The sequence below is a fragment of the Bidens hawaiensis genome, unplaced genomic scaffold (genome assembly GCF_021521415.1).
Source record: "Bidens hawaiensis isolate Kalapana, Puna unplaced genomic scaffold, B.hawaiensis_p1.1 tig00015854_1, whole genome shotgun sequence".
NCBI lineage: Eukaryota > Viridiplantae > Streptophyta > Magnoliopsida > Asterales > Asteraceae > Bidens > Bidens hawaiensis.
The window spans coordinates 343,899-415,987 of NW_027492417.1; the positions used below are offsets into that span (position 1 = coordinate 343,899).

The 72,089-nt window shown below is 35.9% G+C and overlaps 1 protein-coding gene and 2 pseudogenes across 4 annotated transcripts; all 3 read right to left on the minus strand.

Annotated features, from left to right (window-relative positions):
* Window positions 1–14,281: 14,281 nt before the first annotated feature.
* On the minus strand, window positions 14,282–20,743 carry LOC143549891 (alpha-glucan phosphorylase, H isozyme-like). Of its 2 annotated transcripts, XM_077040669.1 has the most exons (17): window positions 20,660–20,743; window positions 20,507–20,560; window positions 19,811–20,076; window positions 19,045–19,224; window positions 18,782–18,958; window positions 18,617–18,702; window positions 18,341–18,530; window positions 18,156–18,248; window positions 17,888–18,072; window positions 17,687–17,804; window positions 17,471–17,599; window positions 17,172–17,390; window positions 16,877–17,080; window positions 15,253–15,411; window positions 14,924–15,187; window positions 14,641–14,831; window positions 14,282–14,566 (listed from the first exon to the last, which is right to left on the minus strand). In XM_077040669.1, exons 3-17 carry the CDS (start codon window positions 20,039–20,041, stop codon window positions 14,440–14,442), a joined length of 2,553 nt encoding a protein of 850 aa, XP_076896784.1. In that variant the 5' UTR covers window positions 20,042–20,076; window positions 20,507–20,560; window positions 20,660–20,743; the 3' UTR covers window positions 14,282–14,439. The 2 variants fall into 2 exon arrangements, with proteins under 2 accessions (XP_076896784.1, XP_076896785.1); XM_077040670.1 differs by lacking the exon at window positions 20,507–20,560 and having other exon boundaries at window positions 20,660–20,705.
* Window positions 20,744–22,521: 1,778 nt separating this feature from the next.
* LOC143549895 (protein NRT1/ PTR FAMILY 7.2-like) lies at window positions 22,522–34,106 on the minus strand (annotated as a pseudogene). The gene is made up of 7 exons (XR_013138224.1): window positions 33,950–34,106; window positions 33,655–33,872; window positions 32,291–32,841; window positions 30,824–31,657; window positions 24,897–25,114; window positions 24,267–24,820; window positions 22,522–23,489 (listed from the first exon to the last, which is right to left on the minus strand). The product of XR_013138224.1 is annotated as a protein NRT1/ PTR FAMILY 7.2-like (transcript).
* Window positions 34,107–40,429: 6,323 nt separating this feature from the next.
* Window positions 40,430–47,544, minus strand: LOC143549896 (endoribonuclease Dicer homolog 3-like; annotated as a pseudogene). The gene is made up of 21 exons (XR_013138225.1): window positions 47,413–47,544; window positions 47,136–47,319; window positions 46,882–47,016; window positions 46,647–46,787; window positions 46,490–46,559; window positions 46,333–46,397; window positions 46,109–46,240; window positions 45,872–46,022; window positions 45,655–45,784; window positions 45,462–45,555; window positions 44,916–45,126; window positions 44,370–44,530; window positions 44,053–44,285; window positions 43,717–43,982; window positions 43,029–43,605; window positions 42,705–42,943; window positions 42,405–42,614; window positions 41,832–42,308; window positions 41,158–41,757; window positions 40,757–41,079; window positions 40,430–40,664 (listed from the first exon to the last, which is right to left on the minus strand). The product of XR_013138225.1 is annotated as an endoribonuclease Dicer homolog 3-like (transcript).
* Between the last annotated feature and the right edge of the window lie 24,545 nt (window positions 47,545–72,089).

Sequence of the window (72,089 nt, forward strand, 5' to 3'; positions counted from 1 at the left end):
GGAGAAGAAGAAGAAGAAGAAGAAGAAGCGGCGGACATGATTAAAGAAAATAAGATACAGAGGTTAGAAGAATACCTGATGCGTCGGGTGAAGGTGTATATAATCCAAGATATAGGGCGGCATATATAGACGGTTATAATTAACCTTGGGGCTAAATGGTAAATTTTCTAGCAAAACCGTCCCATCATTCAGTTTTTGCAGGATTTTGAATTTCAAAATGACAGTTGTGCTCCACTGTCACCCGCCATTTTGGGGGCAATTGTTAGGCCACGATTTTTATACTGAGGATCCTTTATCCTTGACTGTGTTATGGATAGTTTATCCTTGAAATATATATCAGGATATAAAGGATTGACGATCCTCGGTATTGTTTGTTTACTAATAATTGTGTTTAGTATGGTGATGTGTTAGACAGGTATATCGACTTCAAGACGAACTTGCATCAATTATCCTCATGGGACATCCTATAGCTGGAACATGGATCTAGGATCCTAATTCAACATAGCTGATTATGGACGAACTCTCAAGAAGATTGACGTTTAAATAACAACAACGGTATCTAGACCTGGTCTACCGCTTTATTCGCTAGTGAGTGGCTATCAGCACGTGGTCAAAGAGCACGTTGGTGAAGAATGGAAGACTAGCGGATTTATAGGATGAAGTCGTTAAGTTTGTTAATTACTTTTTCCTTATATATTTGAGTATGATCGATAGGAATAGATACATGTACTTACACACACACTATAGCAGAAGCAATTATTCTCTCTATACACTAGCTTTCATTGTAATCTCGATCATATACTCCACAAATATTTGTAATCACCTTTTGTTCATTAATAAACTTTACGGTGATAGTTTTCACCGTCCGGGGGTTTTTCGTGCCGGAGACCACGATAACCATGTACTCATCGACCAAAGGTTACCTTGTTGATCATTGACTAAAGTACTTCGACCAAATATTATCCTATTAATCTTCGACCGGAGCTATTTTACCAACGATTGCCTCGATAAGTTTTGACCGAAGTAAGACTATCGTGATTAAGGGCTTTTTCCCTCTTGATCAAACCATTGTGTTCACCGATATCACGCTTATACACTTGTTATTATCGAATTAGCACCTTACCTCACATAACAGATTTGGATACTTGATCCTTAGCTGATTTTTGTCCAAAACAACCTGGACTTACCAAAAATTCTAACCCGGATTTCATCATGCAAAAGATGGACCATCCACCCGGGTTAAACAGGTGTTACTAATTGTTCTTAAGTGCAGGAAAGTAAAAGTCAGAGGCACCAAAGGTTTCATCCCCATAAACAGAGGATCCATCCACCTTCGATACCCCTGGAAATTGTCTTGAGGATCAGTGATCCTTAAACCCTACTTACTATTGTCTATTACAAACCATAACCAAATTATCCTTAAAAACATCAACACAAAACAAAAAAGTGGGCTCGGGCCTTGTCTTTGATATCCTTCATCGCCCACTTAAGCTGCGTCTTCACTCTCTGCAACACCTGCTCCTTCACCACCTTCGATCACATCCTTGACTCCGCTCGTCCCAGCCTCGTTCTCCTCAGCCATTTCCACGTCCTCATCACCACCAATTGCCACCAGAGCATTCTTCCGCTTTTGCACATTCCAGGTCGCCTTGTCAAAAGGATCACCGGCCTCCATCGCCATCTTGATCCTTGCTTGCAGTACCGACCTGGAAGCCCACATCTTGGCATCTTCTGTTGTCTGCTTGACTTCCTCTTGGCGCTGGGCTTCTGCTGTGGATATCTGATCCTTGAGCTGTCTCTTGAGCTGAGCCAAAGCTTTGTCCTTGTTGACCACCGTGTTTTCTAACCCAGACAACTTGTCACTCATTTGGCCCACAATCTTTTCATAATGCTCCTTGAAAGCATTCATAGGCTGTAATCAACCATTCATTAAGGATTAGAAGGATATTGGATCCTTAAATTCATCATAGCAGGATACAAGAAACTTACAGTGAGGACCGTGTCATAATGGGTCTCGGGATCAGAGGACCTCTTTCTCTTGGAAGCAGCTGACTTGGCTCTAGTCGTCGCAGTCTTGGGCTCGGAACTAGTGGTCGTCTTGAGGATTTCTTTCTTAACATCTTGAGGAGTGAGCATGCTGTCGATGTCTTCTAGAGAGAACTTGCTAGCGGACTTTTGAGACTTCTTAGCACCTACATAATTCTGGTTACCAGATAAGTACTTTATACAATATTATTTATTTAGAAATTATTTTCAGTAAACTTACTTGACATATTCGAATCCGAGGAGATCTCGCAGAAATCTTCGATGAATCGGGCTTGAAATGTTCTAACTTCGGTATCCAGTGCTAGGAACCGTTTTGTTCTTTCCTTGGTGTCAGGTAATTTCGCCAAAGAAGCAAAGTTGTCCACTGCAAACAAAAAGAAGATTCGGAGTTAAAATTAAAGTATCAAGGATCCTACTATTTTTTAAGGTCCAGGATCCTACCCTTTCTAACCCACTTTGAAGGAAGGTCATTCCCTCCAGGTATGGAGTCACGTTTTACAAAGAAAAACTGATTCCTCCAGAAGGAATCATTTAAAGTGACTTTCAAGATCGGGTGGGGTTGTCGAGGCTTGGATTTTAGGATGAATCGGGCTGGACCGTGGGTAGTAAGAGTGTAAATATGGGACAGTTCTTGAAGGCTGAATTCGATTTTCTCATCTTCAATAATCCTTTCTATGGTACTGAGAACCCTCCAAACCATAGGCATAGCCTGTATGTAGGATATGCCGGTGGAATCGAAGAAGATTTGAGTAAAGGGGGGAAATGGATAACTGTAGCCAATTAGGAATGGACAAGCCGGAAAACACACCCAGGTTCTGGAGTATACATCACAGCGAATGCTGGATTCGTACGGTCGGAATAGGGTTTTCGGTGGAAACAACGAACGGAATTCGTCAACTTCTGGATCCATAAGTTTGCAAATCTCGATAGAAGGTTTGAGGCATTGTGGCTCCATCTCCGACAACTCAGAGTCATTGGAAGATTGCTCAGAAGGTTTAGAAGGAGGCAAAGAAGATGAAGTGATAGACATTATTATCAAAGAAAATAAGAGAAAAAAGAGATGGATACCTGATGCGTCGCTTGAATGTGTGATTATAAGAAAGATATAGGGCGGCATATATAGACGGTTATGATTATCTCAAGGGCAAAATGGTAATTATTTCTGTCAAACCGTCTCATCATCCAGTTTTCGCAGAAGATTCAAAATTCAAAATGACAGTTGTGTTCCACTATCACCCGCCATTTTGGGGGAAATTGTTAGGGCTGATATTTTCTCTGCTGAGGATATGTTATCCTTGAAGATATGTCTGGATCAGTTATCCTCCTGAAGAGCTCGAGAACCATGTCAAAGATCAAGGATCCTCATAGGTTGGTATTATTAACAATTGTTTCACGTGTGTAGGTTATTGTTCAACAGAAGTAACGGCTTTGTGACTTAGTCCACCTTAAATCTCGCTACTGGAAGCTACCAGCACGTGGTCAATGAACGTTGGAAGAGTAGTGGAATAGTGGCGGATAGTTAGAACTTTTTGTTATATGTATTTTCTTTATAAACATCGAGAGAAGATCGATTAGAAAATCACTTGTATTCACACACACCTAAAGCAGAACTCACAATTCTCTCTATACACGTTAGCAATTACTGTAACATCGACCTAATCTCCACAACCATTGTAACCCTTTTTTGTTATTAATAAATTGGTGATCGACGAGTTGTCATCACCCGGGGTTTTTTTCTTTTGATCTGAACAAGATCAAAGGGTTTTTCCTCGTACCAAATCGTTGTGTTCATCTAAATTTCATTCATATATTCATCATTATCATTTTTGCACTAAACCTCACTTTACGGATTTGGATACATTATCCTTAGCAGATTTTTATCCAAAACAATTGATAAAAGAGGACTAAGTACTTGGATTGTACTAAGTACTTGGATTGTAAAAATGCAAGGTTGTCACTCGATAATCAGTTTTGTATAGTTAACCCTAATTCCCTTCCAATAAATCCCGATTGCCTATGGCACCAAGAACGAATAGACAAGAACACAAATTATACTTTACTAACAATTACTAATCAAACTCACAATCACCATAGCAATACAATCATAAGATCAAACTACTATCCCACAAATAACATAAACGATTCACAAGTATTCAATTGAAAACCTTACAATTTGGGATAGAACATAAAAAGAACTAGCCACACATACTTTGATTCATCATCACATCAATTAGAGTTTGCACATGAATCAAAATCGAGTCTCTAATGATTACCACACTCAAAATAATGTTCTTGCACTCGAAAATCGCCTCTAGGTCGCTCTAGGATGAAAAGATATGATTTGGATGTCAAAAGCCGTCCCTAAAACGAGTTTATAAGGCTGTTACTTGTTTTAGCGTCAGGCCCAGCGTAAGCTACGGTGGCCACTGTATCTTACGGTGGCTTCCAAATGCCCTACGGTGGTTTTAAATTTCCATACGGTGGGTTTTTCTTCAGATGCCACCGTAGCTTACGGTGGCTACCGTAAGCTACGGTGGCCTTTAACATGGCCTCCTTGCTTTCGTCATAACTTTCTCGTTCCAAGTCCGTTTTCTTCACCATTTTCGCCCACGTTCTCGTAATTACATCCTCTATCTTCTCCTACCTGCAATTATATGAGTAACCATAGTCAACTAATTCCACAAAATAAACCAATTGTATGCATGGTTATTAACAGTCTTAAATCACTTAAGGGTTGTCCAATGGACCATCCATCAAGAGAGCATGGAAATCAAGCCCTAAAGTGATGGATTTCGTTCACCCGAGGATTGGATCGAAGACCGTGTGCGCATACGAGCTTTAATGAGTCGGAAAATAAAAAACGAAGAACCAGAACGCCTAGCCGCGCTACGCAACCAGGTGGACCTTGGTAACCACGCTACGCAGCGTACTACATCTCCCCCGCTTGCCCAAAACCCCTAAGCCCGTCTATTTTGTTTTCTAATGAGATGGTTGGACCGGATATTGTGTATTTTAACTTGTTTTACAAGTTTATGTCATCTATTCAAAGATAATAAACCCTAGATAGATGAATATAAAGAAACCTGAGGGACGAATAATTGAAGAGGAGAAGCTGTCGGTTCGTTATTTGATCATTATTTTGTTCGGATTTGAATATTTTAACGTTTGTAAGTACGTTTCGAAGATTTAAACCATAAGACAAGTTTTAATCAGTTATATTTGAACATGTTTATCATTTATATAAATACTAATTGCTGTTCGTTGAATATGATTGGCTAAACTTGCTTGAATCACCTAGGTTTGATGTTTAATAGTTAGAATTAACTAGTTTAGGGTGCCTAACAAGTGGCTAATTGTTTTTCTATTGTCAAGTTCATATTTTGTGATTTAATCCCATTCATAGCCACTGCCATAGATGTATATCAGGTTGCATGTGCCCCGTGTGATTAATTATTGTATGAATTAGTTTTGTGTAGTCATTACTTTCATAGTTCGGTTAACACTTTGCGTGTTGATTGATTGTGATAGACGTATCATTAGGGTTTATGTTATTTGATTCATTAAAATCACTAGATTAACCACCTTTGAGTTGGACCAAAACCTTAAGTGTCGGCTTATTTTGCTAGTTAGTTGACCGAGTTAGTCGTTGCGAGACCACGTGCAGTTTTTCCCATTGTCAGCTAGGTTAAGTTTGTAAGTTAAGTTGTTTTGTCCTTAGTTTTGAATTACCTCTTTTCTTCTAGGCTTATAATAGCTTGAACCTTAGCGAATCTTGTAGCTTAAACATGGACAAAGTGTTGAGCTATTAGGGTACTTAGAATAAACAACCAAGAATTAAAAGTTAACTAGACGTCGTTAGGGTTTTCTGGTAAAACTAACTATAGGGATCCAGTTACCTTTGTTAGCTCATCTTTAAAACCATGGTTTCAACCACATTTTAGCATCCGAGTCATCTTACGGTCGTTAAGTCATCCTACCTAGGTGATTCGCTTTCCATTAACGTTAAATCCCGTTAAGTCTTCTAGTTAGTTTCATTAAGTTAAGTTAAGTTAAGTTAAGTTAGATTAAATTAATTAGAATAAAATAAATTAATATAAAATCACTTAAATATTATTAGGTAGGACTTGGATTAGGGTTTATAATCTTAGCCGTTCTCACGTGTCTTCGAGTTCGATATCTGGGCTTTCCTTGTCTTTGCTATACGCGACCGGTACACTTGCCGTTTTGTGAACTATGATAGATTGTTGGTTTTTAAAGCTTAGTTACGATTCGTGTTTATTATTTTTTTATATATATTTTCGTAAATCAAGTTTTTGGCACTGTTGCCGGGGACACGGTATGACGCGATTAGAGAACAACCCAAGTTTGAGGACTTGCCTGTTTTCTTTTTTACTTGTTTATCTGTTTTTATTTGTTTTTAGTTTAATTTTAGTCTAGTTAATTTTAGTTTTTGTTTTTTAGTCGTATGTGTCATACCCGCTCACAAGAACCACCGAAGCTTGAAATGTCAGCCTGAGAGAGAGCGTTATGTTCCACCGATAGGTTCTGATTCTTTTTCTTCTGTTTCTTCCGCATATTCTAGGGATATGAACATGGCAGATCAACCACCTAGGAGAGTAGTAGCTGACTATGGTAGAACAACCCCGAATCCTCATTCTAGCATTGCTTTACCGGACAGTGTCGCCGCTGGCAACTGGTCCATTCCTTCCCACGTCATGCAACTCATCAAATCCTCTCTCCAATTCATAGGGCTAGAGAGCAAAGACCCTTCAAACCACGTCGACATGTTTGTTCAAATCTGCGAAACTTTCAATATTGGCAACATGAACGATGAAGCCATTTATCTCCGTCTTTTTCCCTTCTCATTTGTCGGCAAAGCCTACAAATGGCTAAAGTAACTACCTGCTGGATCCATCACCACTTGGGAGGTCCTTCTAGAGAAATTCATTACCAAATTCTTTTCGCCATCTAAATCCGCTCGACTCCATGAGGAGAATTGTTCCTTCCGCGTGAGGTCTGACGAGTCTTTTGGGGAAGCTTGGGAAATATTCAAGGACCTCCTTCTTTGTTGTCCTCACCATGGTTTAGATAAGTGGATGCTCCTAGAGAAATCCTACAATGGAGTCACACAGCACGTGAGAGAGATGTTGAACCAGACTGCTAACAGGAATCTCCTCAAGAACAACGATCCCGATGAGTGTGTTGTCTTTTTTGATGATCTAGCAGCGAGCTACGAGGGGCAAGGGGGGCAGAAATTCTTTCACGTCATCGAAAGGAGTGCTTCAGGTCGATTCGAACACTAGAATGCAGGCGCAGATTGATGCTTTGAAGTAACTCGTTAAAGATCTTACCGTTAAGAGCGTCGCGAAGTGTGAGGTTTTCCAAGGGGGTCACAACACCATTGACTGTCCTGTTAAGTCTGGTAGCCATCAGAAGGAGATTGAATTCATCAACAATCCCTTGAGGTATCAAAAACCCGCCATCGGCGGAAACACTGGCTGAAGAAATCAGAATAACTATCGGGGGACAAGCCAGTGGCTACCAAGCCCAATACCAAAACCAGCGTCGAGAGAATCTATTCTAGTAGGGGAGTTCAGGTCAGGAGAGTTCGGAACAAATGGGGAGAGAGGAGAAGAAAGCCTCACTGGATGACATGATGGCGGAGCTGCTGAAGCGTGATTAGAGGAACCGAGTGACAAATGAAGCGAAATTCGCGGAACACGATGTTATGCTGAAGAACCAAGCAATATCTCTAGCTAATATTGAGCATCACATTGGAGAGATTGCCATCCAGTTATTCATAAGAGCTCCAGGTTCACTACCGAGTAATACCGAGAAAACGCTAAAGTTGTGACTACTAAGAGCGGTGCAGGAAGAGAACGAGAGACAATTATTCGAGAGGCTGATCCTTCAAGAGTCGTCACACCTACGGTCGATGAAGATGAGCGGGTGGACAAGGAGATCCAGATGGAGTCTCCTCCGGCCAAGGCATACCAGCAGAATATCCCAGTGAGTACAAAGCCGGCCGATAAACCTTCATCATCATCAAACCCACTTCTGAGAGTCTACAAACCCAAATTGCCTTATCATGGGAGACTCCGATCTAACAGAGACAAGGAGCAAAACTCCAAGTTCCTCGAACTTCTCAAACAGCTTCAGCCAAACATTCCTTTCCTTGAGGCACTCACTTAAATGCCCAAATATGCCAAATTCCTCAAGGACATTCTCTCAAATAAGGAGAAGCTAACTGAGGTCTCTTCTATTCCGTTGAGCATTGGGTGCTCTGCAGTGTTGCAGAGCAAGTTTCCTGAAAAGATGGCAGATCCTGGGAGTTTCACGATTCTCTGCATCTTAGGCGACGATACAGTTCGACATGCTTTGGCCGACCTTGGGGCCAACATCAATCTTGTGTTGTATTTTGTGTTCAGTAAGTTGGGTCTTGGCGAACCGTGGCCAACCCGAATGAGTATCCAGCTTACTGATCGTTCCGTGAAATACCTACGACGGGTGGTCGAGAACATGCTCGTTCTTATCGACAAGTTCATCTTACCGGTGGACTTTATCATTCTATATATGAATGAGGATGATAGTGTCCCGCTCATTTTAGGCCGACCATTCCTTGTCACCACACATGTGTTGATTGACGTCCGTGAGGGCAAACTGATTCTGAGAGTTGGGGATGATAACGTCAGCATTGTTGTAAGACAGTCACTCAAACACCCCAAGTCGGCGGACGAATCCCTGTATTTTGTTGACACCATCGTGTCGCATGTGCGGGAGTTTTTCACTGACATATGTGGAGGACCTTCCTTGGACCCACAGATTCTCGATAGGGAGATTTCAGATGTCGAGATAGTTGCCATGACCGCTCAACCATTGATGGATGACACCGTGTCACCACCCCCTATATTTAGAGTCAGCTGTTGAGATCGTGCGAGACGATCCGACGGACCGACCTTCCGTTGAGAGTCCTCCTCCTTCTTTAGAACTTAAGGATCTACCCGGTCATATGGAGTATGCATTTTCGAACGAAGAGAGGAAGCTACCCGTCATCATCGCGTTTGCCTTGACGGAGGTCGAGAAGTTGAAGTTGTTGAAGTTTTAAACCATAAGACAAGATTTAATCAGTTATATTTTAACATTTTTAACATTATATCAATGTTATCTAATGTTCGTTTAATATGATGGGCTAAACTTGCTTGAATCACCTAGGTTTGATGTTTAACAGCTAAATTAACTAGTTTAGGGTGCTTAACAAGTGGTTGATAGTTTTTCTATTGTCAAGTTCATATTTTGCAATTTATTCCCATTCATATCCACTGCCATAGATGTATATCAGGTTGCATGTGCCCCATGTGATTGATTATTGCATGAATTAGTTTTGTGTAGTCGTTAATTGCATAGCTCGGTTAATACTTTGTGTGTTGATTGATTGTGATAGACGTATCATTAGGGTTTATGTTATTTGATTCATTAGAATTAGTATATTAACCACCTTTGAGTTTGACCAAAACCTTAGGTGTGGGCTAATCTTGCTAGTTAGTTGATCGGGTTAGTCGTTGCGAGACCACGTGCGGTTTTTCCCACTGTCGGCTAGGTTAAGTTTGTAAGTTGAAATGTTTGTCCTTAGTGTTGAATTACCCATTTTCTCCTAGTTTTATAATAGCTTGAACCTTAGCGACTCTTGTAGCTTAAACATGGACAAAGTGTTGAGTTATTAAGGTACTTAGAATAAACAACCAATAATTAAAAGTTAACTAGACGTCGTTAGGGTTTTCTGGTAAAACTGATCGTAGGGATCCAGTTACATTGGCTTCACCTTTGTTAGCTCATCTTTAGAACACTAGTTTCAACCACATGTTAGCACCCGAGTCATCCTACAGCCGTTAAGTCATCCTACCTAGGTGATTCGCTTTCCCATTAACGTTAAATCTCGTTAAGTCTTCCAGTTAGTTTCATTAAGTTTGTTTAAATTAATTAGAATAAAATAAATTAATATAAAATCACTTAAATATTATTAGTTAGGACTTGTATTAGGGTTTATAATCTGGGTCGTTCTCACGTGTCTTCGAGTTTGATATCCGGACTTTTTTTGTCTTTGCTATACGCGACCGATATATTTGTCGTTTGTGTGAACAAGAATAGATTATTTGTTTTTAAAGCTTAGTTGTGATTCGTGTTTATTATTATAGATATATTTTAGCACATCAAATACATTGTGGCAGCAGACAACTTTTGGCAAAACGAAAATTTCTATAATGCATAACAACCTTTTGTAATTAGTTTCTTAGTTTCTGCACATATTTTGTACATATATAAAGACCCTCTTATATGAGGTAAAGGACTAGATGGATAAGATGTACACCATAAGTAATCTGATCTGATTACAAGCCACAAAAATCGTAAACACCCCCCCCCCCCACCCCCCTAGTTTTAATATATGAAATATACATTAATTACTATTTAATATAACTTAACTTCTATTTACTATTTAATTAAAAACAAATTTTATATAATTATACTTCAAAGTTCTAACAGTGGATAATTATAGTATCGTCTTTTATTAGTATAATAAGTATTTTCTGAAATATTAAATAATTATTAAAAAGAGAGAGGTGTTTTAATAAGAAAGAGAGACGAGAAAAATAGTAAAAATAATGTAAAAGACAATACGTGACATGATAAATCGTTCTTTATTAGACTACCCAGTGGGTTGGCACCCTGCCACCTCAACAATTTTAACGAAATGCATTTCCCAAACCACAACACCACCATCACCACCAGGGGCGGACCTACATAGGTCCCATCGGGGTCCCGGGACACCAATGTTTTTTAAAAAATACTTAGAGACGGTATACTAAATTTTGTAAGGACCCCATAAAAATTAATACTTGGAACCCATACTATTAAGGCTAAACTAGTATAGTGGAAATTCCCTTGTTTTTTCTTTGAGAGGTTGCAGGTTCAAGCCTCTCCATACTCAGTTTTTGTTGTTTTTTTATATCCTAGTCAATATTAGTTATTTAGTTATGGTATTTGTGTTTTTTTTAGTTTCTCTCATATAGTCATTATCACAATCCAACATATATAATAACAACATGGTTTTACATATTCTTTTATTAATTATCTTATTATGTAAGACCATATATATATATATATATATATATAGCTTATGTTTATGTTTTTCGAGTATGAATAAAAATGAATTAAAAATGTATGTTCTATCTAGTTTCTAATCTAGATTCTTTCTACTTACTCGTTTCCAATGACACCATATTTCCGTGTTTTATTATGTTACTCGTCTCGACCCGACCCGAATAACGACCGACCTGAAAATTTTGTAAACCGAAAAAGTTGGGACCCCGTTGACAAAAAATCCTGGGTCCGCCACTGATCACCACCACCATCACCAAAGGGGACGTTAGCCCTTTAGCACCCTCCCACACTTTGGGCGAGTGGGGGTAAACTTCTCTCTCCACCAATCAAATGCAAATACATAGACACAATTTTTTTTATTTAAATATTTGTTAACCGCAACGTGATAGGATGATAGTTAAATGGTGAGTTAGTTAAAGTTCATTGTTTATGTGACAATGACATGGCAAGACATTATCTACTCTTTAGTTAAATCATAACGGGTATCTTAAATAGTATATAGATATAGATAGATGTAACTCATGTAAAATCAAACTTAAAATGGGTTGACATGATATAGATAGGTTGTAATAAAGTTGTAAACAAGTTTGTCTGTGATATAAAAAAAGTTATAAAGGGTTACACATGTCATAAACACTTTCGCGAGTTGAACTATTTTAGTTATTAAAATATAAAACGGGTAATGACGTGGGTTAAACATGTCATAAACACTATCACGAGTTGAACTATTTTAGTTATTAAAATATAAAACGGGTAATGACGTTTTATATATTCTTGCTTTGTTGCCATTAAAAAATACATATTAATGAAGAGTAGTTTTTATAGTTATACGATCAATTTAACCTTTCTCTTTTTCCAATTAAACCATTGTGATAAGATATATACATATGCGCACATTTTTAAATTTTTGTATTTTTTTTCATAAAACAATCTCAATTTTGACTTGGTGCATACATCATTTTCATTACATGATATCACGCATTGAATGTTTTGTTTAATTTCAAAAAAAAAAATTCATTATATTGACGGGTTATCTTTTGATATGATACTTTTATGGTCATGTTAAGAGATTAATTATGCAAATCGCATGCCCACTTTAGCTTAGATGGATTCAGTTTAGTTGAATCAATATTAAGAAAATCATATATGATTAGTGTCTAAGTTTTTTTGTTACACATTGTTGTGGGGATGTCGACTCTACATTACATAACAACTATATTACATGATCTTTTCTTTCCATCATAAATACCTTTATTAAATATGGGCAAACAACGTTTTATGTTGAACATGCTGTTTAAGATCAAAAATCGAGTTTTGTTAAGTTGATAGTGTCTATATGTAGTTCAAATCTTATCAATTTAGCAACCGATTTTGAACAAAGTAATGTAACTTTTGTAGCATAACGTGCTCGAATGTATTGCATTCGTTTTTGAAAAGAGATTGCACTTTCGACATAGAGTTAAAAGGTAGAAACAATTAGAAATGTATGATGGTTGGTTTGCAGTGTTGTCGATACATTCATAAGTGTAATATAAGGCATCCCACCATCTATGAAACCCGTATGATGAAATTGTCAAGGCATTAAGAGGGGGGAAGCTATAATCATCTCACGACTTTAAATGGCAAGGACGGCCTTTTGTAAAAGAGCACAAACAGGCGCACCACAGCTTGTGCTCTCACCTTTTGATAAGTTGATAATGTTTGACCAATAGGGCTCTTGCGAATTCAAACCACCCTGATCAAGCACTAAGCTAATTGTGCATGCCACCGTTTCCTATATATATGGTATCATGATTGGACTCATGCTATCACCCTTCTAGAAGTCAACAATGATATGTAACACTACCTTGCTAAGATCCCCCACTATCATAAGAGTTTCTTGTAATTCTAGTGTAAATCATCATTCTATTAATGATATATGATAACTTTACTGTTTGTTGTAGTCCGCTTAATTATCGAAGGTTATAAATTTTCATCAATTACATGTGTAGTATACTGGTCTCAAGCTAGTAATTGATACATAACTATGACAATATGTGTAATACAACCAATACATGACTATGACAATGTGTTTAATACATAACTGTGACATCTATATGTTTATATATTTTTTAACTAGGTTATGTACCCGTGTCTTACACGGGTTGGACAACTTAAATTTTGTATGTGATAATTTTTTATAAATAAAGTTGAGTAATACATTAAGTACGAAGTTAAATTATAACTAATATTCACAAACTTAAAAATAAATCATAAATCTCTAAATACTTCTTTCGATACAACATTAGGTAATACACTAAAAATATGGTAGCAACTAAAGTAAAATAGTATTGAGAACATAAGCGGTACAACTGAAACAATATGACTTAACCATCAATAGAAGAAAACGTTCGATTAGTTGAAGAGTGTATAGTAAAGGAGAATCGATAAGGTTTTGATCGACAAAATATGGATAGAAAGAAAGAAATTATGGTTATAGGTGAAAATAAGGCGGGTCGGGTTCAATTAAAGATCCACGTGTTTTTAACAATGAACCCGTTGAATAATGAAAATGTTCAGTTTATAAAAAAAATTATAAATAAACCTAACGATTTTTGAAAATATAAAACACGTTTTGTAAAAGCAGTTAAAGAAATCATTAAACCAAAAATATATAAAAAGAACTTTATAAAAGTATGTATAATTAATAGGAGAGAGACGGGAAAAAAGAATAAAAATGCAATAACAGAGTGACATGTAGCATGAGAATACATTTATTTATTATAGAGTATAGATTAGTTATGGCTTAGTGATGAATAACAATGACACCTCTATGTTTAAGCTAGTTTAGCTTAGTGATGAATAACTATGACACCTCTATGTTTAAGCTAGTTTAGGTTCACGAGCCTAGTCAAGATCAAAATCGATATGTGAAGCTCGGACTCAAGCTTGTTTGTTAAATTACCCAATGAGCTCAGGCTTTAGATCGTTTAAGGTTGGATCGATTTGAGCTTTTAGTAAGCGATTTGGCTCGTTTACACCCCATATATACAATACAACACGGAGAACATCAATATCATCCGAACCCAAAGATCGAGAGTTGTAAAACAATTGCACGTATTATAAGTTATAGCAAGTGCATGAATTTTTACACAATACCGAAAAGTATTTTGAGGACAATAAACATGAATTATATAAACATCAAACTTATTATTATACCCAACCTCCTGCTATTTGCCACTGCAGATATGCATATAATCATGGCACAGGGCATTCCTCTATGTTCCAGATCTCCTTTGCATACTGAGAGATTGTTCGGTCACTGCTAAACTTCCCACTTCCTGCAGTGCTTAAAATGGACATCTTTATCCATCTCTTCCGGTCCCTGTAGCCATCAATAATCGAAGTCAACCCACATGGTCAAAATAACCGTTAACAACAAAATTTGTAAAATCTTACTTGTATGCTTCATCCACTTTAGCTTGTGTATCTATGTAGGTTGGGAAGTCATGACCAACAAGAAAGTAGTCGCCTCGGCCATACCCAGAGTTTCCTTCCAAAGAATCGAGAAGCGGTTCATAATCATAGCTTCCAAACGCCTTTGATCTAATAAATTGCTTAGCCTCTTCATATCTAGGATCCGGTTTGAACTGCTTATTAACAAAGAACATAATGTAAAATAAAATAATATATATATATATAATAGCTTTTTAAATAATTTAGAAAGTCATAGTGGTCTGACCAGTCCGTTCTCTCGGTCTTTCCGGAGCTTGGGGACTTGATCTGCTGTTGCTCCAAAGAGGAAAAGGTTTTCTTCTCCAACTTCTTCTCTGATTTCAACATTAGCTCCGTCTAATGTTCCTATAATTAAGCAACCATTAAGTGCAAATTTCATGTTACTTGTTCCACTAGCTTCCATGCCAGCTGTGCTAATATGTTGTGACAGCTCACTTCCTGGTATAAGAACCTCAGCTACAGATACATTGTAATTAGGCACAAAAACCACCTGCAAAATTAACAAATTTGTTATATATTTAACACCTTCATAAAGAATAATTGATTATTTAGTACCTTCAAGTATTCATTAACTTCAGGATCAGTGTTAACAACGGCACCAACATCATTCACAAGCTTCACTATTCTTTTGGCATTTGTGTATGTTGCAAACGCTTTTCCACCAATCATGATGGTTCTTGGGATCGTTGCTTTCCGCTCTGCGGGACTCATTTCCTGTTTCAAATGCATTACCTCTTAACAATTTCAAACAGTTTGATATTATTTGTTCATAAGGGCTATAAAGAATTTAGGACTGTAAATGAACCGAACTTTCAGTGAACCATTCATGAACCGTTCGGCAGGACATTTGTGTATTTAATAAACGAGCAAACATGACAAGAGTTTTTGTTCATTTAGGTAAACGAATGAACAAGAACACATGTCTTGTTTGTTCATTTATGGTCATGAATGTTCGTTCATTAAAATATGCTTATGTTCGTTTGCATTCATTTTCCGTTACTTTACGTTAAGTTCGTTCGTTAATATACCCATTTAAATTGTTTAGGCCCATAACAATTTGGGATTTTTACATATTTCCCCTCACTAACACCTAGTAATTACATATTTCCCCTTTTCATTTGAAATTATCTATTTACCCCTAACATCATCTTCTCCAACTAATGTGTTTGTAATGAAACTTGATTTTCAAAACATCACAGACCCTAATCTACCCGAATTGTCATCCCGCCAAATATTTATTAGGAACTGTTCTTCAATCGACTCCCTCCAAGCTCCATCTTAAAACCATCCTCGCCAAACAACCAAGCGGTTTCCGGCAAGCTCGATTTTCCGGCGAGTTTCCAGCCACACTTTCCCTCTTTCTCCTCTGAATTCCACCGTCCCCCTCCACCTAACCCCACCGATTCACCTACCCCGCAGCTCTCAAAACACGTGGTCGGCGGAGATGAGACCGAGCAAATTGGTAAAACAAGATTGCGATGGACTTTGTGTGGTGGTGGTGGTGGTTCGGCGGAAGCTGTATCTCTCGATGGAGAAGATGACAAAGGTGAAGATCGCTTAGTGCCATGTATGAAGAAGAAGAAAGGCTCGTTCAAGAAAAGGAAAAAGAGAGAAGAAGAAAAAAAGATAAAAGAATTAAGATTTTTTATTGTTTTCTTTATATAAAGGGTAAAACAGTCCATTCATAACTAAATTTTAGTAAAATGGATATATATGTAATATGTATGGTTTAGGAAGGGGAAATATGTAATTGATTTTTTTTGGGAGGGGAAATATGTAATAAAGGATCTTAGGAAGGGGAAATATGTAAATGCCCCTAACACTTTTGTCTAGTTAAATAACTTTCAAGGCTCAATACATTGTCGTTCACATTTACCTTTAAATGGTTTTAGCTCAATTATGTTTGTTCGCTTACGTTCATGAACCGTTCTTTAACTGTTAATGAACTGACGTGAAGAAACATGAGCAAGTTCATTTTCTTACTGAGCAAGCACGAAAAATAAAAACTCAATTCGTTTAATGCCCGTGTTCAATCATTTGTTAAGTTAAAGTTAAGCGAACGAACACAAACATGCTCCGTTCGGTTCGTTTACTGCTACAGATGAAATGTTGATAGTGTTTTACAGTTTTTTTTTTCATATAATCATGGATGCGATAACCAGAAGTGGAATAAACTCACCTTCAATTTTTTGTACCTATAAACAGCCCCCAAAATATTCAACAGTTGTCTTTTATACTCATGGATTCGTTTAACTTGAATATCAAAAAGGCTATTTGGGTCAATGCTTTCGCCTGTAACACGTGATATGTACTGCACTAATCTCTGCTTGTTGGCCATCTTAGCTGAGTCCCATTCAGCTTGAAGTTCTGGATTGTCAGCAAACTTTTTGAACAGAAACTTTCATTAATCATATTGTTTTAAGCAAAATACATATTTAATGACAGTTAGAATAACAAGGAATGGAAAAGCATACCTCACGCAGACCCACAAGTAGGTCTAGGTTAGTCACCCATTTGTCTGTTTTCAACCACTTAGTTATAATTAAACTAAGTTCAGGACTGCAGAATTTGAGCCACCTTCTAGGTGTAATGCCATTGGTTTTATTTTGGAACTTAGTTGGCCAAATGGAAACATAATCTGCAAAGAGCTCAGCTTTTAAGATATCACTGTGCAACTGTGCTACACCATTGACCTGCAAAATAAGATTAAACATGAGGTTAGCCAGTTTTTTCAAGAAATAAAAAAGATTATTAAAGATGAAGTTTTTCTTACTGTATGCCCAGAGACGACACACAAGTTTGCCATGCGGACAACGGGCTTATTTGGGTTGTGATCCAGAATGCGAATGTCAGAAATCTTACTTTCAAGGTCAGGGCGTGTTGATTTTATCATTGCAATGAACTGCATAAAGTATGATCATATAACTGATTACCAATAACAAATATAATGGTTATACAATTAATTTTGAGATATTAATAAGTTAAGTACCCGTTTATCAATTTCTTCTATGATTTCCATGTGGCGAGGAAGAAGCTTTGACATCACAACTTGTGACCATTTCTCTAATGCCTCGGGCAGAACAGTGTGATTCGTGTATGCAATTGTCCTGGTCAATGGTAAAAAAACTCAAGGTTAATTAAGACCAAATAGTAATATTAATCTTATAACAAACATTAAAGATTAAAATACTTTGAAGTAACATCCCAAGCTTCATCCCATCCTAATCCTTCTTCATCCATCAGCAATCTCATCAGTTCTGGTATTGCAAGAGTCGGATGTGTGTCATTCAGCTGCACTGCCACCTTGGACGGAAACTCTGACCACTCACGCGCACCTGTTCCATCTTTTCTTTCCTTAAATCTGGAGATAATATCCTGAAATAATTCCGATATAAAAATTACACATTTATCATCTCCTAGCATAAAGTTACAAGAAGAAAGATTGATAAAAAAAAAACCTGTAGCGAGGCACTGCATAGGAAAAACTGCTGTTTCAGTCGAAGGAGTTTTCCTTCTTCTGTAGCATCTCCAGGATATAAAACAGCACAAATCTGCAGGTAGTAACTTATACTAAAGTATTCACAAATCTCACTCGAATTTCAAGGAATATATTGTTTTTAAAGAAAATAAAGTTTTATTGCACCTGTGCAGCTCTAGCATGTAGTTCAGCAGCAGACTGGTATTGTCCATCATTAAACTGGAACAAGTTGAAGTTTTGAGCACTAGCTTTGGCCTCCCAAAGGCGAAGACTATTAGTATTCTTGGTTTTGAATCCTGGAATTGGAATATCATATGCTAGCGCTTGTAGAACCTCTCCACCAACCCATTTTCGACTGTAATAAATTTATAATATAAATAGATTAAAACTTTTTCAAATAAAGTTAACCAGGTTAAGCAGGAATTTGAAGACAGTGCTTACGATCCTGTAGGAAGGACTTCAACATGGCCAAAGAATCTAACTGGAAACACGACATCATGCCTAACAACCTCCCAAGGACTAAACTTCTGTTTTATTTCAGAAAAAGTAGAAAAAGGTTAGTTATATACAAATAACAAAAAAAAAAGTATGAGGAAGAGTTGAGACCTCAAGCCAATCTTCTGCCAACTCTTCTTGTCCTGCTTTAGTGATCCTCTGCTTGAAGAGTCCATACCTGTACCTTAACCCATACCCCCATGCTGGCAAGTTTAATGTTGCCATTGAGTCCAAAAAGCAAGATGCAAGCCTCCCCAAACCACCATTACCAAGTGCCATATCTTTCTCCTGCAATTGTAATTAATGGAAAACCATTGGTGTGTTTACAGATAAGCATGGATCGAGCATATAACATGTAATAACAGATTATTCACCTGCTCAGTGATTTCTTCAAGTTCATGGCCGAGCTTGTTCAGAGCACTGGAATATGCATCTTGAATATCCAGATTCCCAATGGCATTAGTCAATGCGCGGCCTTGAAGAAACTCCATAGATAGGTAGTATGTTTGTTTTGGGTCAACTTTGTGATAATGCAGGTAAGTCTCATTCCATTGCTGCAGAAGCAAAGAAGATCCACAAATTGGTAAAAAAAAATCCAAATCATGCCACAACAAGAGCCTAGTTCGTTAAAGTTCTGAGCCTAGTTAGTTAAAATCTTAATTTTTTAGTCAATTCAATATCTGCACCATTGATAATACATTAGACCTTTAGAGCACCTCCAACGCGCACCAGAAACAGAGGTCCGAATGACATGGTGGAGGGCGGACGAGGAGGTCACAGAACGAGGCGGCGTTGTGGTCCGGAGATGCAGATTGCAGACAGTCCAGCGGACAGGGAGGGTGGACCACCACTCTCACATGCACATATATATACAATTTCAATATATTTTGTTTATGGAGATTTGGTGCTGTAGAAGAAATTTGGTGTTTTTGAAAAAAAGTTTGGAATCTGATGTGGCAATGTAGCGTTGGAGATGCTGTTATAGCTTAGTAAAAAAGTGAACTTGGTATCTGCTTATTTGATGTACAATCAAAATACTGAAGAAAAACATGCTTTCCATGTATAGTGATTATATATATTTATGTGTGTGTGACTGTAACTTATAACAAAATTACAAAAGTTGGGTTCAAGTAGTTTTACTTGTATCAAACGGTCACGAACGCTTTCTGCTGCCGCATAATATGCTTGTTCGGGCTCAAACTTGACAGGTGAAAAATGTGGACTGTATTGAGCATGATACTTGATATTGGATGCAATAGCTTCTGGATCTTCCGCTAGTGGATGAGCCGCAACAGGAATCTTATCAGCAACAGGAACCTTATCGGAGGTCTTAGGTTTAGCAGCACCATTGACTTTGGTGGTGGTCGTCATCCCTGGAATGTCCAGAGGCTAGTCTACTGTATATACTGCACAGGTAAATCTGTTGCCAAAATTATATAAAAATAAATTTGATACATATGTCACACAAACTACCGATCCATTAACAGTAATCGCACGCCTACTGAATTGATCGGATATGACTGCATGTAGTATGTAACTAATTTCATAAAAAAATGTCTGTTTGACTCGATACTTGGCCTAAACTGGCTTTAGACTAATACAAAAGCGATTACCTACTACTTTCATGAATCACATGTAGAACTACATGGCAATCAATCATTTCAAATGAAATTATTAATTAACCAATGATGTGTAAAGTGTGTGATCCATTAGACATAACAAACCCTAAGTTTAAGCAAAAACAAACTTATTAACTGATTTATCACCAATCCAATCACAAAAACAAAATACAACAAGAACACATATATAAAAATTAGTGTGAGAACGAACACTTACACGATGAAATCAGTCTTTCAAATTCGCTGAGAGATTGCAATGTGGCTTTAATATCTACAGGTTCAGTGAGAAATGACAATAATAAAAGTATTAACAGACAAAATAAAGAAGATATTTTAACAGAAAGTTCCAAAAGCAAATGGCGAAAAGTACCTGATGGAATATGCGTGTAAAGAAGGAAGATAAGTAATGAAGGTGGGTTAAATTATGAGTGATTATTGTGTGGTGTTTGACGAGATGATGATATTGTTTTGAGTGAGCTGAAAACTTGTGATATTTCGGGGTGGCACGTGTGGAATGACACGTGGGAGTAACGGATCGCAAGGACGTTGAATGGAGATCCGAGTCGTATGAAGTTTTATCAAGTTTTGTATTATGTCCTTTATTTTTTCTAAAAAGGTTTATAAGACTCCCTTAAATTGGGCGTTCTGATTATCGTCAATCTGCCATAGAATATTATGTGTTTCTTTGACCGAACTTATCAGTTAGAGTTTCGATAGGCAACACGATAATGCTAGATTGAGTAATGAGAGTTGAGTATCACTCATTGATTTATATTGCATTTGATGATGTGTTGTATGCGTGTTACATGAGTTACGAATATTTATTACATGTCACTTACAATGTAATACGACAACATTGAGCTATATGTCAATATTTTATGGTCTTAATATGATATTTCATTAATATTTGAAAACACCTTGATCTCAATTTTATAATTTATTCAACACGTGATTTTATCTCAAACTCTTCATGATCATTACACCTCTACAATTTATTGATATGTTGGTATGATTATATTTGATACAAGTTATCTAGTCGTTTCAGCATTTTTTTAGCTTAAATCAAGATGCTAAAAATTGATTGCAATGTCTACTTGTCTACCAATAGATCTTGATGAATATAATGGCTAAATTTTGAGGTTCAATAAAATATGAAGGTCCTTGGTGCAAATAGATTATCATCATGTCACAAGGTCACCGTGAGTGGCGTTCACGGGAAGAGCCAGCCAGGGGACACGGCTCACACGCCATAGCCCTTTTTTCTCTCCATCACATCACATGTTGTGAAACCCAATAAAATGCATCAATGCATTTTTCATAAGTTTTCTTAATCCCTGTAACAAGCAAATAATAAATAAATAAAGAGTATAGTATGTATTCTTAAAACATGGACAAAAATTATATATATTTTCTTTGAACAACAAATTTCTTTTGTGATTTGTCGTATGTGACTTGAACCTATTGAAAGTTAATCTTGAAACAATTTATCGAGAAAGTTGAATGGGCAAAGTGAAAGTATATTAGTAAGAAGAATATGAATTATTTAGTTTCTCATAATAAGTGTTGTCTTGTTTTATAAGTTGTTAATTTAATATAAATAGAGGGTTAGATTTAATGTATTTGCAAGTGTCAAGAATTATAATAAAAAGAAAGAGTCGATCTTGGTTGAGATCAAACTTCGTGTTTATAGGGCCTGATTTCCAACATAACCCAATACCTCTCGGCTCTCGGTCTCCCACACCCACACAACCCGCCTAAATTATATATAATGGGATCAAGTTTTGTTCTAGGACTAAAATAACTCATACTACAATTTCTAATTTTTTGTATTAAATACAAAGCGAAAAATCAATGCTACATTTTTCAAAAACAAAATTTATAGAACACCATACGGTATACAACTAGTTTAATTGTATATGAAAGAATTTATTAAATCATACTCGTTCGTTGAACTTGACTGAGAACAAATTAAGATCAGAAATAATAAACAAGTGAACTAATTCAGATACAATATGGATTGATGATGTTGATTAGAAGATGCGGTGTCTGCATGAAATTTTTGAAGCTTGCATATGGCTTAATTTTTGAATTATTTGATGATATTTAAACCTTATTGTTATTAGTTTACAATATTAACGAACCAACATGATTGAGTACGAACTCAATTCATTTTCTCAACAAACGAACACAAACAAGAATTTAGTCCATTTTAAGTATTCGTGTTCGTTCATTTAATCAGTAGACGAAACACGAACAAGCCTAGTTAGTGTCCATTCGATTCTTAGTGATGCTTCTCCATCAATCAAGATCTTTATAAACCACTACACTACATTCCTACACTAAACACCAACACTCCTACCTAGTCAAGATCCTCAAATAATCATCACAAACGACCTGTATGCCACTTTGCAACAACCACGAAAATCACAAGATTTACAAAACTCAAAACACCCAAAAGCCAGAAGAAGTTCTGTAACTGCCCATAATTCAGATTATCCGGTATCCACCCGGGCCCACCGTCCTCAGTAGTAATCTTTAAAACAAAACTAACCAATAACGAGCTCATATAGTTCCCCAATGCAATAGTCATGAGCCGCAGGGCTGACCCCAAACTCTTCATCGAGTCAGGCACTTGCTCGTAAAAGAACTCCATCTGACCCACGAGTGTGAACACCTCTGCACACCCGATAATTAAAAACTGTGGGACCTGCCAGAATATTGAAACGGGCACAGGCTTGAGCTCGTAGTAGTTATGCCTTTTGACAATATCCAACCTAACAACTTCCAAGATGCCAGCACATAACATTGAAAATATTGAAATGAAATGTCCGGTTCCGATTCGTTGGAGTTGGGTTAATCCATTTGGGTGACCCGTGATTTTTCGAACTAGTGGGACGATGATCTGGTCATAGATTGGGACCCAGAATATTACACTAAGGGTGCCAAATGTACCTACTGATGCTGGTGGGATATTGAAGCTGGTTTTGCCAACTTGAGTGTCCATGAATGAGCCTTGTAAGACGAATAAGTTGTCCATTTGGGCCCGTACGCTGCTGAATATTATACCCGTGACCCAGATTGGTAGCAAACGTAGCACGGATTTCAGTTCTTCGATTTGGGTGACTGTGCAAAGTCTCCATGGGTTTACTGACCCGTTAGTGTGGTCTGATGGCGTCTCTACAGCTGCCTTGTCAAGGAAGCTGAAATGAAGTATTAAGATCAGATTAACATGATTATTGATTTCTTTATAAGATTATGGTAGTAATGAATACGAATAGACTACTCATCAATGCCATCAAATGCATGTGGGTTTTTACTTTTCAATCACAATGTCAACAGGTTTGACTTTAATAGTCAAACTGCACATTCATTTTTTTTTTTTTTTGAAAAAGCAAGACGGTGTATAATAAAAAGGTAAAACAGGCCAAACAAATAACTTAAGTCAAAAACTATTGGGTCAAGTAGGCTGACACTTGACAGTAGAGATGCACCAAAAACTAGGTTGAAAGTCGAACCCGGTTTTGAACCCGAACCAAACCTGATTTTAAAACAGGTTTGAGAGAGCATTATTTGGACCCAACCCAAACAGTAGTCTTGTAATCGGTCAAAACCTGGTTTCAAACTGGCCAAACCTGATCCTTCCCCTCTCAAAAACCAGGTTGGAACCCAAACCGGTTTGCTCTCTTTGACCCAACCCGCACTGGCTTGGGCCAAAAACCCGACTCCACTACTTGACAATCACCAAAAGTATATATGAGTGAATGCAACCTCCTTAACCGCTGTAATAGTTTAATACATGAATAACAAATCCCAAAAAATAGTTTTCTTCTTTTTTTAATCACACCTAGCACCCTAAATCTTGTAAGAAAAAAGAATTCACCAAAAAGTGTTTTGGGCCAACCTGAAACCAAACAAGTTACTCCGTATAACCCAAAACAAAAGTATCCCGGTTTGACCGGTTACACTTAATGACTTACCTGAAGTTCCTTGTATGATTAAGTTTGCGCCTTCTTACAATAGTTGACTTAGCACCATCAGTCTCATACAAAAGTGATGCATCTGCTGGCACATTGATTCTTTTCTTTCTAACAGAAGCAACAACCACTTGGAACAAATGGGTCAACGGGCTACCTGCAGGCTTATGGTTCCTGTAAAACCACGTACCCGAGAAAAAAGAAACCACACCCATTGCCATGGCTAAAGCAGGAAGACCAAAGCCCCAAATCCAGCCCACATAATCTTGTACCCAAACAATCAAAGAACGAGCAAGAAGAGTGCCAATATTCATCAACTGATAATACCAGTTAAAAAACGAACTCTTGCTCTTTTTCTCGGTCTTATCATTGTCATCGAATTGATCTGCTCCATACGCAGAGATACAAGCCTTGATGCCTCCACTTGCTAATGCCACTAAGTAAAGTGATGTGAAGCACATTACAGTCTTAACATTTACTGAATCATAAAAGATGGTTGAATAGATAGTTGGCATCAGCCAACATGTTGATGCTGATAATGTCAACAGTCCCATCCCCTAAAGTTAAAACATTGTCAAATATTACTTCGAAATCATCAATTTTTGATGGTCAAAATATGCTAACTGGACTTACAATGGCATACAACACTGAAGAGCTAGCTATAGTCCAGTATTTGCCAATATAGCCATCAGCAAGAAATGCTCCAACCAATGGGGTAATGTAGCATGCACCGGTCCAATTTGATAAATTTCTTGAGGCAGTCGCGCTGTGCTGGTTGAGTTCACCAGTAAAATACAGTAACAGATTGGAACTCATCCCAAAATAAGCTAACCGTTCAAGACTTGCACTTGCTGCAGTAAATGTTACAACATAGAAACTGCTCATCAAAAATTCAAGTGTACGTTGGTTAAATATATGGAAGAAAGCGCAGATTGAAGAATGTAAGTACCAATTATGAAGATGCAGGCTTTCCAACTTCCTGATGTTAACTTGTTAGCTGGATTGCTGAGGTGATCCACGGTTCCATCTTTAGTGTACAACACACTATCTTCCCCCTTGGGTTCAAGCAATACATACATGCTCGTTTCATCGTCTGGAGAAAATTTTTGAGATAATTATATATGTCAAGCTACGTATTTCACTTAAATGTTACGGACTCCGTTCCTTTCATATGATTATTTAGAGTTTGCAAATTTTATCATATCAAACTTTAACATGAACATAAGAAAATCGTAAACCTGTAGACCTCATTTTCGCATCCCAATAAATATGAGTTAAACTCATATTTATACTAAATGAATTTCAATGAAATAATCCATATTAAGAATTACTAATGCACAAGTTGAAGTCAATAAAACCCTAAAACAGGTAAGGAGAGTATATTGAACAGAATTAATTAGATACAGAAACACACAATGAAAACATCAAAAAAAAAAAAAAAAGATTCAGCGCTAATAAAATCAGTAGAGAATGTGCATCTGCAGGTAACATGTTAAGAATGCAAAGAGGATAACCTAACACTTAAAATGAATGAAGTAGAAATGAGTAATGAGAAATTAAATAGAAACACACACAGCAAGTAGAGTAGAGAGGTAATTAAAGCCAGTTGAAGGACCTGAAGAAATAAGCGCCATTGGCATTAATGGAATGGAGGAAGATGGTGTGGTAACTGGTAAGTGTTTTAAGTGTACGTTGAGTCATGAAATTAATACCAAACACTAGTCTTAACCAACTCTCTCTGCCGCCATTGCTGCTGATCAAGGAAACTGGGTCCACAAGGTCTATTTTGGACCTTTTAACCAATTTAGTAAACACTTTAAACTTTAAATTACGTTATTACATTACAGAAATTGAAAAAAACAAATAATAACAAATATAAATGAATCTACATGAATTGAGCTCATTTTGTTTCAACGATGTGACCTTCTTAAGCTATTTTCACAAATTAAAATCTTAGTTGATTATCATAAACTCAAGTATCATTACAAAAATCTTGTGAATACTTGCGAAATAATAATAATAATAATAATAACATCCATGGATACTGACTATCTAAGGATGGAGACATTCCGTCATCATTCTTTATGGGTGATCCTTCGTTTCTCCTCCCCTCTCACATTTCTTTTCTTAACAAGTTTTGTATATATATTTCGATGTTTCTCTCTCTTTGTCGTATCAAACTCACCCGTCTATGTTCTTATCTATCTCTCTATCTTTCAAATTTGCGTCACCAACTATGGAGATGCTTTAATAAATTTTATGAGTATTGATAGTAAGCATTTATAACACTTTATTTTTTTATAGTGTGAAAGTTTGTGATATTATGTTGTATTTAAAAAAATAGAGAGAGAAATATGAAACTTACAAAAGGGAAGTTAATACTGAATGGGGAAAACGAAAATGTGTTCGATTTGTTAGTAATGAATTATTAACTCATTAAGTATGACCGGTCCATTTTCCCTTTAATATAATGCGTATAAAAAAGTTAATACTTTAGCTTTTCTTTAAGTAAAATAACACACTCGACATTGATCTCATTTATTATATATATTTAATGCTAATTTTGCAGATGGTTCTTGGTCGGTTTGATAAGTCCGACACGACCTAGTTTGGCATATAAAGTTTGCCACGTTACTCCTAAAATATGTCTTAGTCACTCTATGTGGTTATGCTCTTGCCTTGTAAATTTCATATCATACACATAAGCAGCGGTCTTTCAAACAATACAATTTAAGCGACTTTTTGATTATGTTGGTTTAGTTGGTTATTTTGTTTACCGAAGATAATTATGTTGTTTTAATATTTAGAAAGAATTTTACTTTTTCTTGATTTTTTTAATTTTCTTGATCAAATACTCACCTTAGAAAGCCCAAACCCACAAAAACCATGACAAACTCGGTTGAGGTTTGGAGTTTGAATTTACCCGAGAAACCTAAAATTTTACCCTAAAGAACACCCCATCAGTGTGTAATAAAAGTTACACTATTATTTTATGCATGTAGCTATTGAAGGATAAATCGAATGAACTAAAAGGAAAACCTTATAATTAATTATGCAAAACAAAAGTTTTTTCTATGGATTTTGATGGTCCGCATTGAATGTTTTTCTCAAAAGCCGAGTTTCTGGTCTAGTTTTAGTTTTGCATTACTCATTCTTGAAAAAAGAAACTGAAAATCAAACTCTTAAAAACTGAACCAAAGCTTCAGCCTCAATCTCATTATTAATTAACAAAAATTTAGGTCCAAAGTTTCATTCCCAAATTCATTATTTTGGGTCATTTTTTCGCCTAAAATATTTCAACCTTTATTGGCAAAACTGCAAAAAATCGAAACAAACCTAACTAGCGATGGAAACCAAAACTGAATTGTTTTTGAAAACTGAAAAACCCAAAAACCCAAAAACCAATCTTTTGCTTTTTGGTTCGGTATGTGGAGAAAACTAATCAATACCGACCGCTATTTTAGTGATAATTTTCTTTAAATGGTTAAAGTTTAAGAGCATCCACAATGGTGGATGAGTAAACAACTAAACGCGCCACATCAGCTGCCATATTAGATTTCTACTCATTCACTTTCAAATACAAAAAAATCTCTTCTTTTTCTCCAACACTACATCCACTTTTAAACACACTTATATTCCACATAATCACATATTTTTATATTTTATTTCTGTAAACTTAAATACTTTTATAAACTAAATAATTTTATAGGTGCTTTATTTTTTATTTCATATTATTTAAAAATAAAATAAGTTTAATAGATTTAAAATAAAAACAATAAAAGTCATATAAATAAAAAAATTAAAACATAAACAATAAATAAGTCAACCACACGCAAACACACATAATTTTTTTTTAAATTACATAAACAATAATATTTTTTATTAAAAATTTTTACCGTTGAAAGCAAAAACAAACAAAAAGAAATTATTTTTTAATTCAAATGAAAGATAATTAAAGTGAGGGTTAATTGTTTTCAAAATTTAAATAAAAAATTAATTACATTGTGCCTACTTATCATGTTTACTTCCATCCAGTTTTATGGATATACTCTAAACTGAATATCACCTCTAATATGTATTTATCCATATCAAAATTCTGAACAACACCATGTCAGAACTAAATATCGCATTGGAGATACTATAACCAAAAGAACACACTATGGTTGATAATCTAAACAAAATTTTTTTGGTGTTTAGATATCTAACATTCAAATAATTAATCTAATTTTGTTTGAACCGGCTAAATCATACATCCTTTGGGCTGATCTTTATGATGGGGGCATCGAAACTCCTCCACAGTGTCATATCAGCGCCATATGAGCACTGAGAACATTGAAGACCCAACCTATTATGCTCCTATATGGTGAGGGGCTTTAAACCTTTATTTATTTATTTATTTATTTTTATAACAAACACAATTTAATAAATATTAAATAATAATATAGTAATACTGAAATTATCATTTAAATAAAAATAAAAAAACATAGAAATAAAAAAATAAAAATAAAAATACATACAAATAAAAAGAAAGAAAAATATAAAACTTAAAAGGGGCATTGTTTTAAGCAACACTCCATCACGTTGACATCACTCATGCCGTTTTTTCTATTGTTTGTTATGCGGGTGTAAATGTCGGAGAAGCTGGTCATTTTTGTGCGCATTGTCTTCCATTTGTTGGAGACGGAATCATCCCCGCGGTAGCAACCTCGACCCATTATAACAAAGAACTTAGTACGTATTTCTTCACAAAAGGCAGGGCCTTGTTTACTTGTCATATTCGATACATATAAAAGCTTAGTATTAGTCAACAGGAAATAGAACATGAAATATATATAAATAATTTTATAATTTACCTTGAATTGAGTCTTCGGGTGAGTCGATCCACAGGTGCGCCAACGTCAATTCTTCATCCGCTTCCCACCTTTGTCTTTCGGCCTTTTCGATAGTTGTTTGACCATCAACAAGCTTCTTTTTATGACTTCGTTTACGACGAACTTGCGATTCGGATACTTGGGTTTCGAGTACTTGAGTTTAAGGTGTTTGGGTCTTGGTTACTAGCGAAGGCATAAACGGCATTAGTGGTGGAAATAACATATCGGTGGTAAATGGTTGCATGCGTGGATGCATTACGGGTCGATGTTGGTTGGCATAGAAAGGGTTATCAGGGTCATTGTTATTTGAGAGCACACTAGCCCAAAACAATTGAGCCGGATCCCACGGGTTCGGGTTTGAGCTCAAGCTTGTGTTCGGGTTTGGGTTTGGGTTTGAGCATGGATTCGGGGTTCTGGAAATTTGGGATTTGTGTGAAAATTTGAGAGTTGTTAGAATAAAAAATGAAAAATGGTTTGAATTTATATAGAAAACTAGTTTTTATCCCCCGTATTATGGGGGTTGTTTTATATTATTTGTTTCTAATATTTATTTTTTTTAATTTTATTTTTTTATTATATGAAAGTTAATAATATACTTATGGTTTGATGATAAAACTGTTTCACAAATAAATGAGATGTTATAACGCAGTTTAAAAGTTATATGGGTTTGATAAGACTCAATACCTGTTTATTTTTTTACTATAAAATTGGTTTTTTAATTATAAATATATATCTTTTTTTTAAATAAATCAGATATTAGTATATTCCTACTTTATAGGATTTTTATATCAAATATTTGGTGAAATTAGTTTTTAATTTATTGAGATGTTATAACCCGTTTAAATCTGGGTTTGATAAGACCCATATCCATGAATTCGGATCAAATGCATGAGCAACCTCCATTTAAAAATCAAGCAAATCTGGTGACTCAAAAAAAGGAGGAGCGACCACGTCGCGACACGTATGATTTTTATGTTTTCGTTTATATATATTATAGATTGTTAAATTGTTTTGTTTTTTTTTAATATAACAACGGTCATATAGCCATTGAAGGAGGAGGGCCCGCCATTCATCCCATATCCGCGCCCATCGTTGTGAAGATGCCCCCCCCCCCCCCTTCCCCGCCCCACCTAACTGCGCCCCAACATGTCCTATTCGCGCCCATAGCATATAGTCTTAGGGGTGTTCATTGTGTTCATGGTCCTCTTTTCACACTTTTGTCTTTTTAAACCGGGCTCGCAGTGTCAACAGTAACGAAATTGAAATTTTGAACAGACTTAAAAGTCAAATAACCAGAATATGTCAGTATAGATTTGCTATGGCCACAGAAGAATCTTTTAACACTTTTATTGCCTAGAAATTGACATTTAAGCTATTGAAGAGTTTCATCCCATGATTATAAATTGGACAGTTACTATTGAAGTAGGCTCATATTTACAGCTTATACAAGAGCCAAAAAAACTATGTAGAACATAAGTATCAAGAAATTCAAGTAAATAATTTATAAAAATGCAATGCAGATCTTTCTTTCATCATTCTCAAACTTACACCAATGCATTACAAATATTTCTATGGACATTGTCATATGCACAAATATTTATATGGACACCACAATATACAACATCAAAAGTACCAAACACACCATATATACAAACCAATGAACAAGTAGGAAATGATACAGCCCACATTAACGAACGGCCGCAACAGTCTTTTTATAAGTATGCCTTCGTGCCAACATCATAAAAACCGCCAAATTCACTACACTTAAACCCGCCAAAAGCCAAAAGAAATAATCTAGGTGCCCGTAGTTAAGATTATCCGTTATCCACCCCGGGCTACCATTCCTAGTGCTGATGACTGTTACAACCGTGACGAGAAAAGCACTTACATAGCTCCCGAATGCAGTTATAGTTAGTTGGAGCGCCGAACACAAACTCCTCATCGAAACAGGAGCTTCTTCATAAAAGAATTCTAACTGCCCGATAAATGTAAAAACCTCGGCACACCGGATAAGAAAATACTGTGGCACCTGCCAAAAAATAGAAATCGGGATGCGTTCGAGTTCATAGTAATCGTTTCTTGAAACAATCTCAAGCCTAACGACTTCAAGAATCCCAGCACAGACCATGCTAAATATGGAAATGAAGAGGCCGGTCCCGATCCATTGGAGTTGTGTCAACCCGTTTTGTTGACCTGTGAGTTTCCTGGCCACGTAAACTATGACACGATCATAGACCGGGACCCAGAATATCACGCTGATAGTGTCGAAGATCCCGAGTGAAGCTGATGGAATCTCGAAACCGGTCGTGCCCACGCGGGGGTCAAGAGTGGACCCTTGGAGGACAAATAGGTTGCTCATTTGTGAGCAGACGGTGGCGAAGATGATACCTGTGGCCCAAATTGGAAACAATCGTAACACGGCTTTTAGTTCCTCGACCTGACTCACTGAGCAAAGCTTCCACGGGTCTATCGACCCGTTTTTTTTGATCCAAGGGTGTGACCACGGCTGCCTTATCGAAAAAACTGAAAAACAAGTTTTACCCGTTTTAACCTTAACATATTTCAAACTGCTACCCAACCCGCTCATCTTGCCGCCTCTATGTAAAAACATTGAAACTAGGAGTGTGAACTTTTGACACGACACAAATCTAACAGGTTTGGGTTTGGTTTAAACGGGCTCGGGTCAGTTTCAGGTCAAACCCGCGAACATGTTTAGCTAAACGCGTCGTGTTCGTATCAACCTCGTGGGTTCGTTAGCTTACCCATTTAACCCGTTTAGTTATTATTTATTTATTTATTAAAAAAAGAAGTGTTTTATATAATAAATTAAGAGTACCTTTTATGTCAAAACTTCAACTTTTTAAGATATTATGTGCATATGGCATAGTTTAAACATATTTTACTTAATAAAATAAATAATATGTAATTTCAGATTTTTAAAGCATTGATATGTAAAAAAAGTTTTAATAACTTTTTTTTTTCGGGTTAAACGGTCGTGTACATGTCAACCTACGAATACACGTCTCGTGTTCGGGTTCAAGTGTTTCACACGACTTTTGGGTTCGTGTTGTGTTCGACCAGCCAACCCGCTAACACGACCAATAACAGCCCTACATAAAACATTGATTAAAAGATTTTAAAACCGATGACTTACACAAAATCTAAGGTGTGATTGATTTTGTGGTTCCAGGAATCGAAAAGCTGTCATCTGAAGTCTCATACAAGAGTGAACTATCAGATGGCACCTCTATCTTTCTCTTTTTGAAAGAAGCAACCGCCACCTGGCAAAGGCGAGTGAGTGGGCTGCCACCAGGCAACTGGTTCCGGTACAACTTAGTACCCGAAAAGAATGACACGATAGCAATCCCCATAGCAATAGTAGGAATCGAGAACCCCCAACCCCACCCGACATTGTCTTGGATCCAAACTAAGACCGAATGAGCCACAAGTGCACCGATGTTTATGACAAAGTAAAACCAATTAAAGAAAGAACTCTTTTGTTTCTCCTCAACCTCATCATGATCATCAAACTGATCCGCACCGTAAGATGAGACACAGGGTTTAATTCCCCCGGTTCCTAGTGCCACGAGGTAAAGAGACGTGAAGCATAACGCAACTTGAGCTCCGGTTGCAGTGCAAACATCTTTTTCATAACATGTTGGTTTTAGCCCCGGGACCGATGCTGATAATGTTAACATCCCCATGCCCTGTTATCACAAAATAGTATAACCTAGTTACTTTGACAGTTTGACTGGTGGCAAGATAAGTGGGTTGGGTACAAATTTAGGAATGTTAACGAGCAAAGTCAAACTTGAGATGGTCTAAGCTCGAGCTCGGCACATTTAACTTACAAGAGCCCGAGCTCGAGTTCGGCTCGTTTCGAGCTCTAGTTCTAAAGTTTGAGCTCGGCTCGTGATTAGTTTTTCAAGGTTGAGCTCAGCTCGGGCTCAACTCGTTAAATTTTATGCATACAATATGTGTTATTTAGTTATTTTTAGCGTAATTTTTTATATAATAAATATTATACAAATATATGTTTAATACATTAACTAAAACTACATAAATGCTTCGCTCGTTTAAGCAGGAGAGCCTACTAGCTCGATAAGTGAAAATCGGGCTTCTTTACTAAACAAACTTATTTTTTGGCTCAATTTCTGGTTGGAGCTCATTAAAGCTCGGTTCGATTCATGCTTTTAGCAAATTGATCTCGAGTAGCTCACGAGCAGCTTGGCTCGTGTTTACACCCCTAGGTAACATGTCAAAACACGTAAACTTTCGAATGGGTCAAGTTGGATTAACCATAAAAAAAAATTGTCTTAAGACTTTTTATGTTTGTAATAAATAAGAAGTATGACAAATAGTATTAAACTATTAATATCATCAATTAATCCGAAAAACTGAGAACAATTTCGGACCCATTTGATCTGTTTCCTTTTAATCTCAACTCTCAAGTTTTAGATTTTACACATCTGACCCTTTAAAAAAAACTAACCGTATCGACCCATTCATATCATACTCACAATTGCATAGATAATTGAGAAGATGGTGATTGTCCAGTATCGACCGAGATAAGTATCAGCCACAAACGCTCCAATTAATAGTGTAAGATAGCAAGTTCCACCCCAAGTTGAAAGATTTCTTGAAGCCGTTGCGCTGTGTTCATTCAAATGGTACTTAAAGTACCTTACTAAATTGGAGCTCATTCCATAATAAGCCAATCTTTCACAACATTCATTGCCTATAAATATAACATTACAAATGAATATGATTCCACATACAAGTATGTCCTTAAATAATAATAAATATAGTACTCACCTAAGATGAAGCCACACGCCTTCCACGTCCCGGTTTTTCTCTTATTAGCCGGATTATTAAGGTAATCTACAGTCCCATCTTTTGTATACACGTCATCGTCATCTTGCTTCGATTCTAGCAAACCATATGTGTTTGATTCGGTATCAACTTCCCGATACTCACCTAAAAAATGGAACTTTACTAAATATGTGCATTCACAATTCACAGCCAGATTCAATTCAGGTAACTAAAAAGTCAAAACATTTTACAAGACTTTATGTTTTGATCAAAGATACAAACTTTAATATCCAATGAATGAAACCCAAATCTGGGAATCCAAGTTCATGATACCTAATATATGTAACCTGTAAGTTTAACAAACACAAATTACAAGATCTGATTGTGGTTTCAGTGATGAACTGCTAGGGGTTGACTTAAAGATAAGTGATTGACATAAAACAATAATAAAACCAAAATTAATGAAGTAATTGAGAGATTAAAGGTGATGTGATCATAAATTGAGATTACCCGTATGAGAATTTCGCCCCATTTCAAGCTAAAAGATGAGATAGTAAGCAGCAGCAGCAGCTTCACTGTAGTAAGTAACGTACTAATGTGAATCCTTCAAGAATAATATTATTTTGTGTTTGGATTCTGTAGAAAACTGAGAGATTCTCGTCAACACACCTATAATAAATAAATAAAGACACGTATTTTATATTGATTTTTGAACGACCAGTCCAAGTATATGTTTTGAAATTTGAAAGGATGAATAAAGCACAGCCAACTGGGTACATTCATCGGAGAAACGTCATCCACGCTTCTGGTCACAACCTGTGAACCCGTTTTTTTCAAATGTGTTTCGGTATTTGAATTTTTTCAGCGTCAACGTTTTCGAATTGGTGCGTTTTCGGATTGGTGCAGGTAGAGTCGGATAAATAGAATACGTAGTTGTAACAAAAGTGTATTGTCAATGTTCAATAAATACAAAATTATTTTAAATAAAAAAAAGATACTATATATTATAATTGTTTCCTATACGTTTTCATGTCTTGAAAATGATTTCTCATTTTCAATCACGACTTTAAAAGAGAACTCATTTTCGATATAACAAATGCAAAGATCATTCATGTAATCGTCATACATCAAACAAAAACTAACCTTGCCTTTTGAACTCATCTAGGATTTGATTCTTTGAAATTCAAAATCAAAGAAAGATTGATGGATAAAATGACTGAATTTAAACATTTAAGTCGATGGACCAAAAACATATGTTAGATTTGGATCGACTTATGGATTCGAAGGGCCTACCAAATATAGGGTAAAGTTAAAATACAAAGGACAACAAAAATGAGAATGGTGATAAAGAATCCAGTCCATTGATAATTGATATTATATTTGAATGGCTGAGATTAATTAAATAAATAAAAATGGATGGAAATGACATGAAGGTAATAACCGACTTTCTCTCTTCACATGCAAGGCACATGTCAATTCTCCCATCAATTTAAAATGACCATAACTTTTTCATACGAAATTATTTTTTTTTTAATTCACCAAAATAATAAGCGTTTTTTTATCTTTAATATGAGTATCATATTGTTATATAAAAATAAAAAAAATTAATCAGTTTTTTAATTGTGTTTTTTTGTTGTTCATTGTGTCTTTTAGTTGAGTTTTCATATGAATTGTATTATAAATTTTGATCATTATATTTTTCAATTGGTACTCATATTAAAGACAAAAATTAAAACAAACATTACGTTATTGTGTTGTTTTGTTCGTCATTAACTTTTGGTCATTGTGTAATACGTTCATTGTCTTTTATTCGGATTGACATATGACAAATTCATTTAATTTGAGAAGAATAGTATTGCGTTCATTGTATATTACGTTCAAGTCATTGTGTAATATGTTGTTTCCATTGTGTTTTACGTTTCAAGTCATTGTGTTATACGTATTCACCATTGTGTCTTACGTTTTAGGTCATTGTGTTATACGTATTCACCATTGTGTCTTACGTTTTAGGTCATTGTGTTATACGTATTCACCATTGTGTCTTACGTTTTAGGTCATTGTGTTATACGTATTCACCATTGTGTTTTACGTTTCAAGTTATTGTGTAACATGTATTAATCATTGTGTTTTATGTATTAGATAATTTGTTGTTATTTTATCATTATTTTTACATATTATTATTACACGGTGTTATTAGTATTTAAAAAAACATAATGATGAGTTGAAAGACACAATGACAAAAAAAGACACAATGGTGTGCGAAAAGACACAATGACGAAAAAAGACACAATGACGAAAAAAGACACAATGATAAGCGAAAAGACACAATGGTGTGCGAAAAGACACAATGACGAAAAAAGACACAATGATAAGCGAAAAAACACAATGGTGTGCGAAAAGACACCATGATAAGCGAAAAGACACAATGGTGTACGAAAAGACACAATGACGTAATTTTTGTTTTAAATTTTATATAACAAAAATCATACTCATAATAAAGATAAAAAAACACTTGTTATTATGATGAATTTTTTTTAAAAAAAAATATCATACGAAAAAGTTATAGACGTTCTAAAATAATAAGGATATTAACAAGTGCCTTGCATTTGAAGAGAGAAAATGTGTACAGTTAGCTCTATACCTTTTTTCTTTTGGTCTCCACTTGACATATGTCTATTATTTATGGCTTCTCACACTTCTCATTTTTGTTACCCTTTGTAAATAACTTGACCCACCAAATATATTAGGGATTATTTCATAAAATAGTTATAAAGTTTCATTTTTGTTCCAATCAGATCACTGGTGTAAATATTTGTTCTAGTTAGGTCATGAAACCTTTATTTGGTGTTTCAATACTAGATATTTAACTTGGATAGCAGTTATCTAGGTTTTTTATTTTATTTTTATTTTATCATTATTTAGTCATATTCTTTTATGACAATATAATTAAAGGTTTCAATTTTTTTGTATGGTTGCAATTAATATTTTCTACCATTAAAAATTTGAATATCACTTGAGTATTTTTTTCAATATTTATAAAAAAATTGTTTTTTTATAAAGAAATCGGTATTTTTTTCATTATCTCAAAAAAAATTTTCACATTTTCGCAATTTTAAAATTATATTTTTGCATTTTTTCCCTAATTTTTGCACTTTTTAAAAAATATTACGCAATGTCAAAATATATGAAAATAAAAAAAATACATAGATAACCTACTATCCAGGTCAAATATATATAACTAGAACATCAAATAAAAGTTAAGTGCCCGAAGTAGAATAAAACTTTACACCAGTGATCTGATTTGAACAAAACTGAAACTTAGTTACTATTCTTTGGAGTAATTCCAATAAAACTAATATTACTCAAACCTAATGGACTAATGCTTAATAGGATGAACCAAAAGTTTTGAATCAGGGTTACAGTTAATTTTTTAGAATTCATTATCATATAATAAATTTCTTTACCATCGTTAAAAGAATCTAAATCTTTTTGTTGTATAGTTTACTCACAAAATTAAATTAAATGAAAATAATAAAAGCGTATATAGAGGAGGGTTAACGTACAAATAATAGGTTATCGTACATTAGGTACGCGAGACCTGCACCACCATATCCTAATTGCAATTAAAACTACGTGGTGGCATAATTGTAATTAAATAAAAAAAATACTTCTCGCACAACAGATCGTCATTTGCTGCAAGCCTTCAACCATAATCAAATCATCCACAAAACTAAAGCATAATCAAAATCGATAAACCCATTATCACTATAGTTTAATAATCTTCAAATTGATCAAAAATTGTTGATATAATCAATAGAATTGATATGTAGGAGGCTTTAGAATCATCAATCGATTATGAAATTGCATAATAATACACTTAATTGAGCTATGATTAGGGTTCATGTTTAAACGTTCTGCACAAAAACTTTAAACGTTCTAGACTTTTTATACAGAACTTTTAAACTTTTTGTACAGAACTTCTAAATTTTTTGTTTAGAACTTCTAAAGTAAAAAGTTTAGACCAAAATGAAGAAAAAGTTTAAACGTTCTGACAAAAAATGAACAAAAAGTTTAAACGTTTAACTAATACGTTCTGATCAAAACTACAAATTTAAACGTTCTGACCAAAACGAACACATTTAAACGTTCAAGTTTAGATGTTCTGTACCAAAACTTTAGAAGTTCTAACAAAAGGTTTAGAAGTTCTATACAAAAAACTTTAGAAGTTCTATACAAAAACTTTATACGTTCTGTTTAAACGTATTATACGTTCTATTTAAACGTTCAGAACAAAAATCAATTAAACTTTAAAAAGTTCAATAAAAAAAGTTTATACGTTCTGCTTATACGTTTTAGGTTAATGTTAATACGTTCAATGTTAAAACCCAGAACTCAAACTCAAAATTGATAACTGAAACTTCAAATTGACGATTAATTTGATCAATTTCAAAGTTTAATTAATCAATTAGTTCATCAATTTCAATTTCAATTGATCAATTTGATAAACTAACATGTGAACAACTAGTGACGGAGGAAGATGGTGTTCACGACGGTAACATCGATGGTCACGATGGAGAATACAATCGTTGGACAGTGACGAATTGATGAACGGTGATAGTGAAGGCGGACGAAATCGATGGAAGCAGTGGATTATAATTAATGAAATTTACAATATTGCCATCGCGTGATTTTGAAATCAACAGTGTAGGAACTCGCGTACGTAATGTACGATTAGGGATTATTGTATTGGATCTTTTATCTATTATCTATTCTTGCAGTCATACACAAAATAAAGATGAAAGAGGCATATAAGAAAACCTGTAATTGTTATGTTGGCTTAAAGCCCAAAACATAGTTAACAACAAAGCACATGCAAATTCAAAACATTTTTTTCCCTATTTCATACACTTTTTCTACTGATTTGCTCACTTAAATAGAATAGGTTTGCTCGTTAATTCGATATTATAGCTATATAAGAAACCAAAAAAAGATCGGGTTCGGACGAACCCGGAGGCCATGTTGTACCTCCACCACTACACGACATATTTTCATGAACGAGACTCGAACCGGTCGCATCCCATAAAAAAAGTTATTGGGGTACCGCTAGAGCACTGCTCCTTTTGTATATGTTATTATAATTAAGAAATGGAAAGTAAAAAAGTCATAAATATTGAATTGAAAAGTTATAATATTTTAACTTTTACCTTTTGTTAGACAATTTCGGACGCAACATGTAATGTATTTGTAACTTACAACTCAAGCTAATTTGAATCGTCTTATCAGATATTACAGTTTTTAAAAACATGGATGGTTTGTCAAATTAGGTTAACTCGTAAACATTTTTCTTTTCCTTTATTTCTAAACGTGTCGGTAATTTCCATGTTCTATTTTCATATTAGGAACATAGTGAGTTGAATCTTTAGAGCCGCTTCATCTAGAAATTAATTCAAGTGGACCGGTTCAACATGTTTTATAAGTCATCTTGGTCATTATTAGTGACAAATCACAAGGTTAATTGTTTGACTACTTGCTATCTTAAGCCATTTAAACACATTTTTGTAGATGCATATAACTTGCTTGTGGGCTCAAAACATAATCAATGAACAATATAAGATAGCGGTTGGTATGCAGAAATGACAAGGGAAATGGAATAATTCATTACGTGGGAATGAAAAAGTGGCGTTTGGTTACTCAATGGAATGTAATCATCCATTACACATTGAATCCCATTCCATCAAAACCATTCCTTCAATCCCCTTCTTTTTTTTTTCATTCCATTCCTTCATCACCCCACTTTCTCAACACCACCAACACCTAGCAACAACCACCACCACCACCTGACCGTCACCGTCATCGTCACCACCACCTTCGCCACCACCACCACCTGACCATAACCGCCACCACCACCGTCGCCACCACCCTACCATCGTCATCACTACCAATGCTATTACCGCCACCACAACCACCCCCGCCTAACCGTCACCACCACCGTTTTCGTCGCCGGAGCTACCACCACCACTGTCGCTATTTCAGGTTTTTTTTTTTTTTTTTTTTGTAAAAAAATATATATTTTGGAATAGGAATATTTTTATTATTTCTATTTCATTCCTACAATTTTTTTTAAATACCAAACAAAATAAAGTAATTATTCATTTCATTCCCATAGGTTAACCAAACAAGACAACGGAAAGGTAATGAATAATTTCATTCCCTTGTTCATTTCATTCCTTCTCTCATTTCATTCCCTCTTTATTCCATTACTTCAAACCAAACATACCCTACAAGTTCAGACAAAAGTCCTTTCAATAATGTTAAATCTTTCAAGTAACATATTTTTCAAGTAGCATATATGGTTATAATATCTTGTTTGGCCTTTTTACAACAGAAAACTAAAAGACCATTTGACATCAACTAATAATTTCTTTTTTATCCCTTTTTATATTTGTAAACTGAGTACTATGATGAGTACGATGATGATATTTGTAAACTGAGCCATTGAGTCGGATGATCGACTTTCTACCCGATTTTGAGTTTTCCAAGTCTTTGAAGCTCATAGAGGATGAGTAGAGCCGCCGAGTCGAAAGAACTCTTCTTATCTGCCCGTGGCTCACCCATGTGTTCAATAACGCGATAATCGGGAATGGTCAAACTTATTCGAGACTCAAAGCTATTGAAGCCTATTCTTTTATCGACACCTTCACCGATTTCAATCGGGTTCCTGCATTATCATGATTTGATTTAAAACATTAATAAAACAATATGAACAAAGAGGTTTCTAAAAAATAACTTGCATATAGAGTGTTCACTGACTTTGACTTATGTTCAGATGAAGTCAAGGTAGGCATTGGCCACTGCATTTTCTTGCACAACTCATAAAGTGAAGCTCTTGGTCCTCCCTTTTGTGTGTTAATTGACTCTAAAACTGCCATTCCAATGAACAATAAATATTAAAAAAAGAAAAAAGTTTGCTTCCTAAAAATAAACAATTTTTATAATGTTACCTGGGATTTCAGTGTTGAGGTATCAGAAGTAGAAACTTTTGTTTCTGTAGTGTCTTTTTCTTTGATGTTTATATTATTGATTTTCTCATCTCTACTTTCTTTACCATGAGTATTCCTTGAAATTCCTCTTTTCTATCAAATCAAATGAAACAACATTAACATCAACATTTAATCGTCTAACTAGTTAAGTTAAAAGAAAGGAAGCCGAACCTCGATCTGACTTAACATATTAAGAGCGGCTTGTCCCCTTGCAACTTTCCTTGTAGTACCCGTACCCTCTGCGGTCAATAAAGCATCTTCAAGCTGCAACCTTAGCTCTGCTATTACAACATTACCATTGCTTCTACACGCGTCTTTTACAAAATAACCTTTAGAGTCACAAAACTCAATTAACTCCCGTAAAGGCGGAAGCTCAAGGTTAGCTGGTGTGACAATTGGACATAATAGCAACTCAAATATTCTCCAAACTTCATCAAGGTTAAGTTTTGTATCGAGTAGCATGGCCCCCGCAATACTCTCCACCATGTCACCAAGTGCCTTTGGGCTCTTTTTGGTCTGGAGTGAGTTTGTATCGGTTGATGACGTAGCAACAAACTTTATATAATCGGAAATTTGTGTTTGGATAGAGCCTGAACAATATTGGAGATATGTGTGAAGATTTCTTCTTACTGCAGCATATGCAAAATTTTCGTTGTTGACTGATGCTGACCACAAGTCGGTCACCTCTCCCGGGTCAATGTCACTGTTCTTATTGAAGAGATGCCGGGTGATAAGCAGGTCTAATACGGAGTCACCAAGAAATTCTAGCCTCTATAAGAAAAAAATGTACAAAAAAAGTTAACAAGTTAATAAAACAGTTTTTAACTGTGTAATCAATGATGTACCTGGTAACAGTATCCACCTCCTAGATCTTGATTGGATGGATGTGTGATGGCTTCCAATAACAAGCCTTTGACCGCAAATTCATAACCGAGTTTTGACTCCAAACTTTGAAGAAGATCAAGTTTTGGGGTGTATGCAAGAAGTGAAGCAACTTTGATGGTTTCATTGACACGTGATGGGTCGAGCTCACAACTTATACCGAGCCATTTCATTAAGTGCAGAGCAGCGGTGAGCCCACCGCCCACAAAGTAAGCTCCAACAAGGGCCTCAACACAGTCTGATACGGTCTTTGAGCCCAACCATCTGTGGCCCATAACACAGCATTTTCCAGTCAAAATTTTTATGTCCTCGGTATGGTATTTGGCATCGATAGGCACCTCTATGGTCTCAACACCATGATCACACGGGCAGGGTTTTAAGGGAAGCTGACCTGGCGCGGTCCAGCGGGTAGGATCAAATGCCATATCTCTTATGTAACCCTGTAAACATATTCCACACAACATCAATATATAACTTTTGTACAATATATAACTGTACATATAAATATGCATAGATTACAACCTACAAAGCATTACCTGTAACCGGCAACTGATTCCCAGATTGTACAAGGTAGAATTGCGCACTTGCCATTTTCGGACAGAAGACAGCTGTCCTTCATCGTCGTTTGGATGTCGAAGATAAAGATCACAGCTCACCACATACTTAAGCACCGAATCACCAAGCAACTCTAATCGCTCCATTGAAAAGCTTTCGTTGCATCTCAGAGTCGTGATCGCTTCCAAAATCTAAACAACACAATAGATTACAATATTAAAAATAAACAAGCAGTTTCCAATTTTTGTTTTGTGTTGTACAACATGAATTATAACACTGACCAATGAGATTGGGATGTGTATGTCGGTCATGTGGCCTGTGATTTCTTCACGAAGCTGGCTAGACAACATTAATGACTCGATCCGGTGCATTAATGAGGGCAGCAGATATAAGGATTTCACAACATCAATCCTTGCGTCGATAATAATCAAAAGTTCAGGTGGTAAACGAGCATAATATCTCTGTTTGTCCTTGTTCACCTTATAAGCATCACCCTTTATCTTTTTTCCATGTAAAATACCTTGACAAATCAAGAAATAAGTCATCAATCAAGAAAATTCAAACCATCTTTTGAAAACAAAACAATGTATATCCGTTCAACAAACCTTCACCATTGAAGTCCACAAGAAGATTATGAGCCTTGTGGCCTTGCTTAAGGAGCAACATGTTTTGGCCCGAATACACTAGATCAATTTCATACTTTTGTTTAAAATAATTTTTGAATGATGAATACTGTTCAACATCTCCATCGAAAGGACTATCAGCAGTTTCATCTTGTAGAATCTCAAGAACCGAGTATATTTTTCCGGTATGAATTGTCAAAACTACCATGTTTGTGACATCAACATCTTTTTGAACAGATCTGTTGGCAAAATGAATCATATTTGTGCTTTCAGAATCTGTCATGATCAAATCAACACTCTGCTTTTCAGCTCTTGAAAAAGACGATTTCTTGACAAATTCGATGGCGGACACACATGAATCAATCTCTTCCCAGCTGATCTTAAACGGGTCTAACGACTCTAGTGGCAAAAGAAAGTACATGTATGATGAATTCCACAACTTCTTCTTATCAGTTGCTGGTAAAAAGTGTCTTGGCTCTTCTGAATATACGGACCCGATATACAACTTGCCAAATATTCCATTGAAGAATAATTCTTGGAAGCACTTGCCTTTTGCAACCTAGTATAACCAACAAATCATTAAAAAGTAGAAAAATGTCAACAGAAACATAGACACTGCTGTCTTAAAGTGAATATTAAAAACAAGATAATTAACAAGTATTGGTCAAACCTGTTCCGCATTGAGATGCAACTTCCCAGATGACGAGACTGTACAATCTACATACTTTGACACCAGGTATAACTTCATTTCAAGACTTGCCACATCATCATCAAGCTTTGATTCAAGCAAAAGAACAAAACTTGAATATTTCACATCAACAAGGTTACACTTGAAACTGATCTTATAAGCGTAAAGATCTGCACCATCATCACCCCAAGTTCCTGATAGTGCTCAAATCGGCGTTGTCCCATGTAATCCTTTCCTCTTTGTAGTTCCTGAATAATAAAACAATGTTAAAAATAACCTATATTCTACCAAAGTTATACTTCAACTAGTGTATCCTACCTGCACCAGGAGGTGGCTCATTTATGTTTTTAGAAGATATGTTCTCTGTAGGATCTTCATTATTAGGCAGTACATGATCGGTGAGGGTCGGCATTTGATGCGGCTTTGTTTCCTCGACATGATATGATTTTGTTTCTTCAAAATTAGATGGCTTCACAACGCATGCATTGTCATCTATGGAATGCTCGCTTCTAATGATGTCACAAACTTGTTCTATTTGTTTAACATTATCCCTGTTATTGACACATGTTATAATAAGAATATCTGCATATGAAAAGAAATATACATTTTCATGAATACTTCCAACTTTTGATTACCTCTCTAGCATTATAAAAAACCGTGAAGAACTTTGACGAGCTTTTCTCCACGGCTGAACATTGCTACATACGGTTTCTGGGATATCAAAACAAATCACGGTTGAACATTTAGGCATGTCAATCCCCTCCTCAAATACACCCGTAGCAAATAGTAGATTCACCTAATTGAGGGTCATAAGATTCAAAGAGTAGTGAAAAACCAACTAGTTTTATAAATGTCAAAAAAATAATGTTTTTTTTTAATTTCAAATTAAAAAGTTAGACCAGATAAGTGTATCACTGTTCCATGACAAGAGTACATACTCAAAACTTAGATATGAAAAGGTGGTATTTATTATTGATATAATACAACTTTTGCAATCATATTTGACACACTGATTATTTTCTTTAAACAAATGAAAAACTAGAACAAAAGATATTTGGGTCAACAAACTCGACCACTTACAATATGTACCTAAAGCTACCCATTTAGACACGTTAATCCAGCCAACTTGCCTAGTATGCAACGTTTACCCAGACTCGCAAATATTAGATTAACATACATACCTTCCCAGAACGAAAAGATTCAAGTGTTTCCCTTTGCAGTTTCGTTGTCATTGCATCAACCGATGTTGCGTTACAGGTCAAATATGAAGCTGTAAAATGGGACAGGTCTGTAACTCCCTTCAAGATCATGTCAAGAACTTTAGCGGTTATAACGCTCTTAGCAAAAACGATGCATGATACTTCCTTATCTCCTCTAAAAACAGAACCCCAAAAGATTTATTAAAAAGGTTAAATCTATACTAAAGGAAGTAAAATCTATATATTAAAAAAGGTGATTTACATCTCAAAGAAAGATGCTAAATTTCATATTTTGATGTAGTAATTTATTTACTTAAGTAAATAAATTTTCAATATGAAATAAGGGGTGGCGGCGCAGCTAAATTTCATATTTTTTGCAATTCAAAAAGGGGTGGCGGCGCAGCTTGTTGCCCGCCTACCTGCTATGTTGATGTAATATCTATGTTTCTATTTAATGAAAGAAATCAAATTAAAAAAAAAAATTAATACATATATTAGTTAGCAAAAAAATATGAAATAAGGAATTACCAAAATGACCAGAAAAGTATGAAGAGTTGATATAGCTTTCGTGAGATATAGCCGGCTGCTACCATCATTTCAAGTTCAGAAATGTTTTCATGGCCTAAAGAGATAACACGAAAACTGAATTACAAAAACTCAAAAGTTAACCATTCCACATATATGCAAAGATATTACAAAAAAGTGGCACCAACTAACATACCATTGTGTGAAGAATTCTCAATTATAGATAATGCTTCTTCAAGAAACTGTAAACACTTTGAGCAGCTCTCCTCAAAGAAACCACATTTTTCTATGGCCTTCGGGGCCTCCGCTATACAAATTTTAACAGCCTACAAAACAGTAAATCATATATGATGTAACCATATAATACCTAAACACAAGTGCCAAAAATAACAAATATAAACACTTAAACAGACCTCATAAGCACATAGAAGACCCAATTCATTAATGCAATAAATAATCTTATCATGATCATCCGACAACCTCTCTCGAAGGATCCCATGTTTTTCATCAGTGTCTTTGTAGTCTTTGCAATGACAATTGCATATCCAGAAGTTGCACTTCAAACTGTGACCGAAAAAACAGAGAATCGTATAATATTCAGTGTTCATTTTTTTTATGGTAAAACAAATCCAGATATTTCAAATACTGACCTTCCACCGGGAGCAATCCAGTTTGAGTTTTAGATCCGCATGGTCAACCTTGCATGGCTCAGAGAAAGAATAGTTAAGCGAAGCAGATTGTGTGACATTCTCCACCTCTGTCCTGTTTTGTGTCGTGTAAACCTGCATATTCATCATTTTATTCATCAAAGTTTGTATTCCAAAATAACTTCAGATTAAAGGGTTAAACTTGTCAAGTGGCATAATATTACTACCAGAGAATCCAAAATAATTTCAAGTGCGGTCTTTTGCGCTTCACAATCTCCAGCCAAAGAGACACCTAAGACAAAAATCATATGAAAAAGATTCATATAATATGTTCATTAGCATAAATTTTTGAAGACTAAAATCTATAGAGAAAGATACTCCAACCTTTTCTAGCCTCGAGCGTTGCAGTCATGCCGAAAACTCTTGGCTTGTTAACAGATTTGTGATAAAATTCCTTCAAGAAAAGAAGATAAAAGCTTCAGCAAAACACCTTCAATAATCCTAATCACATATCATTCCAAACAAGATTATTTACATTTACCTTCATTATACTTGCATAAGGATGATTACCACTAGCAATAGCATGATGACACTCATCAATAATCAACAAGCATATCATTTCAAATTTCATAAACCCATTCCTCAAAGCATCCAACAAAATTTGATGTGTCATAACCATTACCTATACAAAACATAAAAAAAGTATATAACAATTTAAACTTTCAATCTTTCATAAAAAAGCATATATAAAAATAAAATTTAAAAAAAAAACTGACTTTATTTTTGTTGATCTCGCGTTCCCAAACCGCAGCATCCCAATCATCAACCTTCTTCCCCTCCATATATGTCACTTTACCTCCATGGTAATACTCAACCATGAGTCCTGTGTTTTCCCTAACAACATTAAAATGCTGCAACACAAAATTTCATTTTAAACTCAAACCAAAGAGTAACAAATAAATATATACATACATGATACATATATAGGGTATTTTAAAATTAATAAACAGCTCAGTAGTCAGTACATGACCTGTTGAACAAGATTACGAGTTGGAGCTAAAAAAATGATCAATTTCTTTTCAAATGGCTGTTTTTCAAGAGAAAGTGCAACTTCTTTAATAATCATGAACGCGATCGTTGTTTTTCCGGCACCCGTGTCAAGAAGTGCTATAGTATTTCTCCTCATAGCAACATTAACCAAATCCAACTCATACCTATACATTCAATAATAATAATATTAAATGAAGGAAAAATAATAACCAACAAAACATTAAAACCCGCATTACATTAATCAAAGAAGCACTTACTGTGTGGGTTGATGGAGATTATTATTGATCATGGTTTCAAAATTTCTCTTCAAAGTCTGCATATTGACAAGAAACCAAGAAATTAAATTTAATGTTACTTTTTATTTTTATATTTTGTACGTGTGTTGGGTTAATTTACTGACAGTATATTATATTGGTTAGAAATGAGTAGGGGTTTTACAGAAATCGCGTGAGAATATTATCAGAAGTTGCAGGTAGGAATCAAATTTGCCGTATGTTTTTGTGTTTGAAGACTTGCATGAACTCAACTTTAGGATTCAACCAATGGAGTTGAAGTTGAAATTACTTTCATGAAATGCATTTTATAATTTCAAATAAATAAACATTGAGAAAATTCATTAAATGTGCCCTTTTTACAATAAGATTCCAAATATGTTTTTCCAATGTTCAAATTGTTGGTAATTAATCGAGTCGGACATGGCGAGTCCGGGCCTAAGTATCGCATTATGGTGTATGAGATTGAGATGTTATATGGTAGTTGACACTAACTAATGTAGCTGACATTAACTTATGTAGTTGGTCATAACTAATGTAGTTGGCCATAAGTTTGGTGGTTGGACATTTTTGTCAAGTAGTTGGACATAAATACAAATAGTTGGCAAGTTGGCTAAACCAGTATAAATAGATCTAGCAAGTAAGGGTTAGATATCACACACCACTATCATCTTTCAAAGTTTATTGTATTAAGATTTTGAGTTAGTTTCCTTGATATAATAATAAGTGAAGTTCAGTATATTTCTTTGTTCGTTTATTTGATTGGCTTTGGACTTGACAAATTCCATCTTTTCCTCTTACTAACCCGTCATCGACACTATATTAGGAGTTCGAGATGACATGTTATTAAATCCGTTGTCTCCCTGCTATGCTAGCTTTATTCACGTTGCGTCGTCGTCTCTCCGTCATGTTAGCTGAAAACCCGTCGCTTCTCTGCTATGCTAGCTTAAAAATTAAATCTAATGCATTTGTTACTTTAAAATTATATCTAAATAAAATACACGTAAAATGATTTTGATGGTATGCATGATGTTTCTTAATCATATAATTATCCAAAATTCTATATACAAAAACTTAAAAGCCATTAAAATTAAAAATATTCAAATATTTTTTAAATTAGTTTAGGATCCCTATTTTTAGTAAAGATAAGGTAGTATTTTTTTAGCTAACATAGCATGGTGGTGACGGGTTTTAAGCTAACATGGCGAGAAGGCGACATGTTTAAAAACATGTCGTCTCAAACTCCTAACATAGCCGCGACAACGGGTTAGTAAGGGGAAAATAAGAGAATTTGAATTTTGGAATGATATATTTGGAATCTTTGGAGACATTTTTAGAATTTTCATATAAACATTATTAAATTCGTTAATTCTTTTCTTTTGAACAACATTAAATAGATTAATACTAGAACTAGAATGTTACAAGCTTGTAATTTTAAAATTTATCTTTTAAAGACATTGTAATTAATAGGATTTTTAATGCGCATTTAGTATATTATAGTAGTATACATGTACTGGATCATGAGTTGATTATTAATTTAAGTAATTTAAAATAGATGAATTAATAAACCTATTATTTATTTTTAGTTAGACCCTCCACTATGGGGTGCTGTGGTGGGCCACATTTGAGGCGCGGAGGGCGCGAAACACTATAGCGGGGCGTCGTTTGGCCGTGGGTGCGGTGATGCCCGGCAAGCCAACGGCCGGCGCGGATGGAGTAAAAAAGCCCCCCCCCCCTCCAACGGCTATATATCAACGACTATTTAAAAAAAACTAATTATTTTCTATATAAATACTAAACCATTTTATCAATTTTTACTCAAACAAATATCAAATTTCACTCAAATAAACCCTCAAATTTCACTATAAAAATCTCTCAACTCTCTATCATGGATCAAAATTTCTCAAATTTCACAAGCTCGAGCCCAAACCCGAACCCAAACCCGAACACGAGCTCGAGCTCAACCCCGAACCCAAACCCGTGGGATCCGGCTCAAATGTGGTGGACTAGTATGCTCGCAAACAACAATGACCCTACCAACCCTTTCTATGCCAACCAACATCTACCCGTAATGCCTCCAATCGTACAATCGTTTCCCAACGATATGTTGTATCGAATGCCAATGCCGTTTATGCCTCCGCCACCCCAAACCCAAACACCCCAAATCCCAATAATCGAAACCCAAGTTTCCGAAACCCAAGTTGACGAACCGCAAGTTCGTCGCAAATGAAGCCATAAAAAGAAGGTTGATGCCGATCAAACACCCACCGAAAAGGTTGACAGGAAAAATTGGGAAGAAGATGAGGAAGCGGCTTTGGCGCAAGCGTGGACCGACTCATTCGAAGACTCAATCATAGGTGACGATAAACGCAGCGCGATATTTTGGGCATAAATACGTGGTATGTTCTTTGAGATAATGGGTCGAGGTCACTACCGTGGGGATGATTCCGTCTCCAATAAATGGAAGGCAATGGTTACAAAAATGAACCACTTCTCCACAATTCACACTCGCCTTACGAACAACAAAGGAAGCGGCACGAACGACACCGACCTCCTTGAGGCTATCTTGAAACAATACAAGGGCCTTCATGATCACCACTTCGGCATGGGCATGTTTGAAATTTGAAGGAAATGCACGAGCTCGCCAAAGTGGCATCCGATCCCGACATCTTCACCGCGACCGTCCAAACAGTCAAAAACGACGTCTACTTCGGCCAATCAATCGCCGTCTCAAGCCGGGTCGGATGCTCGTTCTCAATTAAATTTAATCGAGGTTGATCCCGATTTTCTTTTTGATGAACCGGATGAGTACACGTCCGGTAGGAAAAGATAAGGCCAAGGCGGCGGCTAGAGGTGGAGGGATCTTCGTCTAGAACGACATCCTCGATTAGTTCCGACGTGAGCGCGCAGTTTGACAACTTGGAGCTTGCACTTAAAAAGTTTGCGAGGACAAAAAATATTCGAAAAATTAACTCAAGATAATACACGAAGAAAGAAAAGCGATGCATGCGGAATACAAAGCCATGCATGAAGAAAGAAAGAAGGCTAAATCGGAGCGGCAACAAGAGAACGAATTCAAGCTCCTCGCAAAGGATCTCTCGCATCTAGATCTGGCCACGCGGGCGTTTTTGGAGAAAAAAAAAAGCAAGGCTAATGGCAAAATACGCAAACGAGGTCGCCAAATATTAGTTCTATTTTTTTGTTTTTCTATTTGTACGTTTTTTTTATGTTTTTTAGTTTAATTTCTTTGATTTTTATTATATTTTAAGTTTAATAAATTTATTGGTTTTTTAGTTTTATAAAAAAAATAAAAATTAAAGGGGCTTCTAAGCCCCTCACCATAGAGAGGCATCTTTGGGGTGGGGCTTTGAAGCCCTTAGTGCCCACGCGACGCTGACGTGGCACTGGAGAGGAGCTTCGAAGCCCCTCACCATAGAGGATAGCCTTAGGGGTGTATTCTGCTTGTCAACGGGTTATAAATAGTAGTATACATGTACCGTATTCAAATTTTGTTTCGACAAATAACGATGCTTATACTTTTTTTTTTCAATTTTTTTTTTTAAAAAGTTAAACTTTGGTTTACTGTATTTTGGTCGTGGATTATATTAGATCAAAAAAGATTGGGGGCTAAAACAATATTTGGATTGGGTTAAATGACAAATTTTAAATAACTAGTACCTATTATTCGGGTTATTTGATTTAACCAAATTGAGAATTTATGAAAATAAAAACCAGACAAAAAAACTAAGTTACCAATTTGGTTTCAGTTTTAAACAAACCAAAAACCAAATTTGTAATTGGGGTTTGCTTTAATAAGTTTTGATTATGTTCGGTTTTATTTAATCGGTCTAAAGCGATTAATAAACACCCTACACAACTATAGTTATTACATTCATTACTTTCGTTTAAAACATCATAAAATATCAACCTTTTGGTCTTAATATGTTTAAAAAACAAATACATGCTTTTATAAAAATCACAGCATATAACATTCTTACAATATACCTATCTAAATTCTATTTAGTTTTTTATTTCTTTCTTTTTTTTTTTGCCTTAAACTTGATTGTGACTAGGGGTATTACTAGAGATGCAAACAAGTTGAGCTGTTCGCGAGCTACTCTAGATCGGTTCGTTAAAATGTTCGATTGATCCGAGCTTAATCGAGACCGAGCTTGAGCTTGAACCTAAAAGTAAGCTCGTTTAATAAATAAGCCCGAGCTTCACTTATCGACCTCAAGCTGGCTCGCGGGCATAAACGAGCCTGCCATTTATATATATTTTTAAATATATATTTAATAATTACCAATTAATATATATAATGTTATGAAAAAAATAACTAAATAAGATATAATATTTTATACATAAAACTATAATAGAAAACATATATAAATAATTAGAATCATATAGAAAATAATTGATAAATAGTAAACGAGGCAAGCCCGAGACGAGCTCGAGCTTGAAAATCTACTCACTAGCCGAACTCAAGCTTTGAATATAGCTCGAAACGAGCCGGGCTCCAGCTCTGTGTAAGTTAAATGAGCCGAACTCGAGCATAGCTTGAACCCGACTCATTTTATCATTTTAAATTTGATTTCATGCTGCAAAGTACGAGAAAGAGATCAAAATCTCTATTAATTAACCAAAGGAATTTCCCTCATGTCAATGTCCATACCTTACTAAATACAAATATTCTATTTATTTTATATTTCTGTATTTATTATATAAATAATAATATAACTAAAACAAATAATAAAAAAACCCACACTAAATAAGCTATATTTACAAGGTGGTTTATGGGTATTGTTTAAAGAAAACAAAAAAACGTCACGTAACAAACTAGCCTTTTTGTTAGAGCACTCATGTTATAAAATTTGTTAAAAGAAATTAGATATATTTCCAAAAACAGATCATATGTTTAAAAATGTATATAAACTTTCCATAATACAAAATACAGATATATGAAGCCAACATATTTCTTATCTTCACATTACCTTTCGATGTTCATATGTTACTTCACATAAATCTCATGATGTTATTTTCTTTATAGACAAATACAATCAAAGTTTTATTTGGCTTATATTTGCATTGTTAAAGCAACAAAACGAAATACGTTATAGAGATGTGTGAATGTGTATAGCTTTTATGAGTCATCAAATCAAAATACCTATTATAGCAATAAACTTCTTTCATACGTTATGCTATTAATCTAATTCTTGTAATGTAAACAAGAATGATTAGACGCAGGGAGAAATTGACGAAACCTTAGTAAAGAGCATAACAAACATAAAATGAGAGCCGAGTAATGAATGGATGTGAGGAGAAGAGAATTGACTGTGTGGAGAATAAATGATTTTGGGTGTTTATGTTTTGCTAACATTAGTAGCTAAAAAAGTTGGGTCGTTAAATTATTTGAGCCCAAGACAACACAAGTTTAATTAAATTACAAGATTTGACAACATGTATAAAAGAGTAGAAATTATAAGCATAACGACACATACAGCACAATATCCAGCAAAATTGATGTACGCCTCATATTGACAAAAATAACACAATATTAAACACCTAAGTTGGGCCAACGATATCAACAGAAAGCTTATGACCGGAAACACTATATGTTTTAAATATTGTTTGATAAACTTTGAACTAATTTAATTATTTTCTTGTTTAGCCTTTAGTAGAGGGATTAATTCAAAATACACTCAAAATCAAACCATTAAACTAATTATTTAAGACGTGATATACTAAAACTTAGAAAGTAAATTTAGTTATCTACTTATCTTTATTTTTACCTTGAGCTAACTACATTCCTAAATTAAATGTGTTATAAAGATGTATTGATGTGTATGAGTAATCAAAACACCTAACATAGCAATAAACTTCATTCACACATTATTGTAATAATCTAATTATTTTAACGTAAACAATAAGGATGAGATGCAAATAGAAATTGGCTAAACTTTAGCGGGGAGCTTAAAAAAAGCATAAAGAGAGATGCAAGTACCTTTTGGAATTTTAGACGTGGTCACACGGAGAAGGGAGCTGACTGCATAAAGTTGAAATGGCTTTGTATGTTTATGTTTTGCTAACCCTAGTGCTTAAAAAAGTTGGGCTGTTAAAGTATTTGGGCCTAAAGCAACGGAATTTTCTTTAAATACAAGATTTTGCCGCATTCACAAGAAAGTATAAATTACAAGCATAACAATAAAAATAGTTAAATAACACAATATTCAACAAAATTTGATAAATGCCTCATAAAGATAAAAATAAAAACAAAAAACACAATATTAATTACCTAAGCCAGGTCAACAATATCAACAAAAGGCTATCATAGAAAACACTATATCGTTTAAATAATAATAATGTGATGAGCTAAAAAGTAAACAAATTTAATTATTTTCATATTTAGCTGTTATTAGGAGGGTTAATTCCAAATACTCATAAACAATCAAATCATTAAATAAATTGCAGTGGGAGGGTAGTAACTGGTTGACTTGATAAAATGAAAAGTTGGAGATAGACAAAAGACGTGTTTTTGGATGGATAATTAGGAATGAGGGATGTCCAAATTTATTCAAACTGGAAAAGCACAAAAGGTGTAAAGTTATGGAAATGTTATGGAGATCTGAAGGAAGTTTTGGCTAGAGTTGGTGTTGAAAAAGAAGACAGATTACAACCCAAGAAATGGAAGAGTGGGAGAATTGTATGCAGCTGTTTGGGTAGACAAGTCAGATTAGTGGGGTTTGGCTTGGGGATAAAGACGGCGAGTTCTCAGTTAGCTCGGTTAAAAAGTTTCTCTCTAAAAACAAAAATGTGGGTAAAAACTATACTATGAAGTGAAGCAAATGGGTTCCGAATAAATACAACACTCACGTGTGGAGAGCAGAAATGGATACACTTCCCACTCAAGGAGCCCTTGAACAAAGAAATATTCGGGTTTTGGATAGTGTTTGTCCCCTGTGTGAAGCGAGGAGGGAGATTGTGGATCACATCATGACGGGTTGCGGGATAGCAGCGGTTGTTTGGGATCATATAAGTCGTTGGTGCAAAGTTCCCCTTATTTTTGGTTTTTAGTCCTCTTAGAGCTTCACTAGACCATCAAGCTTGGAGTTGTCGAAAAGGAGGCGTTAGGGCACCCGGGGTGGTTCATTTCTCATCATACACCACCACCAATGGTGGTGTGCCACATCACCAACCCCAAATCCATCACATGTGATGGATTTTACAAGGGGTGATGGTGTGGTGTGGTGTGGTGTGATGGTTTTTGTTTTTTGCTCTCCCAACGGTCAAATTCTTGGAAAGACACCCTCCTCAAGCGTGATGGCCATCACACAAGACACCCTCTTCAAGCGTGACAAAGCACCGGCAGCGGTGTGGGGAGAACCCATCACGCGTGATGGTGGTTCCTCACGCAGTGCCCCGGGTGCCCTTAGATGGGATAATTATTACTCACTCCGTCCCATTAAAAGTGTCATGGTTTAAAAACACAAAGTTCAATGTGGAATGAATGATTTCTTTTTTTTGTTTACCAAATGACATTAATGCCCTTAGAAATTGGGTCCATCAATATTGTTTATTAATGTTAGTTGTGTGTGTTTAAGGATAAACTTGGAAATTGACTAATAAATTTTGAAAGTGGACATTTGTAATGAGATAAACAAAAATGAAACATTGATACTTTTAATGGGACGAAGATAGTATTACTTGTTGGAGATTATGGAAGGAAAGAAATTAAAAGGTGTTTGAAGGAAATGAGGTAATTCTTGAAGAGCTAATAGAAGATATTAAAGCACGTGGTTTTCTTTGGTTCAAGACTTCAAGTATATGTCTAATCATAGATCCTTAGCTTGGTTGAATTGGTGTAAATTCGTTTTAATGTGATTTTTTTTGGGGTTGCCCTCCGTCTTGTGAAGGTAGCTCGTGGATGTTTGTGGTTTGTTTTTTCTTGTCAGTTGATTGTTTATAAAAGTTCATAGTTCGAAAAAAACACGTGATAGACTAAAACTTTTATAAATTTTATGTTATTTTTGCTCAACTATTAAAGTAAAATACAAGTCTTACATTCAATTATAACATAATTTTCATGCTGCTAACAGTCTCACACAATACGAGAGATAGATCAAAATCTCTATTAATCAATCAAAGGAATTTCCCTCATGTCAATGCCCATACCTTACTAAATACAAATATTCTATTTATTTTATATTTCTGTATTTATTATATAAATAGTAATATAACTAAAACAAATAATAAAAAAAAAATTCCACACTAAATAAGCTATATTTACAAGGTGGGTTATGGGTTTTGTTTAAAGAAAACAAAAAAACGTCACGTAAAACACTAGCCTTTTTGTTAGAGCACTCATGTTATAAAATTTTCTAAAAGAAATTAGACATATTTCCAAAAACGATCATATGTTTTAAAATGTATATAAACTTTCCAAAATACCTAATACAAATATATGAAGCCGATCTATTTCTTATCTTCACATCACCTTTCTTTGTTCATATGTTACTGCACATAAATCTCATGAAGTTATTATCTTTATATACAAATATACAATCAAAGTTTTATTTGGCTTATATAGTTTTCATTGTTAAAGGAACAAAACGAAATATGTTCTAGATATGTATGAATGTGTATAGCTTTTATGAGTCATCAAAATACCTAATATAACAATAAACTTCTTTCATACGTTATGCTAATAATTTAATTCTTGTAATGTAAACAAGAAGGATTAGACGCAAGGAGAATTGACAAAACTTTACTAAAGAGCATAACAAACATAAAATGAGAGCCAAGTAACTTTAGGATTTATATGAATGGTCAGCCAATATGTTAGTTGAGACCGATAGTAACCAAAATATAATAATTATGATTAATAAAACCAATATACCTATTTTTAATCAACAATAATCATCATGTTCTTTTTCATGCTATGCTGGTACCTAATTTTCTTGTTCATAAGTGATAAAACCACATAAAGATGTGTACATTTGACTACTATATTTAGATATTTAATCCAATTTTCTTGCATGTGTGTGTGGTGGGTGGGGGTTCAACAAATATGTTTTCTTTATTATGTATTTCCTTTTATATATACGTGACACATGATTTCACCCATAAACAAATTTCAATCATCTATGACCAAAATCAATGAACTAAATTACTTTTTATCATTTCTACAAAAACCATACTTCCCATTATAACCTAACCTTGCATTAGGGATGACAATGAGTCGGGTTTAAATATTCCCAAATCCATACCCGATTATTAAACTCCGTCCCAAACTTGTCCCAAACCCGTCGGGTATCGGGTTCCATATCGGGTTTTGACAAAATACTCGTTGGGTATACCCGGACCAAAATCCGTCGGATTTCTATTGGGTGTTTGCAAAATATAACTAATCCACTTATCAAGTTAAATCGAGATGAATCAATTATGTTATTAGAAATAGTTAGGGATTTCAAATAAATGAATAATATCAACAGTGACTAATCGATTATGCTATTAGAATAGATATGATCGATGAATTGGTTTGAGTCTAAAGGAAATAAAATGTCATAGAGACTATATAGAGTAATGGTTTTCTTTGAACAAGCGGAATGTATATTAACATTAACAAAGGTAATAAAATAATTAACTGATATTATATTTAGTAACAAAAATACACTATATGTATAAATATATATGAAAAAATGTTATTTCAGGTATATAATCGAGTAATGGGTCCATGTTATCGGGTGTATTACAAATCCCAAATAATTCCAAAACTCACGAAAAATTTTAAAATTAATCCCAAACCCGTCCCAAATCCTAATGGGTCGGGCATTACCCGTCCCAATTATGTCGGGTTTCGGATTTTCCTATCGAGTTCGGATTTCACTGCTATCCCTACCTTGCATATATAATTATAATATCTTGTTTTTCAAACTGGTTTTTTTACAGTAACATAATGGTTACTACAAAATTAAAGACCTAACGTCTTATGTCCGTCTTCATATTTAAGTCAACTTGACAACAATAATGATCCACTTTGTTCCCCGATTTAAGCTTTCCGTGCTTCTGAAGCTCATAGAGCATGAGTAGAGCAGCAGAGTCAAGAGAACTCTTCTTATCCGCTCGTCACTCGCTGGTCACTTCAACGAGACCACAATCCTGAAAAGTTAAACTTACTCTGGACTCAAAGCTATTAAAAAATCTGCAAAATAATGGCAATGTAAAACATGAATAATAAAACAATCAAGGAAACAGTTTCTAAAAATAATTTGAGTTGAGTGTTGACTAACTTTGACTATATCTCTGATGAAGTCCAAACAGGCATCGACCACTTCATTCTATGGCACAACTCAAAAACTGAAGCTCCTGGTCCTCCCTTTTGCATGCTTATTGACTTTAGGACTGCCAATGATACAAATGTTGGAAATATGAACGGTTCGGGTCAAGTTAACGCGGGCAGATCCGATTGTGACCCGAGAAGAGTTACACCGAGGGTAACGAACACCGAACCCACTTAAATTGTTAACCGGGCTTAGACACATTTAAACAAGGTTATTAGTGATTAAAGGCTTTTATTTGATGATTTGGGCTCAAAGCCCATTTGGTTTAATAAGGATTAAACACTAAATCTATTTCTATAAATAGTAACTATTCATCACCTTATCTATAACACAAGTTACCAAATATAAACCCTAATCACCACATCACCTCACCAACTGCCGGCAGCCACTTCCGGCCACCAGACTTCCGCCGCCGCCGCCACCTCTGGCTACCCCCTTTTGCTGCTGCCGCTGATTCCGATCAACGCAGCTCCAGCCACCGTCGCTGTAGCTGCTGGTGCTTGTTACCTCTGCCGTCTGCTACTGCTGCTGTCCAGACGCCGCGCCGTCACCGCTCACTGCCTTTCCGCCGTCGTCGTCAGCCGTTGCCATCACCGGAAGTCGTTGAGGTCCTTGTTGTGTCAAGATCTAGCACCGTTTCATTATCCTTCGGTGTCTCTCCCGGTTGTGTATAACCGAGGTATAACATATATTCTATCACCTATGTTTATTGTTTTGTGGTTGCTAGTTTTCGTACTCGTATCGATTGTAACCAGATCCTCGTTTGGGTTTCGGTTCGTGGTAACTCTTTTATTTCCGCTGCGTTTTTGTTCGTTTATATATTATTATGATTAATATTTATTAAAGGAATATATTAAAAACGGGTTTTATTTGTTAAACCGTTTCTTTTACCACCGTTGAAACCCAACAGTGTATCAGATCCTTGGTTACAACGTGCGAGTCGATACCGGTTCTTTTAACCGGATCTACATCATAAACTTTAATCGTTTAAAGTTTTTTGATCTAGATTTGATTTTGGGTAATTTTGGATTTGGTCAAAGTTTTGTTTATTTTATTTGACCAAATTAAAATGACCCGAATGTTATTGTTTTGAATATGTAAATCCAGCCTCGACCTATGTATGATTGTTTGTGTTTGGTTGTTTGAGCTTGGTTTTTGGCCATACGGATGGTTCAAATTTGTAAATGGTTATATTTTATTTCATGGTTTTCTTCTGGCCATGTGGATGGATCAAATTTGTAATAGGAAAATTTTGTTAGTATTATAAATTTTGTAATAAAGAAGACCCGAAGATAATCGAAGACGAGCTCACAGAGTCATTGGATGTAACATCCTAAAATTTATGATGATAAAATAAAAAGAAAGTTATGTTTAGTTATTATGTGTTAATATTTAATTAGATATTATAAAGTGTAAGGACTTGGGTAATTAAAGATGGAATAAGGGATGAGATGAGCCTTAGGTCCATGGGCTTAAGAGGGTATAAATATCCTCTTAAACCTCCCTAAAACCCTCATTTCTCTCCATCTTATTCTCTACACACTCAAAACACACACATACTCTCCCTTTTACGGCCGCGACCAAAAGAAGGAAATCTGAGACCAAACAAGCTTTGATTCTTGATAGATCTTGGATATTTAAGCAAGAAACAAGATTAAAGTTCATAACCAAGCAAAACCGTAGCTTTAAAACGAGTAAAGGTATGTTCTTGATCTTTAAAGTTTATGTTATTATGAAAGGTTTGTTATGAAACTAAACCCTAAAATAGATCGGGTATAAACGAACCGTAAAGTAGAAAACTTGATGTTAAAATGGACTTAACGAACTTATGGTTATGAACAGCTCATTTAAAGAAACCCTAGATCTAGTTTTGAACATCTTTAGCCCTAAAGGTTCAAACTTTATGGTCGCTCGGGTCAAGTTTTGGCCGAAAACGGCTAGGGAAACATTTATGGGTCAATACCGAGCCATAGTAAGGTGTTAGGGTTAAAAACGAGTACAAATAATTATATTAAAGGACCAACCCGTGGCCACGTATTCAACTCATTCGTTTACTTTTGATAAGTTCGCTTACTTTGATAAGCTCGATTACTTTTATTGAACTCGATTACAATTTCGAAATTCGCTTACTTTGTTGTATTCGGTTACTTGTTCAAATCGATTACAAATGAGACTCGCTTACAATGAGACTCGATTACAATATGTTAACTCGGTTACAAATGAGACTTACTTACAATTGGACTCGATTACAAACGAGACTCGCTTACAATTGGACTCGATTATAAATGAGACTCACTTATAATTGGACTCGATTACAAATGGGTCAATTACAATAACATTCGATTACAATCATACAGCCGATTACTTTGATGAACTCACTTACAATCATGTGATCATTAGCTTACAATATCCATTAGCTTACAATGTTCATTAGCTTACAATGTTAATTATCATTAGCTTACAATGTCCATTAGCTAACCATGTTCATTAGCATACAATGTTCATTAGCTTACAATGTTCATTAGCTTGCAATGACCATTAGCTTACAATGTCCATTAGCTTACAATGTCCGTTAGCTTACAATGTTCATTAGCTTAGAATGTCCATTAGCTTACAATGTGATCATTAGATTACAAATGCATTGGGGTTTAAGGTAAAATATTCTAAGTAAAATGTAATATTAAACAAGACCATTAGATTAGACCAGACTTAGCCATTTTGGCTGAGATATGAACAATATAAATAGGACAAGTATTGATACGTGTAATTATTATACAGTCAGCAGAGCTCAATTAAAGAAAGGGATAACGATTAACGGAGAGCGAATAGGATCCAGGTGAGTTTCTAGCCCCATTTCCTTGTTATGTTTTCGGGGCTGTATGCATACTCAATGTAAATTTTAATACACTCACCTTAAATGGTAAGGGTATGCTTTAATGATGAATGTGATATTTATATTTATATTATGAATGAATGCTTGACAATACGTGAACGATCTTCGGGTATTGCACGTATTGCTAAGGAAGGTATTATGTAGTAAGTATGAAATGAGTATATGAGATAAAGTATGCATGTATAATGCATGTATGGATAAATGTATGAATGTTATAAGGATAATAACAAGGAAAGGTAATGTATAGTTGTATGGTAACGAAGGGGAACCGGGCCCTAATAATACTCGAGGCAAGAGGGAACTGAACCCTAATAATATTTGAGGCAAGAGGGAACCGGGCCCTAATAATACTCGAGGCAAGAGGGAACCGAACCCTAATAATATTCGAGGCAAGAGGGAACCAGGCCCTAATAATACTCGAGGAAAGTAGGGCGTACTTCTCTTTAAAACGTAAGGCATGAAAATGAAAGAAAGAAGGTACGAAGGCAAGTAAGTGTATAATGAACGAATGTACGAAAGTATGAACGAAAGTATGTAAATATGAATATGTGTATTTTGTATGATTTACTAGAACTCACTCAACGTAGCTGACTTTTAGTATGCACGTGAGTAGAATGAGGCAGCTAGCTTGAGCAGGGCACCTGGCAGAAGAATAAGAGGCTGGCATCTGAAGACTCAAGATGTTTTATGTTTAATGTTTTTGATTTGAAAGACAAGAATGTTTGTTTAAGACAAGTTATGAATTAATATGTAATGTTTTATGAAAGTTTTAATATTCAGCGAAAGTTTTAATTAACTATGATATTTAGAACTGTGTTTATGAGTAAATCCAACGTCCAAAGTAGGGCACCGGTAACGGGGCCTTACAAGTTTGTATCAGAGCAGAGTTCGAGAGATTTAAGCATCCTACATGCTTAGACTCGAACAGAGAATGGGATTTAAGTAAGAAAAGAAAGAAGATGCCAGTTCAATATAGCCATGTGTCACTCAAGCAAGCTCAGTAAAGGTAAAGTGTATGGTTAAATAATGTATGTGTTAGCTTAATTGCTAAAGGAAGGATATGTGAATGTTAGGGATATGATTAATTGATTTCTTTGATTGATTGACTATTTTAAAGTAGAACCAACACAAATAGACTCATAAGGGGAAGTGTATAGGACACGGGAAGTAACATGATCAGCTAATCACAGCTGGCCACTGTTATTACCTGTTAGCCTTACTATCCTTGTACTAAATAGTTCATTGAGTGATGAGTTTGTGTTTTACCTTTTAGAATACGATGACTGGAGCTAAAGAAGTTGTGGGAGCAGGAGGTCGCACTGGACGTTATGGCAGGCCTCGTCTTGTCCGACAACCTTCGGTAGATACAACTTCTAACACAGGAGAAGAAGGAAGCGCAGCTGGACGAAACCCGAGCAACAACGAAGGGTATCAACTTGACCCTGTAGTTCAAGCAGCCATTGTTCAAGCTGTAGCCACTGCTGTGAAGAACTTGACTCTTGAAGGGTCTGTTAGAAGCCGTGAAAGAACTACTGAAGGGGCGGGAGGAGATGGTAAGAAATATGATGAGAGAGAGAGAAAGGTGACTCGAGTGTGTTTAAGTCGGTAAAGGTTGATGATAGGAGGATAGGCCGAGGTGGGTGCAACTATAAGTCATTCAAAGGTTGCGATCCGTCAAAGCTGACTGGTTTGGGAGACTCAATCGCTACTCTCCAATGGATAACCACTACGGACAAGGTTATCCGCATTAGTGAGTGCCGTCCCGACCAAGCGGTGGGTTATGCTACCCAATCCTTCGGTGATGAAGCAATGTACTGGTGGGAGTCGATCGAGCAGAGGAAGAGTCAAAAAGAGATTAAGACGATGAGGTGGGAGGATCTGAAGGAGTTAGTGATGAAGAGGTTCTGTGCAGACGCCGAAGTTGAGAGAGTGGATATGAAGTTTCTGAACTTGAAAGCTGGAACGATGACGCATCGTGAGTATACCATAGAGTTCAACCGAATGTCTAGGTTGGTACCCGAGAAGAAAGATAAGAAGTGGGTCAATCATGCTAAGCGACCCGGTACTCAGTTGTGGAACTCCAAGGATAAGAAACAGAAGGTGTGGGAGAAGAAGTCGTGTAAGATTTGTGGTAAGAGGCATGGTGGTGAGTGTAGGTGGGGTATTGGTTCTGATACGTGTCATAAGTGCAGAAAGATACATGCTGGGGAGTGCAAAGTTGGATCAAATGTTTTCTATAAGTGTGGGAAGGCAGGCCATTATGCTCATGAGTGTAGTGTAAAGCCTGCATGTTACAAGTGCGGTAAGACAGGTCATTTTGCTAGGGAATGCACCGACGGTGGAGCCGGGGGAAGCAGAAAGAAGGATGCTGAGCAAGAAAGGCCAAAGACCAGAGCTTACATGCTAACTTAAGAACAAGCCAAGCAGATTCCAGACGTTGTCACAGGTACGTTTCTAGTAAACGTTGTTTCCGCTTCAATATTATTTGATTCGGGTGCGAACAAAAGTTTCGTAGACACCCCATTTATTAAATTAGCTAAAATGAAATGCTGCCGAGTGTCTGGAACTTTTATAGTAGAAACCGCTAGCGACGCCTCGGTTAAAATAATGAAAATGGTTAAGGACTGTAAGATAGATTTAGAGGGACATGAGTTCAATGTTACTTTGTATGTCATGACCTTAGGAGGGGTCGATGTGGTTTTGGGAATGGATTGGTTGTCTGAGTAAGAAGCTCAGATATTGTGTAAAAGTAGGATAATAAGGTTAAAGTCCTTGGATGGTAGTGTGGTGACGATTTATGGTGATAAGGAAAGTTCTGGGCTTAATGTCATTTCGATGATAAACGTCGAGGGTATGTTAAGGCGAGGGTGCAGTGCCAACATGGCGTATGTTGTTAACGCTACGACCGAGACGAAAGAAATGAAGGATGTTCCTATCGTGCGTGACTACCCAGAAGTATTCCCTGAGGATCTTTCGGGGTTGCCACTGGAGCGAGAGATAGAATTCAAGGTAGATTTAATGCCAGGAGCCCAGCCCGTCGCGAAAGCGCCTTACCGTCTATCGTCGTCCGACATGAAAGAACTGATGTCCCAACTGCAAGAACTCCTCGACAAAGGTTTCATAAGACCAAGTGTTTCCCCGTGGGGCGCACCAGTGTTGTTTCTGAAGAAGAAGGATGGGAGTATGAGAATGTGCATAGACTATCGCGAGTTGAACAAGCTTACGGTAAAGAATAGATATCCTTTGCCAAGGATTGATGATCTGTTTGACCAACTGCAAGGTTCAAGTTGGTTCTCATGAATAGATCTCAGATCAGGCTATCATCAATTGAAAGTGAAAGAGGCAGACATTCCTAAGACACTACGAGTTCCTCATGATGTCATTCGGTCTAACAAATGCTCCTGCAGCATTTATGGACATGATGAATAGGGTGTATCGGCTGATGTTGGATAAGTCATTCATCGTTTTCATCGACGATATATTGATTTATTCGAAAAGTGAGTCTGATCATGCCGAGCATCTGAGGGAAGTGCTGGAAGTTCTGAAGGAAGAAAAGTTATACGCTTAGTTTTCGAAGTGCGCATTCTGGTTACGAGAAGTGCAATTCCTAGGTCACGTGATAAATCCTGAAGGGATTACCGTGGACCTAGCTAAGATTGAGGCGATAACGAATTGGAAGACTCCACAGAATCCGACTGATATACGAAGCTTCTTAGGGTTAGCTGGCTACTATAGGAGATTCATTGAAGGCTTCTCCAAGATAGCCGCACCGTTGACCGGTATGACCCAAAAGACGGTAGTATTCAGTTGGGGAAAGTTCCAAGAAGAAGCTTTTGAAGAATTAAAGAAAAGACTCACGCTAGCTCCAATCCTTTCTCTACCCGATGGTGACGAGGATTTGGTTGTTTGTACTGATGTTTCGCATCGTGGGTTAGGTTGCGTGTTAATGCAACGAGGAAAAGTGATAGTATACTCGTCTAGATAGATGAAAGTCCATGAGAGTACTTATCCGACACATGATTATGAGCTAGCAGCAGTAGTGCACGCTCTTAAGATATGGAGACATTACATGTATGGTACTAAGTGTACTATTTACACGGATCATAAAAGTTTAAAGTACTTCTTCAAGCAGAAGGAGTTGAACATGAGGCAGAGAAGGTGGTTAGAATTGATAAGGATTATGATTGCGACATAAAGTACTATCCTTGTAAAGCTAATGTGGTTGCCGACGCGCTAAGTCGTAAGAATGAGGAATTCATTGCAACAGTGAAGTCATACCAGTTGATTATGAACTCAAGCCTATTTGAAGTAACCATCAAGGTGCAGTCAGAAGTGATGGTAGATGAAGGGCTAGTAAAGAAAGAGAGGATTTTCGTCCAGCAAGGCGAATTGATGGAAAACACTCATGGTGTTAAGACTAGGTTTGATCGTATGTGGATTCCACGCCATGGAGATCTTAGAGGTCGAATATTAGATGAAGCTCATAATTCAAGATATTCGATTCATCCAAGAACTACGAAGATGTACCAAGATTTAAAAAGAGACTACTGGTGGCCAGGAATGAAGAATGATGTAGTAGATTATGTCAGTAAGTGCCTAACTTGTTTGCAAGTCAAATCCGAACATCAGAAGCCTTATGGGAAGATGCAACCTTTGGAGATACCGGAATGGAAATGGGAACACATCACCATGGATTTCATAACTAAGCTACCTCGTACAGCTAAGCATCATGATACCATTTGGGTGATAGTGGACCGTTTGACCAAAAGTGCTCACTTTCTGCCTATACGAGAGGCCATCTCATCAGAAACGTTAGCAAGTTTGTTCATTAAAGAGGTTGTATCTAAGCATGGAGTACCGTTATCGATCGTGTCTGATAGAGATACTCGGTTTACTTCGAGGTTTTGGAAGAAGTTCCATGAAGCTATTGGAACGAGGTTGAACATCAGTACGGCGTATCATCCTCAAACAGATGGATAGTCTGAAAGGACGATCCAAACCCTTGAGGATATGCTACGTGCTTGTGTTTTAGATTTTGGAGGAAGTTGGGATGATCATCTGCATCTAGCAGAGTTCTCCTATAACAACAGCTACCATTCAAGTATTGGCATGCCGCCATTTGAGATGTTATACGGTAGGCGTTGTAGAACTCCCGTGTGTTGGGAAAAAATTGGTTAGAAAGAGATGGTAAGTTTAGAAGTTGTTCAAGAAACCTCTTCAAAGTTCGATCAGATTAAGGCAAGAATGAAAGCTGCTCAAGACAGACAAAAGTCGTATGCTGATAAGCGGCGATGACCGATTGAGTTTAACGTTGGTGACAATGTGATGCTCAAGGTCTCGCCTTGGAAAGGAATCAATCGTTTCAGGAAGAGGGGAAAGTTGAGTCCGAGGTACATTGGACCATTTAAGATTATGGATCGTGTGAGTGAAGTGGCTTATAAGCTGGAATTGCCCAAAAAGCTAGAAGGAATTCATTCAATCTTCCATGTTTCTCATCTGAGAAAATGTCTAGCTGATGAGACGTCTCATGTTCCATTGGTGGATATTGAGGTTGATGAACAGTTGAACTACATTGAGCAACCGATAGAGATTGTTGACCGCAAGGAGAAACAACTTTGTCACAAGGTGATACCTTTAGTGAAAGTGATATGGAAGCATCGCAAAGGATCGGACGCTACATGGGAAGTTGAGGAAGATATGTGCAAGTTTTACCCGAACTTGTTTTATAAATAGTTAGGTTTCGGGGACGAAACCTCTTTAAGGAGGGAAGACTTGTAACATCCTAAAATTTATGATGATAAAATAAAGGAAAGTTATTTTTAGTTATAGTGTGTTAATATTTAATTAGATATTATAAAGTGTATGGATTTGGGTAATTAAAGATGGAATAAGGGATGTGATGGTCCTTAGGTCCATAGGCTTAAGTGGGTATAGATATCCCCTTAAACCTCCCTAAAACCCTAAACCCTCATTTCTCTCCATCTAATTCTCTACACAATCAAAACACACGCACATACTCTCCCTCTTACGGCCGCGACCAAGAGAAGGAAATCCGAGACCAAACAAGCTTTGATTCTTGATAGATCTTGGATATTTAAGCAAGAATCAAGATTAAAGTTCATAACCAAGCAAAACCGTTTCTTTAAAATGAGTAAATGTATGTTCTTGATCTTTAAAGTTTATGTTATTATGAACGGTTTGTTATGAAACAAAACCCTAGAGTAGATCAGGTATAAACGAACCATAAAGTAGCAAACTTGATGTTAAAATGGACTTAACGAACTTATGGTTATGAACAGCTCATTTAAAGAAACCCTAGATCTAGTTTTGAACATCTTTAGCCCTAAAGGTTCAAACTTTATGGTCGCTCGGGTCAAGTTTTGGCCGAAAACGGTTTGGGAAACATTTATGGATCAATACTGAGCCATGGTAAGATGTTAGGGTTAAAAATGAGTAAAAATAGTGATATTAAAGGACCAACCCGTGGCCAAGTATTCAGCTCATTCGTTTACTTTTGATAAGTTCGCTTACTTTTGATAGCTCGATTACTTTTATGGAACTCGATTACAATTCTAAATTCGCTTACTTTGTTGTATTCGGTTTCTTGTTCAAATCAATTACAAATGAGACTCGCTTACAATGAGACTTGATTACAATATGTTAACGCGGTTACAATTGGACTCGATTACAAATGAGACTCGCTTACAATTGGACTCGATTACAAATGGTTGATTACAATAACATTCGATTACAATCATACAGTCGATTACTTTGATGAACTCGCTTACAATCATGTGATCATTTGCCTACTGTAACATCCCAAAATTTTCTAAGAATAAATAATTAATATATTATTTATTTAAGATAGAAGAGTTTATTTTAGTTTATAAAAAAAATAGTAAAATAATAAAGATGGAAGGATAAGTAGGCTAATTATATATAATTAATTATGGACTAAAAAGGAAAGATGAGCCTAAGGTTCATGGGCTTAAGGGAGTATAAATACCCCTTAAAACCCTAATCATTTCCATTTTTATACATCTTCACACCATAGCCTACACCATAAAAAACACACACTTCTTCAATTCCCGTTTTTGAGAAAACCACACACAAAGACACAAAGATTCCCAGAGATCTTGCCGTCGGATCAGTCTCAAATTTTAACTGTGTGTTCATGATATTTAAATAAAGATATCCACCGATTAGATCTTCGATCAGAGGTCGGTAAGTCCGGTTTTTATCAGCAAAACCATAGCAACTCAAAAGTGAAGATTTCGGCGACTGTTCAGCTATTCCGGCGACTGTAGCGGAGGTTTCCGGCGAAGAAAAGCTGATAGGTTTGTAGATTGGGACAAGATGGTTCCGTGGCCGCTTGAATCACTCAAATCGGAGTTGGTTTGATATGGTTTTGGGCCTCTCGAGTGATTTCAGACAAAAACCTCAAATGTACGTTTTTGTTAAAAAGGTTTACCTTTCATGAACGGATTTACATGAAAATTGGTAGGATGATAGATCGGGTCTAGATAAATCGTAAAGTTTCAAACTTTAAGATTAAAATGGACTTAACGAACTCATGGTTATAAACGGCTCGTTTAAATAAACCCTAGATTTAGTTTTGAACGTTTTAGCCATAAAGGTTCAAGCTTTATGCTAGAAAAGGGTTAAGTCTTTATGATGGGTTGATAACGTGCGTAAAACGGTTAAGGAGGTTTGGGGTTTAGGTGAATAAAAGGGTAATCATGGACCGATTAACCGATACTGAGCTAAAATGGAATTAAAGATAGGAAAATATGTGCTTAAAGCATCAGACAAGGGTTCTCGGACCTGAGCCTCCATACGGGTTCTCGGTCAACGCGAGAACTAGGTCAACATGAGTTTTCGGTCAATTGGAGTTCTCGGTGGCCAAGAGTTCTCGGTCAATTAGAGATTTCGGTGACCATGTGTTCTCGATCAAGAACATAGGTTCTCGGTCAGTAACTGTGTTCTTGGTCAACCCAAGGGTTCTCCGTCAACACATGGGTTCTCTGCCAAGAGTTCTCGGCCACTTGGGAACTGTTGTGGTCTGTGAGCCTGGCCCAACTAGGCCCAAAAGCTAAAGTGATCAGTAGCCTGATCTAACTAGATAGCCCATATGTATTAATTAGACAAACAAGCCCAATTTAGAAAAAGCGTTGATTAATTAAAATACCAACTTAGATAAATATACGGTTAATTAACAAGTATATATTTAACAGTTAGCCGGGCTCAATTAAGGAAGGAGATAACAATTAACGGTGAACGCAATAGGATCCAGGTGAGTTTCTAGCCCCATTTCCTTGTTATGTTTTCGGGGCTGTGTGCATACTCGATGTGATTGTTAATACATTTATACTAAGTGATAAATGTATGCCTTATGTGATTATGTGAAAGGTGAAAATGATTGCTTGTCGGTACGTGTACGATCTTCGGATATTGCACGTACTGTCAAGTTATAATGCTATGTATGAGATATGTATGTTATGTATGTATGTATGTTATGTATTTAAGGGATAAAAAGGTAGAAAAAGGGACTGGACCCTAATAATATCCAAGGAAGAAAAGGGACCGAGCCCTTTAATAATCTCGAGGCAGAAAAGGGACTGGACCCTAATAATATCCAAGGCAGAAAAGGGACTGGACCCTAATAATATCCAAGGCAGAAATGGGACCGGACCCTAATCCGAGGCAGAGTAGAATAAAGTAAAGTAGAATTTGAATTATGAAAGTATGAATGAAAGTATGTATGAATGTAAGTAAAGTATGTTATGTTATTAACTTGAACTCACTCAGCGTAGCTAACTTTTAGTATGCACGCAGGTGAGTAGGATGAGATAGCTCGCTTGAGGGGGACACATGACATTGAATAAGGGGCTGGCATCGGATGACTCAAGACGATTATGTTTAATGTTATGCTATTGTGAAAGACAAGAATGTTTATTTTAAGACAAGTTATGGATTAACGTGATGTTTTATGAAAGTTTTTATAATCCGCATATGTTTTTATTAACTCTGATGAAAAGAACTATGTTGATGAGTAAATCCAACACCCAAATGTGAGGCACCGATAACGAGGCCTTACACTTACAGTGTCCATTAGCTTACAATGTCCATTAGCTTACAATGTTCATAAGCTTACAATGTGATCATTAGCTTACAATGTGGTCATTAGCTTACAATGTGATCATTAGCTTACAAATGCATTTGGGTTTAAGGTAAAATATTATAAGTAAAATGTAATCTAAAACAAGACCATTAGATTAGACCTGACTTAGCCATTTTGGATGAGTTATGAACAATATAAATAAGACAAGTATTGATACGTGTAATTATTATATAATCAACAGAGCTCAATTAAAGAAAGGGATAACGATTAACGGAGAGCGAAACAAGATCCATGTGAGTTTCTAGCCCCATTTCCTTGTTATATTTTTGGGGCTGTGTGCATACTCAATGTGAATGTTAATACACTTACCTTAAATGGTAAGTGTATGCTTTAATGATGAATGTGATATTTATGTTTATATTATGAATGAATGCTTGACAGTACGTGAACAACCTTCGGGTATTTCACGTATTGTTAAGGAAGGTATTATGTAGTAAGTATGAAATGAGTATATGAGATAAAGTTTGCATGCATAATGCATGTATGTATAAATGTATGAAATTTATAAGGATAATAATAAGGAAAGGTAATGTATGGTTGTATGGTAACGAAAGGGAACCGAGCCCTAATAATACTCGAGGCAAGAGGGAACCGAACCCTAATAATATTCGAGGCAAGAGGGAACATGGCCCTAATATTACTCGAGGAAAGTAGGACGTACTGCTCTTTAAAACGTAAGGTATGAAAATGAAAGAAAGAAGGTATGAAGGTAAGTAAGTGTATAATGAACAGATTTATGATAGTATGAACGAAAGTATGTAAATATGAATGTGTTGTATGTTGTATGATTAACTAGAACTCACTCAGCGTAGCTGACTTCTAGTATGCACGCAGGTGAGTAGAATGAGGCAGCTAGCTTGAGCAGGGCACGTGGCAGAAGAATAAGAGGCTGGCATCTGAGGACTCAAGATGTTTTATGTTTAATATTTTTTATTTGAAAGACAAGAATGTTTGTTTAAGACAAGTTATGAATTAATATGTAATGTTTTATGAAAATTTAATATTTCGTGAAAGTTAAATTAACTCTGATATTTAGAACTGTGTTTATCAGTAAATCCAATGTCGAAAGTAGGGCACCGGTAACGAGGCCTTACATTGGAGTTAGTGGGAGTTCGGACAAGATGACAGGATGCACGAAGAGTCCATCCTTGTGGTTGTTTTGTGTTGTGACCCCTTGACCCGATCGGTCTTACTAATTGGCTCTAAAGGGACCGATCACCTTTATTGGCCATAAGGATTTACATATTATTATTTGCTATTGTGGTTGCTTGGTTGTTTATAATAGGTTATAATATCACCAATCTAATTCCAAATACATTCAAAATAAAGAAATTTAATTAACCAATTATGTTTTGCAAATTAAAAGCATTTTGATTTCCATAACTAATAACTTAATAGATTTTCTATTAACTTAGAATTGGTTAGCCGTATCGCGACAAACTTAGTTTTAATATGTTATTTAAAACTAAGTGTCATGAGAGATGAAAGGGTTCATCAAGTTGTCCCGATAATATAGAGTAAAATTTGAATTTTACTCTATTCGGTAATTCTAAAATTAATCCAAATTTAAAACCAATAGTCTATGCCAATCCTACTACAAGTCACACTTGAGGCATGCTGCGAAATTTCAAGTGTTTGGAGCTAAAGCACCGCACTTGTTTTCTAGCCTATCCCATCAAGATGAAAGCGTTCTGTTGACACATCCGGCCCTTTCATATGTAATTGTACTAGGACGACTATTACTTTACTCTCCTGTTAGGTTCTACAGCTGTCTGGAGACTTAGAGTGTCCATAGATGAGGCTAAACGTATTTATTTAGGCAATCGTTGTCTTTATAGGCCTCATAACTAAGAGTTGTGCTCTATTCACAATTGGCAATCGTTGTCAGTCTGCCTAACCACTTATTTATGTTGTGTGCTACAACTGCCTTTAATAACTGGAAACCAGATTCTCAAGTTCCTTTTTTATTAATGTTATTGGGTCATTAATAATATGATTACCACATCGAAAATACTAATTAATTCACTTTTGCTTTATTAATCAGATGTCATCTAAGGAAAACTCACCCTACGCCCTTAAGTTTATCCTTGAGAAGGATAAACTGCACGGCACCAACTTCATCGAATGGCACCGCAACTTGAGACTTATTCTCACCATGGCAAAGCACATGTATGTTCTCGATGGACCTGTTCCAACCGACCCTGAAAACAACACAGCCGTTGCTCGAAAAGTTCTTGAGAAGCATAAGGAT

Bases quoted from the DNA above. Each gene is read 5' to 3' on its own strand.
- LOC143549891 (XM_077040669.1), bottom strand. From the start codon at position 20,041: ATGACGACCACCACCAAAGTCAATGGTGCTGCTAAACCTAAGACCTCC. The intron at 18,531-18,616 runs GTAAGCACTGTC...AATTTATTACAG, and splicing joins GAAGTCCTTCCTACAGGATC to TCGAAAATGGGTTGGTGGAG. The intron at 14,567-14,640 runs GTAAGATTTTAC...TGATGGCTACAG, and splicing joins AAAGTGGATGAAGCATACAA to GGACCGGAAGAGATGGATAA.